This window comes from Periplaneta americana, chromosome 15 (assembly GCF_040183065.1).
Source record: "Periplaneta americana isolate PAMFEO1 chromosome 15, P.americana_PAMFEO1_priV1, whole genome shotgun sequence".
NCBI classification, from domain to species: domain Eukaryota; kingdom Metazoa; phylum Arthropoda; class Insecta; order Blattodea; family Blattidae; genus Periplaneta; species Periplaneta americana.
In genome coordinates this window covers 13,770,087-13,842,175 of record NC_091131.1, presented here as the reverse complement: position 1 = coordinate 13,842,175, position 72,089 = coordinate 13,770,087, and the positions used below count along the sequence as shown (strand labels likewise).

The 72,089-nt window shown below is 35.7% G+C and overlaps 1 non-coding gene across 1 annotated transcript; it reads right to left on the bottom strand.

Annotated features, from left to right (window-relative positions):
* Positions 1-49,759: 49,759 nt before the first annotated feature.
* TRNAG-CCC (transfer RNA glycine (anticodon CCC)) lies at positions 49,760-49,830 on the bottom strand. Its single transcript has one exon. It is a non-coding gene; the product is annotated as a tRNA-Gly (tRNA).
* Between the last annotated feature and the right edge of the window lie 22,259 nt (positions 49,831-72,089).

Genomic DNA, 72,089 nt, shown 5'->3' with positions numbered 1-72,089 from the left:
GTCCCACCAATACCCCCTCCACTTCCTATTCCAGATGACGTACATTAAGAAAATACTGTAATTGAGCCCGCCATTCTAGTCTCAGCCATGCACCACACAGGAACACCCCGACATCAGCTATAATTGTAAGTATTTTTCCACGCATCAGTTTGACGCGAGATAAATTTCAACTTAACAAAACCATCTTAATTCAACCTATTGATATAATGTAAATTGTTTGCAGACACGCACGGCTGAACTAGATATACGGACCCAACAAAAATATCTTGTATTATATACGTCTAAGAACTTACATACAGCTAAAGCATCAATGATCTTCACAGTAGTCAACATGAACAACAAAAAATAAGCCTAAAAAACTCCAAAAACTCCAACAACATACAATCCCATACTACAGATAATCAGTGAAAGTGCGTCAGAAAGACAGTGTTTTTTAACCAAGAAACAGTAATAACAACCCGATTTTACGACATAACAGGCTAACACAGCCAATCATAACATGATAAAAGTGCCATAGTGTTTACAGTGTCTTATAGTGTTTTATAGTGTATATTTTATTTGTTTACAGTTATGTGTCATAATATTGGTTTTAACATAGTTTTCTATTTACCTATGTGTGCTTTCAAAAGAAAGACTTTTAACAAAATCACAACAAGCAACCCCACACTGTATCAAGTACATTTTATAGTAATTGTAGCTAAATTAAGAAACAATGATAGGTCACAAGCACGTGAATAACCCACTACATAATAAGAGGCTAGGTATTTACAACACATACTGACATATATATCTGAAGATGATACACACTGCGTATAGAAAACGTTAATATAAATCCAAATATATAAGATAAGCAAAGGTGGAAATAAAAATTGACATTGTAAAACATTAAGCTTATCGGCATCCCCAAAATGAAACAATTAACAAAGTTAAAAATTCCGAACATGAAGTTTCAAATTCAAAACCCGAATTTCATTTCACATAAAAACACATATTTTCACAAGAAATTTTGTAAATACATATTTTCAGGAAATCTATTATAAACACATAAATTTTGGAGTTTTTTTTTTACTTAAATAATTTTTTTAAAAGAACTTTTAAAAATTTTAAAACTAAATCAATTATGTCACTCAGAAGTACGTTAACTTTTTAAGAATTCTTGGTTGCTTCGTGTTTCTAAGCGCTATGTGGTGTATCCGTGATCCATTTTTGTAATAGTATCGCCTCAAGTTCTGAGAACTGCTAGGCAGCATATCAGTGTTATTATTAGAGAATAGCCTGTCGCATTAAGCACACTTAAATGCCATCAACCTGGCCCGGGATCAAACCCGCAACCTTGGGCATAGAAGGCCAGCGCTATACTAACTCGCAACCAGGTCGACTTTTACTTGAGATTGTATACTTGATCTCAAACGAAAAAGAATTTCCTAGCCTAATAAGGGCCTAGTAATTAAATAAAAATTGGGGAACGGATTACTACACTGAAAGGTAGAGATGATGTTTCAGGAAGGATACTTGATTGTTTATACATATATAACATTGCCAAAACAGATAAAAGTTCAGTCTGGTATAAACAACTGTGACGATTCAAGGCTGCTTGACGTTGTAGAGTTGATCACTCCCGAAGTCCCGATGTTTTGAACGTTTGCTTGCAAGCAATCAACTGATCACCCTACTCCATTATCTCTGACTTAGTTGCCTCATGAGTGATGCCTCGTTGCTGTCACTTAAAGGTTGAAACCTGTCATAGTACAGTTGACTAAACAACAACAAGAATAACAACAGTTGGGTTGCAATATAGTAGGCTAAAGTAAAAAAATTCGGCGTGTTGGAACCAGATTTTCCGATTTTTCGAATTCTCAACCAATACTTTCAAAATCGTAGGAGTGTGCTGTTTGTGACTCACCTGTAGACGTAGGACTCCCCGGCATAGTCCACTCTGTCCCAACGGCTGTGCTTGTAGAGAATGCCAGAGGCGCTGATGACGCAGTGGCCACACTGCATGGCCCCCACTATGCCGTCGTAGCAGTCTGTGTCCTTCTTGGGGAAGCCCCACGTGTCTACCAAAGTTATGTTCATGCTGCGGGCAAGCATAAAACTAGGTGCAAGCAGCTGCGTTTTATTCTTATTCTTTGAGACGTAAAGTCTTATACAAGAATTTATTTTATTTTTATTTATTTATGTATTTATTTATTTACTTATCTATTTATTTCTTTATTTTTTATTGTTTTATTTCTTTATATATATGTATATATATTTAGTTACTTATTTACTTAATTATTTATTTCTTTACTTACTTATTTATTTAATTAATTAATTTATTTATTTATTTATTTATTTATTGAATTTATTAATTTTATTTATTTATGTATTTAATTATTTATTTATTAATTTAATTTAATTTAATTTATTTAATTTACTTACTTATTTTCTTATTTACTTATTTCCTTATTTACTTATTTATTTACTTATTTACTTACTTATTTACTTATTTACTTACTTATTTACTTATTTATTTATTTATTTTTATTTATTTATTTAACCCGGTAGACAAGGCCATCAGGCCTTCTCTTCCCCTCTACCAGAAGATTACAACTATAATATTAAGAACAAAATTTACAATTATAATTACATTTATAATTTAATTACAAGACTTCAGAAATGCAGGTAATGAAAAACAGAGCAGCACAGAAAATGAAATGTTAATAAACAGGAGCAGGCCTCCAACACAATAATGTGCAACACAATAAAACAGATTGCAATACAAGAGAAATGCAATTAAAAATGGAAGATAGTCAGGGTCATTCCATGCAAAAAAGTACTGGGTGTTTATTTCAAAGTGTGTCATGACGTCACTGTTGTGAGTCAAGGATTTGAAGCGAGTTTCAGCTTTTATGCCAGAGAATTTGCCTATTATTCAAGGCGTTCAACCTGAACTTGAGAACGTGTCTATACGGTGTGTGTGTGCTACCATAACCTTTTTCGAACTGTGTTTTGCGCGGCCAAGTCGTACGCAGGTATTTATCATCGGTTGCGTAAGACAACATTCCACAACACAAATCAAATGCTCCGTGTCCATGTTGACCGTCGAAGTTAATGTCAACAAATACGTAAGTAATCGTCTTAATCCTCTTCCCATATCCCGACAGTAAGAAAAAACTCACCTCAGTACGTGTTTCCAAAAAGTTCACATTCCTGCCACTACCGGCAATACCGTACGTATCGGTAAGTACTCTTCAGAATGAACGCCGTACTTGCCAGGCAACTTCTCTGGCACATACAGTAGGTAATACGCCTTTGAGGAAATGTAGGAAGATTGAATTCTCTAGGCTCATCGGCTAGCCACACGACGTCATACAGCGAACCATGACACACTTTGGACTGAACACGCAGTATGTTTTTGAACCATGATGTCTCAGAAGTTAAAAATATTGTAGTAGGTTATTTCGTATGTTCTAAATATGAATTTCAAGCAATATTGTATTTATATCTTTCATAGTTTGGCAGTAATCAGAATTTAAAATATTGGTTTAACAAAGAACACGGTTTCATTCATTCACGTTTTCTTATTATGTAAAGGAAGATGGAAAAGTGATTTCAATGCAATTCGAAAAAGGACAGCCTTGTTTATAAATTCCCTTAAAATGAAAAAAAAAATAATTTTTTAAATAGTTACCTACCGTAAAATAATTAAAAAAATATATATAGAACACAAAATGCCATTCATTTTTATAGACGAAAAAGCATGTGTTTAATTCTTTAGGGTATATTGATTCCACTGTGAAAATTTCAGAATGTTGACTTATATATCATGTCAGTTTTTAATAAAAATAACTCACCGGAACAAAGGAGCTCAGCAGATAGGCTCTCCCGTCGTACAGAATGTTGCGCGATCAAGGTCAGGGAAACGAACGTTTGAGATTACTCATCGTTACGAAGTCTCGCGAACGCTGAGACTGCCACACACAGCAAGCGATTTTCAACCGTCGTCGGAACAAAAATGAATGATTTTATTAATTTAATTATTCATAGGGTTTTTGAGACAAAGTCATAAAACTTGGGAGATGGATTAGGAATAAGATTTTCTTTAATATGAATGAATTCGCATGAATTTAATTTGTTGCATTCGAATATAAAAGTATTTATTTTTTTCAATGAGGCGTTTTTATGAACATGCCTTAATATTATTCGGATTAGTCTTTTAGGGTGTTATTCATGACATTTCGCAGCACGCGCTACGAGCGTACTAAGCTAGCCCCGGCTATCCACTGGTTACTTGTACAGAATTCAAATCATATCCTATCGCTAACACTGGTTTATGAATACGAAAAACGCTGATAATCCACCGAAAGCCCGCGCTAAAAATGTCTATGAATACGGCCCTTCGGTATTAAAATATGGTTATTCAGGTTTACAATGGCGTCTGTTTAGTTTCGATGACACTACATATAGGGTGTCTAGAATATTTTAAATGATGGATAACATTTAACTGCCACCTATTTTTCAGTCATCCGTATGACTAAAATATTAATGATATGGCGGTCACAGTTGGCAGTTTAATTTATTTTCATAATAACATTATTATATTAAAAGCACAAAAAATTCATGACATCCCTGGCATATTCTTAAAATTTTGTATGGAATGACCCAGAAACGCTTGTTAATTCGACTTGGCACGAGAATTCTTGGAAATATCATTATATATTGCAAACATTTGAACTATAAATGCACAAAACGTTTACAGCCATAGTCTGATATGACGAGATAGGAGAAATAGTTGAGAAGAAGAAGAAGAAGAAGTAGTAGAAGAAGAAGAAGAAGGGAGCATGCGTAATAATGTTATTGAAAGGGACACAACATTCGCACTATAAAAGAGAGTAAAACATTACATGGAAAATAATAGAATACGATTAACGTAGAAGTAGGACAGACCAAAATAATTGTATGACTTACGTGAAATTGAGCATCTCTGAGATGAGTGTCACAAGCTCGTAGTTGCACTTGTCTAAGGAGTTCTTATCCTTGGTGTATAAATTCCGGAAGTTCTCCAGAGGTTCGTCTCTTGCCTGTAACGAATCACACGCAACAATCCAAAATACGTACTTCAAATTCACAATTTATCACAACGTTGGATAGGACGCTGTGGACAAGAAGATGGCTCCTTAATTCGGTGGCCACCAAGGTCGCTGGACTTAATACCTTGCAATTTTTTTCTTGTGGAGTAGTGTGAAGAACATTATTTTTGTATCACAATTCCTCGCTAACCTTCAGGAACTTCGCGACCGTATCACCGCGGCTGTGGCGTCATCGATCGTGATATGCTGACACGCGTTTGGGATGAAAGAATTACTGACTAGATGTCTCCCGTATGAGCATTTGTGAGATATGTAAAAAAAAGACCTTGGAGAGTTTACCTACATTTCTGTGTAATAAAATGTTTATTAAATTCGCGATGAATTTTTACGGACTTATTAAAGACCCGGTATAAGTCCACAATCCACAATCTTAGTCTTATCCTTATAGCAAACAGACTGAGAAAGCTATTATCACTAAATCACCGTGCAGCTTGATTTTCCATGAAGTGAAACTACGAGTAAATAGCGTTTCTTGTCGACTTTTGTGTGCTGATTACGAAAATGTACTCAGTTTTTGTCCATCACGTCAGAATATTCCACAATTCGGTATTTTACGTTTAGATGACTCCTTAATGCGGTGGCCACTAAGGTCGCCGGACTTAATACCTTGTGATTTTTTCTTGTGGAGATGTGTGAAGGACATTGTTTTTATATCACCATTCGGGACGTAGGGGCTGAATTTTCAAACATCCATATTTCTTGACAGATTTTCTTACAATTTTTACTGTCAATTAACAGCATTAACAGTAATCATATTACCAAATTTGAATTTAATCGGACTAATAATTATTAAGTTATTATTTATTTTTAAATATTTTTATATACAAATAATGCCAATTAATCAAACATTCCATGGTTCCTGTTTTCTAGCTATAACATTAAATGTAATAATATTTATTTTGAGTATGAATTATAATCATAGAAATACTTTTACTATGAAATATTTAGTGTAACTGATTTTATTTTGTTGTAATATTTTTAGGGGGGATTGTATTGTATTGTATTTATTAACATTCCATGGTATTCATACATTGCTTTAAAGCTAGAATATGGAACAAGTCAAAAAACTTAATACTATTATAAAATCTTAATTTATAGCCACAGTCTAGATGAAATATATACAGAAGAGATTTACAATATAGTCTACTAGTACAACACAAAGTTTTAGTATCAATTTCATGAAGTCTTATTGAATGTGATGAATTCACCTACAGAATAGAAGGCGTGAGAAATTAGGTATTTATTTAATTTGGCCCTAAATAATCTTGTATGTTGAGTTTCATTTTTTATATCGATAGGGAGGCTATTAAAAATTTTTACTGCCATATAACGCACTCCTTTTTGTTAGCACGATAGACTTCCCGATGGAGTATGAAAGTCATTTTTTGACGTATATTTATGCTATGAAGTGTTGAATTAGTTACAAAGTCTTCACGATTATATAAGAGGAAGATTATTAATGAAAATATATACTGACAAGCCATGGGCATTATTTGTAGTTTTTTGAAAATAGTCCTACACGATTCCATAGATTTGGCACCTACCATTATTCAAATTACTCTTTTTGTAATAGGAATATACTGTTACTATCTGTGGAATTTCCCCAGAATATTATTCCAAAACTCATTACCAGGGAACGGATTTATATGGACTAAAAATATATGAAATATGTAAATATATATGTAGTTATTTTTACCAAAATATGGAATTAAATATGGATTTTTACCAAAATATGGAATTAAATATGGACTTAAAATTATAAAAAAATGACTATGTACGTTAAATATTGGTACATTTTAATCAAACTAAACAAAAAATATAATGGACGTACCTTATCTTCCAATGTAGTTTCAACAAAACACAATTTTTATTGTCTGTTACCATAACAATAGGTTACAAACATTTCTTTCAAGTGCTGAAAAGTGAATCTTCTTCTATTGTCTCTGAGGATAGATTTATACTGACTAAAAGAGCGTTCGACGTCACAAGAAGTAACTGGTACATAATTCAATTTCACAATGTCTGCTGGGGATAAGTCCAAGTTAATCTTCACTGTTGATTCACCACTCATCACAGCAACAACCTTTTGTAGTTCTTCATGTCCAGGGTTTTTTGAAAGTACAGTGTCCACCTTAGCTCTTACTGCATCTGCAACTTTACCTCTACCACGATTCAGTTGTTCCACAGTACTATTTATAATTTCAAAACTTTCAGATAGTGAAAGGTGCCTATTTTGGAGACTTTTGAGCGTTTTTATGATGCATGAAAATGTATGCTGAATGTGAGCTAAGTCATTCTTCACACTTATGTCACAGGTAACTGTTTTCGCAGTATCAATTGAGACTGCATCTTCAGAGTCCAATGCAAGGAGAACATTGTTAATAGAGTCTATATGTTCGGCATAATATTCAACTGCTTCTAGCCATGTACCCCATCTAGTTAAAATTGGCTTTGGTGGCAATGGAATTTCAGGGTACATTTCTTTCAACACGTTAACTCTACTGGGAGCTTTGAGAAATACTTTTTTCACTGATGAAATCAACAAATCTACTTTAGGGAAATTGTCTCTGACCACTTCTGCCACACGATGAAATGCATGCGCCACACAAGTAAAATGAGTCAATTTAGGATATACAACAGATAATGCTTGTCCAGCTTTGACCATATAAGGGGCAGCATCGCTAATAAAGAATAACACATTATCGTACATAATACCCTTTGGCCACAGGATACCCATAGCTTCGTTGAACAGTTTAACTATAGTTTTGTTATTGCACTTTTCTAGAACATCACAATGTAAAAGAATTCGTTCAGAATATTGTTCACTTAACAAACCGATAACTACATTACCAACAAGTCTACCTTCTTTGTCGGGAGTCTCATCAATGGAAACCCAAATTGAACTATCTTTAATTTCATCTCTTATCTTCTGTATTGTCTCATCGTAGATGGATGGAGCATACGTCTTCCTAAGTGTTGACTCATCCGGGATTGTATGTTGAGTATATTTTTCAAGGAATTCCCTGAAGACCTTATTCTTTAGTTTGTAGAGAGGAATATCAGCAGAGATGAGAGAACGGCACAGGTCGATGTTAAACTCAGATCTTACATTCGATGTTGTTGGTTGTGTTAAAAACAATTGTCTCTGCTTGGAATTTAGTTGTTTGTTGGCCTGATGTTTACTAGTTGTAATGTGTTGTTGCACCAGGAACTTTTGTGTAGATGATACTGCACACTGACACAAATTACAAAATAATATTTTATTGTCAGTTGATAAACCATCTTCTTTAAATTCTGAAATGTAACTTGTTAGTTTTGATTTTAAATTGACTGAATGACGTACTTTTGGCATATTTACCGTCTTTATAGTATGATTTACAAAACTGAACCTATGTGTACTCTGACTGGCATTTAACTGTTGAGCTGCACAACTGAAGTCTGTTAAAAATTTTAAATTAAATTAGTACAGTTTTGTAACTTACTTTCCCATTGTTGATAGGACTGCTAATTTTCAAATAACTCTGATGTTAAAGGGATTACTGAACATGTGTTTAAATCTCTATTGTTGAAATGTATTTTTAAAAGTTAATGGAATTTTGTTTTGTTTTATTGTTAAACCTAATATAATATGGACTGTTTTATATGAAATATGGAAAATATATGGAAATTAACGAAAATATGTACTAAACTCTAAAATATGGAAAAATATGGAAAATAAAAGTAGGATTTTTCAACCCTACACATTGTGAAACATAAAGATAATGCAAAATATAAATTATATTAGCTTTATAAGTAAATATGTATTTACATATAAATCCTTTCCCTGCTCATTACCGAGTGGAAGTATGCAAAGTATATTGTTTTTAAGGTATTGATATTTACTATCTTTTGCATAGATCTAATAGCAAGACAAGCTGAATTTAGTTTGGGGATAATTTCTTTAATATGATTTTTGCAATTTAACACGTTATCGATTTAGACCCTATCCCCGCCATGTTAATTTTCAGGTACAATTTTGTGAGAAACTATCGCACAGTTATGAAACTTTGCACATTTATAGTTTGGATCTTTCTGAATATTTGTGTTTTTTTAGTGTGTGTTGATACAAAAATTAACATTTTTAAAAATTTTTTTTTGACAATTTCTTTTGCTGTAATGTTAAAGTAATTTCCTATATATCTCTGTAAGTTGTTAGGTTAATGTGGATATGAATTAAATATGTCATGTTCTCATCGCTGCAGCATGCTTGGCCTGTGTCTGACATTGGTAGAATTTTTTCGTTCCTTAATAAGCGGCTACTCCCTGATTTTTGTACTTGAAGTAAATCACACGGATGTACAGGTGCCTGTTTCTATGTAGAACGACTGAAAAATTTACCGTTGATGTATGAAACCATGGGTTATAAAATGTCCTTGAAAATTGACTTCCTTTACTCCCATCCTGAATTCTTCCCCGAGAATTGTGGCGATTTCAATGATGAGCATATCAAGAAATTTCAACTATAGAAAAAAGATACCAAGGACTGTGGAGTATCAATATGCTTGCAGACTATTGTTGGACTTTAACTCGTTATATACCTGATGCCTAATATAAAAGAAAACGCAGAAAAAGAAAGCTATAATCTTCTGAACAGTGAATATTTAACCTTATTGTCATTGAATCAGGGATTGCAGAAACAGCAAATGTCACCGTGTGTGGCGAAATGAGTTTATTCGAGTTTCATGAACTGTTGATTGGGTAGGGCTATCGTTCTATGCAGAAACCATTGTATGTCAGTATAGCCGTCTCACATTTGGAGACCTGTGAAATCCTGGAAGCGCGCAGAAATAACAAAAGTCCAAGACATGTGCCGACACATTGGTTCTTATTCCAGACGGCAGACATCTACGACACAAGGACACAAAAATTGATCCCACTGAACGACAAATATCTAATTTCTGGTGAGGAATATGTTGAAAAATAACTCAACAATTGCTATATCTGTTCCAATAAAACTTTCCATGAAATGTAGTTCTTTTTCTGTAAACGGCCCCAGGGAAACTTATTTTTCACGGCCTTCGTAATTGCGCTTGAGTGGCCAAAATTTGTGTAAGCAATTTTGACATCATTAAAATGATGGAAGAAAAAAGATTATTATTTTGTCTGCCCCCATGAGAATGGCTGCTTGTAAGTACAAAGGAGAATACCATATTTACCTTCTTCATTGGCATATCCAGACAAAATCGTGCCTATTCAAAGAGAGAAGCTTGACGATTTACGCAAACTAATGCGTTACATACCACATGAATATCAAGAATTTTACAATAATATTCTGCAGTGGCCTATTGTGGAAAAATAAGTTAATTTAAATGCTGAACTTATGTGTTAAGTACACAGTAGGCCTATGCATGTATCATATCCCTAATTTGACAAATAAACTTTAGTTGAACTGGAATTATTATACTACAATTTTGAATTCCTTGCAGAAACAGCACTTGTCAAGCTAATATATATTGATTTATTTCATTAACAATTCATTAGATTCCAATCAATTTGGTATAAAACGACACATCTATTAGGCTTCTGTCTGAAGAAGCCAGTACTATAACCAATGATGTGGTCTACCGTTGTTTGTGTCTACTGAAAAATTTAATTTTCATGACGTGTTGTTTCTGCAATCCCCGATTCCATTATATAAAGCAGTAAATAATTGATTAAAGGGCAATCTTACTCGTGTTAATTGTGTAAGCATGTACGGCTTACAGCTGTTTCGGTGCTTCTTCACACCATCCAAAATACACCCAAAACTCCAATACACACTGGAACTCGAAAACAATAACTCCATAAATTTCCTAGACATCACCATAACAAAAGTTGACAACAAACACACATTCAAAATATACAGAAAACCAACCACCACCACCACACACATACACAACACATCTAATCACCCCATACAACACAAACATGCTGCATTCAGGACAATGGTACACAGATTACTCAACATACCCATGAGCCAACAACACTACAATGAAGAAGTGAACACAATCTAATACATAGCACAAGAAAACGGTTACAACCCCCAAACATAATAGACAACATTATAAGGAAGACAAAACAAAAACTCAACAAACACAAAAACACACAAAACACAACAAAAACACAAGAACACAAGAAATACATCACACTAACATACGAAAACAAAAACACACACAAGATCGCATCCTCATTAAGAAAACAGAAATACAACATAGCATAGAGAACAGAAAACACACTACAAAGACATCTCAACACACAAACAACACAAACAAATAAATACAACCACACAGGCGTGTACAAACTCACATGCAATAGTTGCGACAGTTTCTACATTGGACAGACAGGCAGATCATTCCAAACTCGATACAAAGAACACATTAAAGCAATAACCAGGGGACACATAACTAATGCTAACCACACATACAATAACATAAATACAGACATGGAAATCCTACACATACAACCCAAAAACCAAAAACTCAACACACTAGAACAATATGAAATATACAGACACACTAAAACTCAACCCAATCAAATTCTCAACACACCGATCAATTGCAGAACACAAACACTATTTGACACCACATTTCAACACTTTTGAACAATCGAACGCACCCGCACAACAGGCGGAGATGACGCCGAGATCTAGTAGGCTCTGAGGATGGTGTGAAGAAGCACCGAAACAGCTATAAGCCGCACATGCTTACACAATTAAAACGAGTAAGATCGCCATTTAATCAATTACTTATATTCAAGTGCTAAAAGTAGTGTACGAAAAATTCAAAATGGATAAAGCAGTATTTTGAATGGATATAAATTCGAAAATTTCTCAGAAGCTATAGCCAATAAGTATTTCTTATTGTCATATTCATATTCAGAAGGCTCAAATTGTATAGAAAGACGTATCACATGCCCAGTGCAGAAAATAAGTTTAAATTTGTTACGCAGTGTTATATGCTAAAACATCATTAAAGGGAGATGTAACTAAGTAAATAAGAGATTCTTTGTAACCTCTATCACTCACCACTAAGGCAGTATTCAATATAATTCCGTGGTAGTCTTGTCTTGAAACTCTGTCTGGCAGTAGCTGACCTGGAGACCACGCAACTAGAGGTGTGGTTATGATGGCTAAGTGAGGCGCCAGTCTGCACATCTCCTGCAGTAGAATTTGTTCTGAATGTGATCCTGGACGTGCGACCATCAGCTGATTGTCCACGGGCAGTGTGAGTGGTTCTAGGGCCAAGGTCAGCTGGTCTTCTTCCCCTTGTGGAGTTGGCTTGTAAGTCATCGCTAGCACCAGCCACTGATGCAGCAATTTCAAGTGGTTACTCTTTTCAGCCTGTGGATGGACAGACCGCATAATAAGCAGAGTTGGTCATTAACATGTTAAAATATTGCAAATTATTTTATTTGGAGGACCGTCCAAGTGCGGCGCAGACGAAAACCTGACCAGACAAAAATGTCTGGGATATTTTATTCCATGGTCCATGTGCGACCACACTAGACTTTAGCATTTAACTCTGCTCATGCAGTAAAATGTAAATACTATACTTACTTACTTACTGGCTTTAAGGAACCCGGAGGTTCATTGCCGCCCTCACATAAGCCCGCCATTGGTCCCTATCCTGAGCAAGATCAATCCAGTCTCTATCATCATATCCCCCTCCCTCAAATCCACTTTAATATTATCTTCCCATCTACGTCTCGGCCTACCCAAAGGTCTTTTTCCCTCAGGCCTCCCAACTAACATTCTATATGCATTCGCCCATACGTGCTACATGCTCTGCCCAACTCAAACGTCTGGATTTAATGTTCCTAATTATGTCAGGTGAAGAATACAATGCGTGCAGTTCTGTGTTGTGTAACTTTCTCCATTCTCCTGTAACTTCATCCCTCTTAGCCCCAAATATTTTCTTAAGCACCTTATTCTCAAACACCCTTAACCTATGTTCCCCTCTCAAAGTGAGAGTCCAACTTTCACAACCATAAAGAATAACCGGTAATATAACTGTTTGATATATTTTAACTTTCAGATTTTTTAACAGCAGACTGGATGATAAAAGCTTCTCAACCGAATAATAACAGACATTTCCAATATTTATTCTGTGTTTAATTTCCTCCCGAGTATCATTTATATTTGTTACTGTTGCTCCTAGGTATTGGAATTTTTCCACCTCTTTAAATTTCCAATTTTTATATTTCCATTTCGTACAATATTCTTGTCACGAGACATAATCATATATTTTGTCTTTTTAGGACTTACTTCCAAACCTATCTCTTTAGTTGCTTCCAGTAAAATTCCCGTGTTTTCCCTAATCGTTTGTGGATTTTCTCCTAACATATTCACGTCATCCGCATAGACAAACAGCTGATGTAACCCGTTCAATTCCAAACCCTCTCTGTTATCCTGGACTTTCCTAATGGCATACTCTAGAGCAAAATTAAAAAGTAATGGTGATAGTGCATCTCCTTGCTTTTAGCCAACAGTGAATTGGAAACCCATCTGACAGAAACTGACCTAGACGGACTCTGCTGTACGTTTCACTGAGACACTTAGGTTGCGGATCGAGGAGACGGCCTCCAGATATGGAGGGTAGCTGTGAATATATTGAATAAGTAGTCGCAGACAGCCGATGAGGGGTGGTCCTCCAGCTTGGGGGTTGGGCGAAGGGCTAACAACCCATCACCGTAAAAAACAGCTTGTTACGAAACCTTCAAATAAGCCCCAAATTAGACTAACGTGTTCAAATATCGAAAGGAGAAAATAATGATGATGATGATGATGATGATGATGATGATGATGATGACAGTTATCATCATACTTATTACGTTTCTCAATAGTTGAAATGTATTAAGAAAATAAATAAAACGTATACACTTACAGCTGATATGAAATTAATACTGCCTTTACACTCAAGGTCTATAACGACTCCAGTATGAAAGTATTCAGACTTCAGCAGGAGTGGGACGTTAACATCAGCGCCAGGGTCTTGGAATGACGACATGATATTGTTCCTTGACAGGTGTTTGTTCAGCCGTACCTTCTCTGGAACAAAAGGCGTAACGACATTAAATTCAATAACAACTATCAGTACACCGTATTTATATTCTCTACGTTTTGAACACCATTATTATGAGCCAGTTGATCCTTTTTTCTTGTAAGGGACATCCTTTTCAGAGTATTCGCTGTGTGCGAATTAAGTGACTCTGATTTCACTTAAGAAAAGACATAATACAGTGTGTTTCAAAAGTGATGGTCAATAATTTATAGATGACAATTACAACTGAAAGAAGCAAAAGAGCTACAATAAACATTGGTCCCCAAATTAACTATTAATGCGATATTCTCTTAGGTTGAGGAGAGACTGTGCCGTGGCCTCCTACGTCACCGGACTTAAATCCGATTAGATTTCTATTTTTGGAGTCATGTAAAATGCTTGGTTTATAATTATGAGATCAACACACTTCAGGAATTCCAGTTTCAGTAAATAAGGAATGATCTAGGACTACCCGAAAAGATTTGCAGCTCACTACAGAGAAAAACATAACGTTGCGTTCAGATACATGGAAAGGATTTCCGAAACCTGCTCTAGGTATAATTCAGCTAGGGATGTCTGCACGTCTGCTCTTTCGAAACACTCGATATAGCCTACGTATTTCAAAATTATGGTAACACTTTCATATGTTTATTAGACACGTATATATGTTTAGTCAACAGCCCAAAGAATCGTTGGAACCTCATCAGTCATGAGGCAATTAAGCCAGGGATTAATGGAATAGGGTGACCAGTTTCTTTCCCCCTCCATTATATACATTGTTGACTAGTAACACACTTCACTAAACAGATTTAAGATGTAGCCTATGCATTAGGCAAGTATTAATAAGAAATTAACATGGTGCATGATATTTGTTAGTCAAACTCTCAAAGTTTCAAGTTCTAAGTTTCGGAAAATGTATTTCATATTTCTGTTGCTAAGGGAGACATTGCTGAAAAATGGAAACTCCACAACATAAATTATTTTGCGGTCTACAACTTACGAAAACTAATTCAATAACAAAGATTGTTTGTAGACATTTCCGAACTGACCATCAATCACATCGCTGGATTGGATATGTTACCGCAGGTGATCTGGCCCTTGGCCTCCCAGATCCCCAGACTTGCATCATGTAATTTCTTTCTTTGGGGGTATGTGAAGGATGTAGCTTATGTGCCTCCGCTACTTGAAGAGTTTGAAGAAGTAAGACATCGGATCATTGCTGCGATTGCATCCATAAACGAAGATTACGTTGGAGATAATGTGGAAAGAATATGACTATCGTGTTGGTGTATGCCGTGTAAAAAGGGATTCTCATACTGTATGTTTATAATGTGCTAATAAAAGTTTAGAGAGTTTCTTAAATATATTTTATATGATTGTATAATTAATACTCAAGTTACTTACTTACTGGCTTTTAAGGAAGCCGGAGATTCATTGCCGCTCTCACATAAGCCCGCCATTGATCCCTATCCTGAGCAAGATTAATCCAGTCTCTATCATCATATCCCTCAAATTCATTTCAATATTATCTTCTCATCTACGTCTCGGCCTACCCAAAGGTCTTTTTCCCGCCGGCCTCCCAACTAACACTCTATATGCATTTCTGGACTCGCACATACGTGCTAAATGCCCTGCCCATCTCAAACGTCTGGATTTAATGTTCCTGCAGTAATTATGTCAGGTGAAGAATACAATGAGTGCAGTTCTGTGTTGTGTAACTTTTTCCATTCTCCTGTAACTTCATCCCTCTTAGCCCCAAATATTTTCCTAAGCACCTAATTTTCAAATACCCTTAACCTATGTTCCTCTCTCAAAGTGAGAGTCCAAGTTTCACAACCATAAAGAACAACCGATAATATAACTGTTTTGTAAATTCTGTCAGATTTTTTGACAGCAGACTGGATGATAAAAGCTTCTCAACCGAATAATAACAGGCATTTCCCATATTTATTCTATGTTTAATTTCCTCCCGAGTATCATTTAGATTAGTTACTGTTGCTCCCAGGTATTTGAATTTTTCCACCTCTTTACGAGATAGATTTCCAATTTTTATATTTCCATTTTGTACAATATTCTGGCCACGAGACATAATCATATACTTTGTCTTTTCCGAATTTACTTCCAAACCTATCCTTTACTTGCTTCCAGTAAAATTCCCGTGTTTTCCCTAATCGTTTGTGGATTTTCCCCTAACATATTCACGTCATCCGCATAGACAAGCAGCTGATGTAACTCCTTCAATTCCAAACCCTCTCTGTTATCCTGGACTTTCCTAAGTTATTTAATAATAATCATATGAAAATTTACCAAAATTTTTAAATACAGAATATTGTGTTTGTTACAGTAGTAAGACACTGAAAATTTTATTACTCTATTAAAGTTATTCTCTACAATAAATAATGTAAGCTACCTGTAGTCTAGCCTAGTGTAATAAAATCCATTTTAATCATACGGTATATCATAGTGTATTCTTAGTCACAGTACACTAAATTATGACTTAGAATTCCTTCCCTTGTGAAACTCGTTGTCACAAACCAAAAACACGCACAATTTATTGTTACAGAAAGGGATATGCATAGCAACATTCATCAGAATATAGTTACACATAGTATATATGTCATAATTACGTGTTGGTGCAATGCCCATAGAAACAGTTTTGTTTGTAAACAAATGTCCTGGATTACCTAGGTTACAGCTTTGGTTGGTGCTTAGCAACCTTTCAAGTTAATGTTTTAATACTAAATACTGTATATGAGCATTTCCATACTTACTAACGCTCCGCATCACGTAGTCTGCTGTTAATGAGTACCACCGACCTTTTACTAGAAGACTGGAGGGTTTGATGGGGCAATGGCGCAAATCTCTGACGTCAGTTGACCTGTTTCATATTTTTAATTCAGAACAATACACACCTAAAATGTAACGTTGGAAATTCTTCGTACTGTAGATGTTTCTATTAAAGATGCCAGTACTAGCAAAATGTACAATTAAATATTACCATCGCTGCTTACTGTATTTAATAATGATAACTTTAGCCGATATAGATTCGAAATCAATATCTAATATATACCAGGATGTCAATTTTATAAATTTAATATTTTAAATTCTATTATTTTTCTTTCTTTATAAATCTAACACGTATAAGAGAGCTTATTAAACATACAAAAAATATCGGGATTGTATCCGGCGTGGCTTAGTGGATAAAGCATCAGCACGTAGAGCTGAAAACCCGGGTTCAAATCCCGGCGCCGGAGAGAATTTTTCTCCGCTCCATCACTCTTTCATCATGTGATGACGCAGAATATCTGCATGGAAATATCATATGTACTTCGGTACATCAATATATATACAAAAAAGACTAAACATAAATTGTATTGCCAATAAATAATAATAATAATAATAATAATAATAATAATAATAATAATAATAATAATAATAATAATAATAAATTGGCATGTATTTCGGCAATTGTGTGTAACGATAATTCAGTTTCCTGTAACTAAAATATAGCATTTTTTTTATTGAATTCGTCTAGTATTCGTAAATTCTTTTAATTTTCATCTTTTTTAAATTTAAGATTGGCTTATACACCTGTTTTCATATTGCTAATTTTGACATAGACAATTAAAATATTATTTATTATTATTATTATTGAAAAACACCTCTTATAAAACAAAACTAAGAAATTTTATTGACGTATTTACAGAGGTGTGCTACAGTATATGTACTATATGATATGTTATAGGTGTTTAAATCATAGTAAGTTTCATAATAGTACATTATGCAACGAGCCTATAATGGTAGTAATTAAGACGCAAGTATGATTGTTTATGAAACGAGCTCAAGCGAGTTTCATAATTTTTACGAGCGTCTTAATTACCATTATAGGCAAATTTCATACGACTTTTTATGCTCGATCATATTTTTAATTTGAAAGTATTGAAAATTAGGTCTTTTTATGGTTATGTGCGAACTGACCTGAATTGTGAGATGTGCGCAGACGCGAACGTATTGATTTTTTCCGAGGCCGAATGTCATTGACCTTGGCACAGAATAAGAATGAACATTAGTCTGATATAACCTGGAAATTGATTTAGAATTGAAAAACGAGATGACAAATTGAATTTATTTGAATATTATTTACAATTAACGCTAATTATTATAGTAACAGAGCATAACCTTCTGCGACAGTATTGGATTTCTAGCCTCCGTGACTTTTCGCTAATTGTCTGTCGATTGCATATCCGAGAATAATCGATATAACGGTACAAAGCTGACTTTTGCTTGGCTGAAGACCTGTACTTTAATGAGTAGGTGTACTTTAATGACATGCATTAAAGGACTGCTACCAGGTGTATAATTACTACATTTCGGCATGGTCGAGCATAAACGCTTTTTATTAGATTAATTACAATAATATATGTACAATAAAACAATAGACTCGTTTGATAAGCAAACAATTCACCCAGAATCATAGTACCGGATTATCAGAGTAACTTTAATATTCTCAATAATATCCATCAAATGTGTTCACTAATTTTTGTATTTCCGTCAAGAAAATATACATAGGCTATATAAAAAGACGTAATACTTATAGAGAACTAAATAATACTTAGATAATTGGTTACTTACAGACACTTTCAAATTCGAAGTTATCTAGTGTTGGTGGGTTTCGCTAAAGCGAAATGAGTCTGAAGATTTGTCATGTGATACATATATTATATACATATATGTGTGTGTGTGTTCAATTATATCTGTTGTGCTCGGGAAAAGTAGCACAAGTAAAAAATGTTAATTTTACAGGAGAAGGAAAAAACTGTCTTCACACTGGCTTATGTCGACTTGATTTTCTTCTGTATGACTCATTCTAATGGGAGAAATACTTAGGTCTTTTTTCCAAAGCGAGCAGATGTTCCGTAAGTTGTCAATGAATTAATAAAACATTTTTGTGAAAACTGACTTATGTCACTTTTCCCAAGCATTGCAGATATTTCTGTGTAGGAATGTTAATCTACTTTCTCATAGATGTTATTTCTATACAAATCGCAAAGTCATGAAGCTGTATATAATGTCGGAAATACAATTAACACTTAATAGTACATTATGCAACGAGCCTATAATGATAGTAATTAAGACGCGAGCATGTTTGTTTATGAAACGAGCGCAAGCGAGTTTCATAAGTTTCATACGAGCGTCTTAATTGCCATTATAGGCAAGTTTCATACGACTTTTTATGCTCGACCATATTTCTAACTTTCAGAAGTATTCATTTTATTTGTATCTGACTGAAGATCGGAAGTGACTTTGTGCATAGCTCGTAAATTGTGAGATGTGCGCAGACGCGAAAGTATTGATTTTTTCCGAGGAACAATAATGTCATTGACCTTGATGTAATGTAGAGAATAACATGAACTAATTTTGATATAACCTGGAAATTGATTTAGAATTGAAAAACGAAATGACAAATTGAATTTATTTGAATTTTATTTACAATTAACGCTAATTATTATAGTAACAGAACATAACCTTCTGCGACAGTATTGGATTTCCAGCCTCCGTGACGTTTCCCTCGTTGTCTTTCGATTGAACTTTAATGAGTAGGTGTATTTTAATGACATGCATTAAAGGACTGCTACCAGGTGTGTAATTACTACATTTCGGCATGGTCGAGCATAAAATATATTACCAATAAAATACTTGTAAACAAATTAACATTTTATGGTATTATAGATAAGATCTTATTTTACCCATACTTTACATTTTACTTAACAAATAGAAAACAAAAATTGTAAATAAATATACTACCATTACGGCACATCAAATTGCAGGTTTCAACGTTTTACACGACCTGTAGAAGTTTATAGGCTATACATCAGAGTTCTTCATCCGACGGTCTGCGAACCGGTACCGGCCAACGAAAATATTTTGCCCATACACAGAAATTATTTTAATATTGCTTTTCGTAGATTCTGAATAAAGTGAAAAATGAAATAAAATGTATCTCTCTCTCAGATTCAAAAGCAAGTTACTGAATCATTTCTGGATATCTGTCAATGAAAAATACCCAGATCTCAGCAGACAAGTTTCAAAATTAGCCTATTGACAATTTTTTCAGCCGCATAGACCTACATAGTTCTTAGACAGTCTTTGTAATTAAGATAAAAAACAGGAACAGAATGGATGTCAATGCCGCACTACGTCTTGTAGTGTCAACGTTGTGAGAACAAATAAACATCAGCAGATTGGTGGCTAAGAAATGATACCTCGTATCTGTAAATTTGCAGGTGTATTAATAACTGTTTCAAAAATCAATTTTTCTCAAAATAGAAAAACCTTTTATAGAGTGTGGTTGGTAATCTCTGCACCAAACTAAAACTGGTAAAGGATCATGAGGAGAGATAGGAAAAATCTAAATAAGTTTTTCTTTAACATTCAACGTTTTTGAGGAAATAGTTATGTTTCTGTGAAGCATTTGGCAACATCACGGCTGCTGCAATAACTCTAAACGTCAGAAGTTTCAAAGACATGATATAAACACAGCTGAAATTTCATCCCTAAATAATAATAATAATAATAATAATAATAATAATAATAATAATAATAATAATAATAATAATAATTTATTTTAGCTGGCAGAGTTAAGGCCGTAAGGCCTTCTCTTCCACTCAACCAGCAAAAAGTATACATACATATGTATGAACTTACAAAGAATTCAACAATTTGATTTAGATAAGAGTTACATGTATTGTTTTTATTTTATTGGATTATTTTACGACAACATGTATACAAGAGTTATTTACGAATTAAACAACAAAATACTATAAACTATTAATTAAACAATGAAATACAAACTATGTAGCAGAATTATGCTAAAATACATAGAAGGTTAATATATTTCAAATAATGTTAGATAATAGAAAGAGATTATTATGAGACAATTTTGAAAATACAGCACTATCCGGATGATGTCTAAAGGAAGGAGTAACAATGTAGACAGTGATAGTTTAAGTCAGTATGATTGGAGTGAAATGCTAAGAAGGTTATCTTTTAAGCTGTTTTTAAAAGTGTTTATTTTCTTGCAGCCCCTAATACTTTGTGACAGGGAATTCCATTGTCGTGAGGTGGATACTGTAAAAGATGATGAATAACAAGATGTTCTATACTTAACGCGCCACAGATAAGTGATCTAGTATTTACGTCGTGGTTAGAGTATAGATAAGAGAAACGAGGCGAAAAGTAATTTGGTGTTGAAGTGTGCAGAATTCGAAAGAGTAAAAACAAAGAATGTAAAGTTCTACGTTCTTTAAGTCGGAGCCACGAAAGACTTGCGAAGGACGGTGATATGTGATCATATCGTCGGATGTTGCACACGTATCTGACGCACACATTCTGAACTCGCTGTAACTTGACTGGCAGTTCAGAACTTAGGTCACTTAAGGGGAGAGGATGGTATTTTTTTAAAACTTTTTTCCTATTTGGTGAAAAATATTAATTTTTTGTATGTAGAGAGCTGATAGCTGTGGCAACTCAACCAAATAAAAATATTTTGAAAAAAAAAATATTTGGGGGCCCAAATTTGAAAAAAAATATACCCAATGCAGGATTGTACTAAAACCGATAGGCCTATATCTAAACCGTTTTTAAAGATAGATTCAAACAGTTTTTTGCAATGTATTTGCAAAAGCATGTTCTAAAAACTGTCTGTAGCAGAATTTTGATATTAGTCCCTACGTTTGTAAAATAAACAATTAAATTTAATAACAACTTTCTTATTTCCTTTCTTCCAAACAAAGGGACGTATCAATTATCAATTAACAAAATTCTGTTACAGAGAAACGTTTCCTAATAGTCTAAAGAATGTGTGTTCTAAAGTTCATGCATACATCTTTAATAGTTCAGAAATTATATCCATTTTTGTCTGGCAATGTAGCAAAAAAAAAAAAAAAAAAAAAAAAAAAGTTACAGGAAACCGATAAAAGCGGGCGAGTGATTTAAAAATCCATAGCGCAGGAAGTTTAAAAATGACGTCTCAACATCCGATAAGGGCACAAATACCCACAAAATGTTGTGCAATGCATTCCACATATATAAAAGGGTATTTTAAAGAAAAAAAAATTGAAAATTTAATTTACTGGAAACAACAATAAAAGTGGGCAAGTGATTTAAAAATCCATAACGCAGGAAGTTTAAAAATGACGTCTCAACATCCGATAAGGGCACAAATACCCACAAAATGTTATGCTATGCATTCCACACATATCAAAGGGCACTTTAAAGAAAAAAAAATTGAAAATTTAATTTACCGGAAACAACAATAAAAGTGGGCGAGTGATTTAAAAATCCATAACGCAGGAAGTTTAAAAATGGCGACTCAATATCCGATAAGGGCACAAATACCAACAAAATGTTATGCCATGCATTCTACACATATCACAGCGTATTTTAAAGTTTTTTTTTGAAAATATTCTCATTTTTCACCAAAAAATACCATCCTCTCCCCTTAACAGAACGTCACAATAATCGAAGTGCGGCATTACTTGAGTTTGTACTAGGGTAAGTTTTAGTTGCTGGGGGAAGAAGTTTCTCAAGCGACTCAAACAGTGAATGGAGGAACAGATTTTTTGTACCGTTTCTTTAACTTGAAAATTCCAAGTTAGATTATTATCGAAAAAGTAGCCAAGATTTTTTTACGACAGATGAATAAGGGATTATTACAGTGATCTGCGATTTTCATCATTATTCACAGGAAAACTGAGGCTATTAGAATAACCGATATTATGAATACACCATTTCTCATCAGCGTGGCCTTTGATTAATTGAAACTTCGGCCTGCAAAAACTTCGATAGATAGTCGCTATATGAGCAAGGATTAACTTTCTGGTTTGTTTTGCCGAAAATGTACGATACCGGATACCCAATTTTACTTCACTTTGAAGGACATACTACGGACTTATTGGCTGCCACAGTCTTCACTACATTACTACTACTACTACTACTACTACTACTACTACTACTACTACTACTACTACTACTACTACTACTACTAGGCTTTTAAGGAACCCGGAGGTTCATTGCCGCCTTCACATAAGCCCGCCATTGGTCCCTATCCTGAGCAAGATTAATCCATTCTCTATCATCATATCCCACCTCCCTCAAATCCATTTTAATATTATCTTCCCATCTACGTCTCGGCCTCCCTAAAGGTCTTTTTCCCTCCGGCCTCCCAACTAACACTCTATATCCATTTCTGGATTCGCCCATACGTGCTACATGCCCTGCCCATCTCAAACGTCTGGATTTAATGTTCCTAATTATGTCAGGTGAAGAATACAATGCGTGCAGCTCTGCGTTGTGTAACTTTCTCCATTCTCCTGTAACTTCATCCCTCTTAGCCACAAATATTTTCCTAAGCACCTTATTCTCAAAACACCCTTAACCTATGTTCCTCTCTCAAAGTGAGAGTCCAAGTTTCACGACCATACAGAACAACCGGTAATATAACTGTTTTATAAATTTTAACTTTCAGATTTTTTGACAGCAGACTAGATGATAAAAGCTTCTCAACCGAATAATAACAGGCATTTCCCATATTTATTTTGTGTTTAATTTCCTCCCGAGTATCATATATATTTTTTACTGTTGCTGCCAGATATTTGAATTTTTCCACCTCTTCAAAAGATAAATTTTGCAATATTTATATTTTCATTTCGTACAATATTCCCGTCACGAGACATAATCATATACTTTGTCTATTCGGGATTTACTTCCAAACCTATTGCTTTACTTGCTTCCAGTAAAATTCCCGTGTTTTCCCTAATCGTTTGTGGATTTTCTCCTGACATATTCACGTCATCCGCATAGACAAGCAGCTGATGTAACCCGTTCAATTCCAAACCCTCTCTGTTATCCTGGACTTTCCTAATGGCATACTCTAGAGCAAAGTTAAAAAGTAAAGGTGATAGTGCATCTCCTTGCTTTAGCCCGCAGTGAATTGGAAACGCATCTGACAGAAACTGACCTTCACTACATTACCGAGGAAAACTTACTCTGTTTAAATGGAGTTGTGTTACGTACCCGATGCAGACCAACAAGACGCAACAACGGCCGAAGACACGTGGTTTTGCTGTAAGAATGACGTGATGAGGGAGAGCGTAGTTTGGTCTAAAGGAGCACCAGCAGCAAAAACAAATACCACAACGAGCATTAAACAGATCCTTGTGAACAGAAGCAGCATTTCCAACTGGTGATTTGCATACAAATATTTATTCCTTTTACTTGTAGAAATAACAATTACGTAAATGTGTAAATAAACTTATATGTAAACTATTTTTATTGATCTGATAATTATTGTGATGTACATTAGACACACGTAAAAAGGGCTGAAGCATTTGGAAGTGAACCGCAGAAGTTTTTATACCCCGTTACTTCATGGGGTGAGGTCAATTTTGTCAACATTAATAGAAGATGATTACACGGAGTGCCAAAAGACAAGTTCTTTGATCTCACTTTGAGGAACTGGATTGACTGACAAAGTCTTAAGAATATGTCCAAGACGTTCAGTCCCAGCCGAACACGAAAGACCAGTTTATAAATTATCACAGAGGTCAAAAAAATCATTAACTAGCTTTGGACCCACCGTAAGTATCTATCGGCTTTACAATTTGTGAGTCGAGAATTAAAAACTTCTAGGTTCCGAAAACAAAATTTAGATATAGTGATAGTGGGCCGAGTTCGATCCCCGGTTAGATCTGGGTGGAATTTGTGGACAAAACAGGTGTTGTAGAGGATTTTTTTCGGGGTACTCCCGTTTCTCCTACCATTCCACCAACACTCCCCACTTCCACCTCATTTAATCTATCATTCGTACTTACTCACTAATTTACTTACTGGCTTTTAAGGAACCCGGAGGTTCATTGCCGCCCTCACATAAGCCCGCCATTGGTCCCTATCCTGAGCAAGATTAATCCAGTCTCTATCATCATATCCAACCTCCCTCAAATCCATTTTAATATTATCTTCCCATCTACGTCTCGGCCTCCCCAAAGGTCTTTTTCCTTCCGGCCTCCCAACTAACATTCTATATGCATTTCTGGATTCGCCCATATGTGCTACATGCCCTGCCCATCTCAAACGTCTGGATTTAATGTTCCTAATTATGTCAGGTGACTTTTGTCATCCAGTCTGCTGTCAAAAAATCTGAAAGTTAGAATTTATAAAACAGTTATATGACCGGTTGTTCTGTATGTTTGTGAAACTTGGACTCTCATTTTGCGAGAGGAACAGAGATTAAGGGAATTTGAGAATAAGTATCTTAGGAAAATATTTGGGGCTAAGAGGGATGAGGTTACAGGAGAATGGAGAAAGTTACATAACGCAGAGCTGCACGCATTGTATTCTTCACCTGACATAATTAGGAACATTAAATCCAGACGTTTGAGATGGGCAGGGCATGTAGCACGTATGGGTGAATCCAGAAAGCATATAGAGTGTTAGTTGGGAGGCCGGAGGGAAAAAACCTTTGGGGAGGCCGAGACGTAGATGGGAAGATAATATTAAAATGGATTTGAGGGAGGTGGGATATGATGGTAGAGACTGGATTAATCTTGCTCAGGATAGGGACCGATGGCGGGCTTATGTGAGGGCGGCAATGAACCTCCGGATTCCTTAAAAGCCAGTAAGTATTATGCCAGGTGAAGAATAAAATGCGTGCAGTTCTGCGTTGTGTAACTTTCTCCATTCTCATGTTACTTCATCCCTCTTAGCCCCAAATATTTTCCTAAACACCTTATTCTCAAACACCCTTAATCTCTGTTCCTCTCTCAGAGTGAGAGTGCAAGTTTCACAGCCATAGAGAACAACCGGTAATATAACTGTTTTATAAATTCTAACTTTCAGACTTTTTGACAGCAGACTGGATGATAAAAGCTTCTCAACCGAATAATAACACGCATTTCCCATATTTATTCTGCTTTAATTTCCTCCCGACATCTTTCATCCTTAATAGTAAAAATATGCTGAGGTGATGTGTGGGATATAAAAGACCAGCTACGTTATCAGCGCCTACAAGAAAGTATTCTAAGTATCCAAGGATATTGTCCGCTTTTGACCGCGACGTGCACGACTTCACCCACAAAGATCGCAGCGGAGGCAGCCATGCCGAAGAGCAGAACTAACATAACTGGGTAGAAGTCCAGGCTTCGCACGCTCACGAAGCTCTGACCACTGGAGTCGCACTTTGGCCTCTGGTAGAACCAGCGATTGTACTCTCGTCCCACCAGGCCTATCTCCCTCAGCCAGCGAGACCTGCGGTCGAGACATACAAACTGCATTAGGATCAGTACAGTGTCGTTCATTTGTTTCACTCAGTGTTGCCAGCTCCTAGTCAAAAATTTCCTCAACGAAAAAGGCAAATTTTCCCCAAATTTCCTCAACATGCCTGCGAACTTTGGATTTGTGTAGGAAATGCCGAGTAAAGAAAAAAAAATAGATGATTTGATAAGACGTAAAAGTGTTGTTTTGTTCATTATAATACCTGTATAACTTCCACATTACCCCAATATTGCTTTATAAAATATTTAAGCTTCAAATTGTGTCTAACGAGCGCAAAGTAATGTATAATTTTAAAATTAATCTGAATGAAACGGACATTGACGTTTATTTAGCATTTTTATGGTTAAGTGTTTTTGGAATTATACTGGGAATGTAGAAGCACAATACAAATTGAAGACAGCAACTGCATTCTAAACTTTCATGTTATTTTATTCGGTAAAATATAATCGAAATACAGATTCTATCATAATATACTGATTTATTTCAAACCCATTATGTGAGCGAAGTTTCTTTCTTCTACAGCAAAAAAAGAGTGATTAGCCGTTAGTAACAGTAGGTTACAAAAGGGTAACACATTTTTAAGTAATGAGGTGAAGATTATAATTACAAAAAAACAAGAGCAAAGATTGATTGGTATTGGTGAAGTAGCAATAATTTGAAATTTAAATTTTGTTTCGCGTATATGTTCTGATTTGTCGATAACTATCATTCTGATTCAAATTAATCTTATCAGTCGGATAGACAGGCAGATGAGGTGTGGAGAGTCGGAAGAATAATACAGATCTCATAAATAACATAATATCTTATTGGAAATGGACTTGAGAGATGTGTATTTATAACATGTATGTATCAAAGAAAGAAAATATAAAGTGTTCGATTTTTTATTGTATATTTCTTCCGTGGATTCGATTGAAAGCCAAGAATTCCTGAAAAGTCTAGTATTTTTTTTTTTTCAAATCCTCAAAATTTCCTTCTTCTTTACAGAAGTTCCCTAATTTGAGGAAATCTGGCAACACTGGTTTCACTACTCTGTCGACTGGAATACGAACTGTGCATGGGTCTCTTTCATTGTTGTCTCTGACGTAACGCCGTGGGTAGAAGCAGTACAGATAGTATATGCTCGCGCATGCGCACACTTAGAGATGGGAACGATATATCGGTTTTTACAAAATACCAATATTTTCGTTTCGATATAGCGATATATCGATATCGAAATTTTGATTCAATATATCGTATAATGTATCAGTTTTCTCATAAATTTATCTTTTTTTTATGGAATTATTACCATTATGAACAACAATAAAATTCACACTAGACAACTCCGATAATTCCCGAGAGATGGCGCTACTGAAGGTGGACAGTTACATAATTGTGTAATCTCACTCAATGCCTTGTTCTAATTGGCTGGAATTCGAATTCAAGCTGTTTCATATGCAGCACCAAATTCAAAAGGCAGCGTGCGCGAACGTGAAACAGACGGGAGGTTTATCTACTAGGCCTACTGTTTTAATATTGTTATTAATTTTCTCCAAGACAGGAGAGCATCTCTCACCCTGAAAGGGAACCGTCTGACCTCAAAACGGGTATCAAAACTTTTATTTCTATATTCCGAAATGGAAAGAGAAACAAGGATTTAATACTGATGAGACGTTTGTTCACGTCTATGATTTCTATGCACAACCTAATGCTGACATTCTGTTTTCTTATTATATCTTTTAGTGCATAAAAATTCTATCCCTATAATCATCACCATTGTTCTTTAGAATGTTGAAGTGTAACAATAACTTGCAATAGGGACTTACTATAGAAGGATTTCATCAAATTAACTGTGAAGTTTGTTAAAACTTGTAATATTCTAAGTACGGTTTACTTACTTTTAAAAATAATTACATGTTCTGTATACTTGCATTTAAAAATGATTACATTGTTAAGTAGAAAAGAGCAATATATCTACAGAGTGATTTATATAGAACTGACACATTTCTTTCATTAATTGTTTCAAAACGAATTGTGCTAGCGAAAACTTATTATACCTAAAATATAGAGGACTTTTGGGAGATTATTTACCTCTATAGCAAATGTTGTCCGGCGTTGTCAAATCCGGAGATCTCGGTGGCCACAGGTTCCTGGAAATTATTCGGTCGTCACATAACCGGATAAATGGAACCATGCTTCATCTGTGAACCATGTGATGGACAATATGGCAGGATTTTGCACAATGAACGTCTGAAACCAACGACAATAATTCAATCTTTTATCCTTATCTGGTTCCTGTAGCTGATGAACAACCGTAACCCTATATGGCTTTAGGCTCTCTGACACCCTGCGACAAACGTCTTAATGATTTTTTGGGTGACTGCTCCAGTCGTGCTCTTACGTCAACAACAACCGTGGGAAGCCTAGATGAACGATGCTTGCCCTTTTCACTCACCAGAGATCCAGTTGTTTCCAATTTGTTTACCAGTCCCAGTATTGTGTTTCTTTTGGGAGGATTGCGAACACCAAATTCTCTCTGGTATGCCCTTTGAGTAGCTGTAATTGAATTCGTAATCCAGTATTGCTTCACAAGGAAGAGTCGTTGATTTAATGTGTACTGCATTTTCACGTTGACACAAAATGTCGAAAACAGCTGCCAACAATAGGAATAAAACATAAACATCTGCGCATCTAGTGACAAGGAATCGAAACTCCAGAACATTCTGCTGCTGGTTTCAGACGTTCATTGTGCAAAATCCTGCCATATTGTCGATCACATGGTTCACAGATGAAGCATGGTTCCATTTATCAGGTTATGTGACGACCGAATAATTTCCAGGAACCTGTGGCCACCGAGATCTCCGTATTTAATAACGCCGGACAACATTTGCTATAGAGGTAAATAATCTCCCAAAATTCCTCTACATTTTAGGTATAATAAGTTGTCGCTAGCACAATTCGTTTTGAAACAATTAATGAAAGAAATGTGTCAGTTCTATATAAATCACTCTGTATATCCTGGATGGAATCCTATATAACATTATAATAATTGAATCGTGTTCCAATATCAAATACTCAACCATGTAGAGTTCACTTAACTCTTTCCCACTATATCATTTGAGCTCCCTTGCCTCCACCATAATTTTGATTTAGGTTAGAACCTACAGTACATCATAATATGGTATTGAAAATGTATTGTTTATTGTTGCAATTTTACTTTTATGCCTTTGATTGTTATGATGTTAATTTCAATGGTAAAAATGAATATTAAAATTTAAGTAATATTATTGTAATACAATACAGTAAATGTACGCCTGAAAATGCAATTTGCTTACGGAATAGCGATATATCGATAACCGTTCGATATATCGATATATTTTCGTTTATCGAAATTAGGTTTGCGATACCGTTTATTGCAATATCAATATATCGGTATTTAAATTATTTCCTCCATCACTATGCACACTCTGTTTTACAGACGAATTTAACGGCCGCTATGCTTTCAGCAGGGTTGCCATATGTACGACTATAGTCGTACGCATACGACTATTTTGACTAATTGTACGAGGTACGACCGAACTCTGTCGTACGCAATTTTGTACGACTATTTCACTGAAGGGAAACAATTACTTTGGAGCTCATAATTATTTAAATCAAATTGATGGTTAATTACTTCCTATTAGATAAGTTTTCTTCATTCAGTATGTCCTTAACTAATCCGAAAGAAACATACTTTTAAGAGGAGAAAATGACTTGAAACTCGATCTGATACTATGCTTGCCATGCAAGTCATAATTTTGTCATCTTGAGCTCTAGGTTTCACGTATACGGCGCGTTTATATCAAAGTAATACCACAGTCTACTATATACAGTCGCGAAGCTTGAGGTGTTTTTTTGCAAATCTCGCGATAAAGCGCTCCAAGCGGTTAGCAACTAGAAACAATAGACTGTCCACGGTCGACTTTGGATTTAGAGTGGACTGAGTCGCATTTCCATCGAGTGCTAGGTCGTTGCGTATTTCGCATTGATGCTCGTGAAGGAAAATCCTAACATCTATTTCTTATTTTACTTCTAGATGCAAAAAGTGGTTAATAAACAGCAGGAGGGAAGATCGAATGACAAAGAATGACGCATATCTTTATAATAATATAAAGTTTTGCTCTCTTCATTTCGAAAACACACAATTTATGAATGAAAACAAAAATAAATTAATCTGGAATGCAGTTCCAACTTTATTTGATGTTATTACCTGCAGCTGAGAAACAAAAGCTTTGCACTAATTCTACGTCTGTATCAGCGGATTCCTTGAATAATTGTACATTTTCAGACAACTTAGGCCTACTTTTTTTTTTTTTCAAAGGATATGTTTTTAATTATAGCTGTTAATTTTGTTGTTATTTTTATTTGTTACTTTACAATAAAATTTATTGATCACGTTTTATTTCCAATTCTGGTGTGATTATTATTGCTTAACCTCATCCCACTTTGTTAACTACTACAAGTACCGGTACACGTAAGTTACTTCCATTAATTCATATTTCCATTATTATTGTTATTATATTATTGTTGTAAAGGGAAATGCAAATTAATATTTATTGATTTCATAGTTCATTATCGCTATAACCTTGAATGAGTGAAGCGATTATAGTAAATTTCAGTTCGTTTTGCACAAACAAAAATAATATTAACCTATTTCTTGCAGGCATCTTCGAGTTTATGGTGGAATTTAATATACTTCATTAAAATAATAAATGAACTTTATCCATTTAAAATTTCAATAATGGAAGGAAGGTGCTAATTTTTCCAAAAGAACACGACAACGAAAGTGTAACATATTTTGTCACCTGCTGGGAGAGATCTGTGATGATGAGGCGATAGTAGCGATCCTAGTAGTGGGCAACTACCCATGTTTGCATTTTTACTACATATTGAGCTTAACGACTGTATATAGTAGACTGTGGTAATACAGCTTTAATTTTATTGACTTCCTTGTTTGTTCGACAAATAAAGTCTTTTATCGTTGAAATAGTACCGCAGTAGCATTAATAAGCCTAAACGCGCCGACATTAGGCCCGTAACAAACTTGCAGAGTTTTCGCTAGTGAGAAATGTGTTGCGAGAAAATTCAAAGATTGATAACATGGATTCAAATGGACGTCCACACACTGGAAGAGATTCTCGTTCGAGGCAAAAACCTCGCGCGAGTTTTTCGCTGGTATCGGTAGCTCAGCGAATTTTCTTGACACATTTATCAAAGATGTTTGACATTTATACTCTTTATGACGATTGAATGTAGAAAAAGATATCACAGGTGGTGATGAATTGTATTGTTTTTATTTGAAAATGAGGAAAGACGGCTGATAATTGCAGTCAGAAACTTATCGAACTTGTACGATGTCACCCGTAGGCCTATTTATATGACACACGGGATGAAAACTATAAAAACACGAAACTTAAAGAAGAAATCTGAAAATAAATAGGGCTATATTTTATTTGATGATATTTAATTATATTAATTAAACATTTGAAATAATGTATCTATATGTCTTAACAGTTTACATAATTTTAATCAGAACATAGCAAAGAATCCTCTATCATATCATGAATGGCAAAAAACTGTGGTCCATTCAACCTGAAATAACGCCTAAACGTATCATCATTCAAATCGAAACCCGTGTCCAAAACTCGCCCTTATTTTCGTAAGATAAATGTGATTTTCAGATATTTCTGGCTTTAATTTTAGGCCTACTTTTTCTTTTCATTAACACACTATGTTCATGTAACTCCATTTCCTCATCATCTGAATACTCAGATTCAACATAGCGTTCGTACGTAATTTGTAAAGTACGACAATATACTTACAGGTTATATATTTAAGTACGACAATATACGTAAATACATAAGCTATAATATATTTTTTTTATTTTAGCAGGCTATTTTACGACGCTTTATCAACATAACCTATAATATTTCCCCCAACGAACGATTACTACTGGGTGTTCAGTTCAAAGTGTGTCATGGCTCGCTGTATGTCGTCATATGGCTAGCCGATGAGCCTTGAGAATTCAATCTTCCTGCACTCCCGCAGACGCGTATTACCTAAATGCGAGAGAAGTTGCCTAGCAAGTACGGCGTTCATTCTGAAGTACGTACCGATACGTGCGGTAACGCCGGTAGTGGCAGGAATGTGAATTGTTTGGAAACACGTACTGAGGTGAGTTTTTTTTCTTACTGTCGGGATATGGCGAGAGGGTTAAGACGATTACTTACGTATTTGTTGACATTAACTTGGGCGGTCAATATGGACACGGAGCATTTGATTTGTATTGTGGAATGTTGCGGTATGCAACGGATGATAATAAATACCCTGCGTACGACTTGCCGGCGCAAAACACAGTTCGAAAGAGGTTATGGTAGAACACAGACCGTACAGACCGCCATCTGTTGCTACGACGTTCAAGTTATACCGTACACGTTCTCAAGTTCAGATTGAATGCCTTGATTAATAGGCAACTTCTCTGACATAAAACCTGAAACTCGCTTCAAATCGTTGACTCACAACAGTGACGTCATGACACACTTTGAAATGAACACCCAGTATAATCAGAAAATTGCTTTCTGCATGAAGGCAGTGCATAGATGATCATAGCGAGGTGTGATCTGTGATAGCGAGAACTCGCCAAGTGTGTGGAGGAAGGCTCTTCGCCTCTTTCTCGCAACACATTTCTCGCTAGCGAAAACTCTTCAAGTGTGTTATGGCCTTATAGAGGTGTCAGGTTTGGGTCGACTGTAGATGACTTAATTTGATATAATTTTCAGCCGCCGCATTGATAGATATTAAAATATCTGCCGCCGCGCCGGCCAAAGATCAAATTTCTGCTGACTTTAAATATAACAAAGTTGTTTCTAACCAAGCGTCATCGTGCACGCTTTACGGCGGTAGCAGTGATGATGATGAAGAATTGGGTGGTGATTTATTTCAATCCTGAATGTCATTGTAGATGTGAACATTAATTAATTGTAAGTTCTTAAAATTTGAAACTGAAATTGACTGGTAGACATATATAATATACAGGTTATTTTATGATTCTTTATTAACTGCGATGGTTATCTGACGTCGAAAAATCGAAAAATCGAAAGGGGATATTTGGGAGGAAAAATTTAAAGGTATGCATAACGCGTCCTTGCAAGGGGTTGGGGACTGTACGAAACTAAATATGTGAGCTCCAAGCCTGTTGGCCACTAGTCTCACTCAAGGGTTACGCTGCCCCACTGAAGGAGCTCTAGAAAATTTTAAAGGGGAAAACCGAAAATGGACGTAACCTCTTAGGTACCACATACGCGAGGGGGACTGAAATGTGATCAAGGGATCACAGGACGGGGCGAGGAGGAGATGGCTGGTGTTTGCCGTTAGGATGGCAGGTGTTATCTTGCACATTGAAAGGCGCTTAGCCATTTCGCAGTGCAAGTGGAATCGTGAAGACTCTGTCATCTATTGTTCGATGACAAGGCAAGTGAAGGCCGTCAGAAGAAGCGCCGTGAAATCTAAATCTGCAATTTGAGAGGTCTCTGTCCTTTCAAATTGCGACTAACTGAGTGACGTCGTACATTTAATAGACAATTTATAGGTTCTGAACTAGGGCATACGTCGTTTACAAGAAAAGGGGAATATATATGGGTATATGGGTATCTGACGCCAATTACATGAAGGTGATAATGCCACGGAAATGACTCCAGCGCCGAAAGTTACCCAGCATCTGCTCTTAATGGGTTGAGGGAAATCCTCGAAAACAACCTGAACCAGGTAACTTGTCTCAACCAGGATTTGAATCCCGGCTCGCTCGTTTCACAGTCAGACATACTAACCATTATTACACAGCGGTGGACTAGAATTATATAGGCCTATATCTATTAGGAAGCTGAGAAATGTACGACAATTTTATGCTGAATTACGACAATTTTCATAATTGGTACGACGGTTGCGATTCTTTTATCTGGGAACCCTGGCTTTCAGATTCCAGGCGATTAAGTACTGGTGTTTATGTATAAAGAAACTTCTGAAGGAATTTATATTCCTCTAAACGAAGTTCAAGAACACGTGGAAATGGCTACAGGCGTGTCCCGTAGTAGTGCAAAAAAAACTGTGATACAAACGAAGAATATAGTGTGAGGCACCAGTACATTTTTTTTTTAAATGTCGGAAATAACAATTTGAAACTAGACGCATTTGATTGAAGGCCAATTCAAAATGAAAATTAAACATAACCGTAACATAAACACAGAAGTTTGCGGCCAGGTTATCAAATGGGATCATTCACAATGATTCACATAAACATTGCCGTTAGACGTTAACATAAAAGTTTCCAAACTCTAAACTTTCATGCTTATGCTTACGTCGAATCATCATGCATTAAATTTGCTAGATAATAGTCAAACAATAAGAAGACTTAAAAGGACCAATGCTGTTGACCTTCCATTCATTTTTACTACAGCTATTTAAAACATTGTTATTTTTCTTTTGGAGTGTTGTCATGGGATAACATCTCCACTCACGTTATATTCCTTTATAATATTTACTTACTGTCTATTGTAGACAGATTGTAAATGTGGCATAATTGTAAAAAAAAAAAAATGCTTACGTGATTTGCAAACAGTACACAATCGTGTATACGACAGAACATGAGGAAATGGCGTCGTTGTTACGTTTCCATGGTTACCAAGTATCTTAGCGGTTATGTTTATGTTCCCATTGCGAATGTTGTTGATTTTACCGTAACGTTTATATTTTTAAGTTAACGCTTAAGTTATATTTAATTTTCATTGTGAATGAGCCTTTAAGTCTAGTGCGAAGGATAGTGTATGATTTTTACATCTACGAGAAATACGTTTCAACGGAATTAAACTGAAAGACGCAATTGGCTTTATCGGAGGCAATACTAGTGTTAGGAAAATGCTAAAAACTGGAAATTTCTCGAAAGAAAACAAGTAGATTGTTACCGGCATTGTTTAAAAAATGCGATATTAGGCAATAGAGGATAAACTACCGGAGGTGAATTTCTAATTATCGAGCTGAGACAAAAGTATTATGTATCTCGGTGAATTATACATTGTGTCATACCAGCTGCACAGCAAGTCTTGAAGTGCCGACTCAGCGTTGGGATCAAAGGGACAGCTACTAATAATCATACACATTGTAGCCAAGCAAAGGTTTATCTTAAATGTCCTACTAATTTGGAAAGCTCTGCAGTCATCTAGGGGTTAATATTCTCAAATGAATAAAATTAGCGTCCTCTTTTTGAAAATGTTAAACGTAAGTTGAAAATGATTAAAAAGCGATTTATTTTCTGATGATGTTATAGACCCCATTATCACAAGCCTCGGTAATATTGGTGATGGTGATGGTGATGGTAATTCCAGCTGTAACAATTAAATTAGCCACCGGCGTGATTCAGTCGGTTAAGGCGCTTCCTGCCGGTCTGAAGTTCTGCTCGGGCGCGGGTTCTATACCCGCTTGGGCTGATTACCTGGTTGGGTTTTTTCAGAGGTTTTCCCCAACCGTAAGGTGAATGCCAGATAATCTATGGCGAATCCTCGGCCTCATCTCGCCAAATATCATCTCGCTATCACCAATCTCATCGACGCTAAATAACCTCGTAGTAGACACAGGGTCGTTAAACAACTAACTAACCAACTAAAAAAAAAAAACAATGAAATGGATTGGATAGCAGAGCTTGAGGACTCCGAATAGCGGCATACGTAAGAGGCCAATGTTTTCAGTTAGATGTTTAGTCGTTTTCACTCAATTCTCGCCCGCTTCCAATAACGTCAACCAGGCTTTCGGATATTCTGCGTAAGCTGTACGTAAAGTTTTAATCCGGCGAAGAGCAGTGAGTTTGCGGATGCTAACAACGGCTGCAGCTGTGATTTTTTTTATTGGGTTATTTTACGACGCTGTATCAACATCGGTTGCTGTCGTCTGCGATACAACGAACTTTTCTGTTGATTTTCGAGTTCGTCATTTTTTCCGGTTATTATATGCTTATTTAAGTTGTGTTAACTCTCGCTAGTGGTTTTATATTTTATTTTATCCGTCTTAGTATTTATTTTATTATTGTAAATATTTTTGTTTTATCACTATTATTATTATTATTATTATTATTATTATTATTATTATTATTATTATTATTACATACAGCAGAGTCCGTATAGGTCAGTTTCTATCTGATGCTTTTCCAATTCACTGCGGGCTAAAGCAGGGAGATGCACTATCACCTTTACTTTTTAACTTCGCTCTAGAATATGCCATTAGGAAAGTTCAGGATAACAGAGAGGGTTTGGAATTGAACGGGTTACATCAGCTTCTTGTCTATGCGGATGACGTGAATATGTCGGGAGAAAATCCACAAACGATTAGGGAAAAGACGGGAATTTTACTGGAAGCAAGTAAAGCGATCGGTTTGGAAGTAAATCCCGAAAAGACAAAGTATATGATTATGTCTCGTGACCAGAATATTATACGAAATGGAAATATAAAAATTGGAAATTTATCTTTTGAAGAGGTGGAGAAGTTCAAATATCTTGGAGCAACAGTAACAAATATAAATGACACTCGGGAGGAAATTAAACGCAGAATAAATATGGGAAATGCCTGTTATTATTCGGTTGAGAAGCTTTTGTCATCTAGTCTTCTGTTAAAAAACCTGAAAGTTAGAATTTATAAAACAGTTATATTACCGGTTGTTCTGTATGGTTGTGAAACTTGGACTCTGACTTTGAGAGAGGAACATAGGTTAAGGGTGTTTGAGAATAAGGTTATTAGGAAAATATTTGGGGCTAAGCGGGATGAAGTTACAGGAGAATGGAGAAAGTTACACAACACAGAACTGCACGCATTGTATCCTTCACCTGACATAATTAGGAACATAAAATCCAGACGTTTGAGATGGGCAGGGCATGTAGCACGTATGGCCGAATCCAGAAATGCATATAGAGTGTTAGTTGGGAGACCGGAGGGAAAAAGACCTTTGGGGAGGCCGAGATGTAGATGGGAGGATAATATTAAAATGGATTTGAGGGAGGTGGGATATGATGATAGAGACTGGATTAATCTTGCACAGGATAGGGACCGATGGCGGGCTTATGTGAGGGCGGCAATGAACCTTCGGGTTCCTTAAAAGCCATTTGTAAGTATTATTATTATTATTATTATTATTATTATTATTATTAATGCATTATTTTTATTACAATCTTTGTATAATTTCTGTCACGATTATTGTATTATTATTATTATTATTATTATTATTATTGTCACTATTATTTATATCATCAGCATTATTATTTGATCCCTGTAAAATTTATGTCGACTACTAGACTGTACCCGAGCACGAGCATATGCTCATTTCGTGTATCTATTCATATGTATTCATTTCAAATGTAAATTGTAAATAAATTTGAATTTGAAATTTGAATTTGAATCTAGGTTATTTCGCGTCTGAATGATGTGAAGGTGATAATACCGGTGAAATGAATCCGGGGTCCAGCACCTAAAGTTACCCAGCATTTGCTCAAAGTACCAAAGTTAAAATTTGAAACTGCAATTGATTGGTAGACATATATAATATATATATATATATATATATAGGTTATTTTATGATTATTTATCAATTGCGATGGTTATCTGGCGTCAAAGACGTGAAGGTGATAATGCCATCGAAATGACTCCAGCGCCGAAAGTTACCCAGCATCTGCTCTTAATGGGTTGAGGGAAAACCCCGGAAAAAACCTCAACCAGGTAACTTGCCCCGACCTGGATTCGAACCCGGGCCACCTGGTTTCGCGGCCAGACGCGCTGACCGTTACTCCACAGGTGTGGACTGCAGCCGTGAAACCTACGTCTTGTCACCGGGAAGATTCGCTGGAACTCAGTGTTCATTCATACTTACTTCTATCGTAAAAAGTGACATTCAGCTATGCCAAGGTAATGGTGGGATTAATTGTGAACTGAAGTTTATACTTAAAATGAAAACTTTCACTTACCTCCGAGTGATGTGCTCCCTGTACGGAGAGCCTTTCCTCACAGGGAACGCCAGCTTGTCAGTGGAGTACATCTTTATCTCCTTCAGCCTACACTTGTGGTACTCCTCGAAGGTGTCGCTCATAACCTTGTAGGCGTCGGCGTCGCCGTGGAAAGCGTTCAGTCCGGTGCGGATCTTCTCCACGCCCTCTTCCTGCGTGGTGAACGCCTCTTTGTACGGCCGTGAGTACAGCTGTGCGTACAGCCTCTTCAGCACGGGGTCAGTCGTGTCCTGTTGATCAGATTTTGATGCCTCAGACATTGAATTTCACTACTTTCTGTGCGGAGTTCTTGAATCCAATCGAAATAGTATGGTAAACAGATTATTAAAACAAAAAACATTGTTGATCTCGGTGGTCTTGCGATTACCACGCTTGCCAGTGGATCTTAGATTTGCAGATTTATACCCGTTCTTGGACAATGCATTTAAGGAACGTGTCGCAGATTTATGGCACGACCACAGTCTACTATATACAGTCGCGAAGCTTGAGGTGATTTTTTGCAAATCTCGTGATAAAGCGCTCCAAGCGGTTAGCAACTAGAAACAATAGACTGTCCATGGTCGACTTTGGACTGTGTCGTATTTCCATCGAGTGCTAGCTCGTTGCGTATTTCACATTGATGCTTGTGAAATGTTCGTTATTGGTTGTAATGAAAATGTTAATGGCTAAAATACAATAATTGGAATAATAATATTTCACTAGAGACGTAGAAAAATTAAGTTTGTTTTAATGAAATTTATTGATCACGTTTTATTTTCAATTCTGGTGGGATTATTATTGCTTAGGCCTACTTTGTTTTTCAAATGATATGTTTTTAATTATAGCTGTTAATTTTGTTGTTATTTTTATTTGTTGCTTTACTAGAGACGTAGAAAAAGTCTGTTACAATAAAATTTATTGATCACGTTTTATTTCCAATTCTGGCGTGATTATTATTGCTTAACCTCATCCCACTTTGTTAACTACGTAAGCCTACACTACAAGTACCGGTACACGTACATAAGTTACTCCAGTAATTCATATTTCCATTATTATTGTTGTAAAGGGAAATGCAAATTAATATTTATTGGTTTCATAGTTAATTATCGCTATAATCTTGAATGAGTGAAGCTATTATAGTAAATTTCAGTTCGTTTTGCACAAACAAAAATTATATTAACTTATTTCTTGCAGGTATCTTCGAGTTTATGGTGGAATTTAATATATTTCATTAAAATAATAAATTAACTTTATGCATTTAATATTTCAATAATGGAAGGAAGGTGTTAATTTTTCCAAAAGAACACGACAACGAAAGTGTAACATATTTTGTCGGCAGCTAGGAGAGAGATCTGCGATGATGAGGCGATAGTAGCGATCCTAGTGGTGGGCAACTACCCATGTTTGCATTTTTACTACACATTGAGCTTCGCGACTGTATATAGTAGACTGTGGGCGGATTATCTATGAAACGAGAGCGCGGTATGGAGTTTACGGGTCTCGGAACGTACGCTCCTGGTTGGCCGGAAAAGGATTTGAATTTTGTTTCGCAATATTTAAGGTATATGTACACCTTTATATACAAAACAATTTGTTTTGCGTAACTTTGCTCTGTAAAATTGTTATACAATTGAGAATGGTACCAGAAAGAGAATGAAGTGAAATTATGTCTAAATTGTTTTTAAAAATTATTTTGTTTATAATTTTGACATGCAACTTGAAACATGATAGCTCATGCAGTTTTTAAGATAGAGCCACATTTTTTTCACTGTTTTATAGCTAAAACTATTCTTTTGTGCCTGACATAGAGCTATTTCTTATTTCCAATTACATTAATTAAATATAACCATATATGTAACTTATACTAATATTTTATGTTGCATAAATCATGTAAAAAAATCCATAGATAATTATTAACTACATTAATGTTATTTTACTCATTGTCAGGCACTAGGGGACATTTCAAGCTTCAAAATGACATCGATATCTTCTTGGTATCACAGTATTTGGCTGAGATATCATGTTTAAAAGAATAAAATATTCTAAAATTACTATTTACAGGAAATGAACCACAAACTCTCAGAGCCTAGAAGACTGCATCATCATATTTCACCCCTTAAGCAGCTTCACGTCGGTCCAGTTTCAGCTTCTTTCTGCCTCTCAAATACCTCCTCCTTGTTTTAACTTCAGGTGTTGAATGTTTTTTTGGCATTTTTGTCCTTATTTTCCATTGATGCAACAAATCCTGCGATGGTGCTTGTCCCAGGGTTTATTCCCATCCTCCTCAGAATTTTAATTTCTCTTTTTGGACTCTTATTAAAATGACGTACAACATCACTGACACATAAATTTACAGTTTTATGACTAACAGTAAAAGATTATAAATTACTTTATTATGTAAAAACGTGTTTTAAATCTAATGATCATGCCCTGATATCTATGCATCTATTTTGGGACTAGAAAGAAGTTTATTTTACAAGCAATGCTGGACGAGGGGATTGACTGCTACGAGGATCACTCCGAAAGTAATCCACAATATTTATTTAAAAATTACATTTTTATCCTACAGCTTTGCTATTTTCATAGAATGTAGATACATCCTTCAGGAACAATACGTCACTTTTTCACATAATCCCCGCACCTTTCAACTGCCTTACGCCACCTTGGAATGAGGGCATGTAAAAGTCTGAACCAACACGTCTGAGCTACTCTCTGGCGCCACTCACGGGATCGACTTAAATTAAATTTGAATACAAGGGGGAAGGATGTATCTATGACCTCCATAAATTGCAAAGGTTTAGAATAAAAAATAAATTTTAAAAAGTGTTGTGGATTACTTTTGGAGTGATCTTCGTAGAAGTGACCGTGGCTGATGACGCAGAATTTTGGAAAATGGAACTTATCTGAAATCGAAAATTCTTATGTCAAATTAAAGGGGAGAAAATACTCTATTAAAATAGTTATATTTTGAAAATTCTAATTTTTCATCATTTTTTGGGGTTTGTGGGTGTACATATACCTAATTAAATAACTCAGATTCTTCTAATAGTTTTCTAGTCATTTGTTATTAATCGTTATACTCTAGTGCAATTTTAATAATTGACTGTCTGCAAATAGCATAGAATAGCCTACATAGTGGTATCATGTATCTCCAATCACATATATTTGATTATTGTATAAGTTAGTAATAAAAATATAGTTCCGTAAAAATGTCATTATAGCTACATTTTTATACAAATTATGTTAATTCAAATCAATGCAATGTAATTAACCATTATGCTAGATTAAAATAAACCTAATATACCAACACATTAAAGTGTACTAGAATTTTTCTCTTCACCACGTGCGTTGTGATACATTAGTATGATTGTTGACTCAGCTTTTTTGTTCGTCATCACAACACTGCGTTGCTAGGAGATTGTTTATAGTTTGTCATTTGTTATTTTTACTGTTGTACATGTAACTACGCCTTGTATTTTGCGAATATGAAGAACATTTGTGTTATTTCTGTGCTAAATAATACTGATTGTCAAGTGAAGAAAAACGAACACTTCCGACATATTCTTCTGTTTGAGTTTAATAGAGAAACAAAGGCAACGGAGGCGGCTCAAAACATTTGTGTGTGTACGGGGAGAATGTCATCATGGAAAGCACTGAAAGTACATGGTTCTTTCGCTTCAACACACAACACCCCGTACAAAAGTTAGTGTACAGTAGGCCTAGTGGCAAAAAAAAAAAAAAACTTGTTCACTCAGAGCACGATAGACTGATAACTAAGACTTTTGTGGTTCGAATCCTGTCTGAGAAGGAAACTTTTTTTTGATCCTTATTCAATTTATTTATTCCCAGTATTTTTCGATTGCAGCGATATTTTACTACTTAATTAACTTATTATTCCCAGAACATGAATTTTACCAGCAATCGAACACACAATAGAAACAGGAACTCAACAAGAGTAAAAACGGCCTACTGATATACCCACACATTCTAAACACGCGACATGACCACAGATGTTAAGGCGCGAATAAAATAAACTTCACAAAAAAAGAAAGATGCACAGTAAGGTTAACATAAAAATTATCTTCGTACACAATTAAGTCTATTAATTTTGAGTGATTTATTAAAGGATGCATTCGAGACTAATTTAGAAAAATGTTAAACGAATTATCCTTGCACCAAAAACGGATGTTCTCTGAACCAAATGACCATATTTTAATTATTTGCATGTAATAACAATTAAGAAAATGTTAAAGGAATTATCATTGTACTAAATGAGTGGTCTCTGGACCAAATTGATCGCATGTTCATTATTTGAATACAATTTAAATTAAGTGACATATTGAACGATTTATCCTTCTATCAAACACGAATGTTCCCTGGACCAGATGTCCTATTTTAATTATGTAATTACTTTATATTTATTTCTAACAAGCGCAGCGGAGCGCACGGGTACGGCTAATAATAATAATAATAATAATAATAATAATAATAATAATAATAATAATAATAATAATAATAATAGTGAAATGAAACAATACACTCTCTTCTATTTGCAGATGACCAGGTATTAATTGCTCAGCGTCGTGAAGATTCTAAGTTCATGTTGAGGAAGTTGATGGAAGCCTTTGATTTAGGAGGTCTTAGTATTAATATGAATAAAACGGAATACCTCGTTGTGGGCAATAGTGAAAGAGATATTATCCTACCGCAAGGAAGCAAGGAACAATTAAATCTGTGAGAAATTTTAAGTATTTGGGATCTATTATCCAAGAGTCTGGGAGCTGTGAAGCAGATGTAGATCACAGAGTGCAGCAGGCAAGAAGGGCAATAAAGATGCTGAATGGGGTACTGTGGAGTAGATTCATTTCCAAACAAATGAAGAAAAGAATTTTACAATCTATAGTTGAATCTATACTAACATGCGGGCAGAGGGATGGGCACTTGTTGAACGTCAGAAGTGTAAGATACAAGCGACGGAGATGGAGAGAACAAGAAGAACTGCTAGAGTATCCAGATTGGAAAGGAGAAGGAATGAGGATGTGAGGCAAATGATGGAGATGGAAGAGTCGGTAATTGAAAGAATCGAGAGGCGAACCCTTCAATGGTATGGCCACGTAAAAAGGATGGAAGAAGAAAGACGGCCAAAGATTATTTTGGAATGGTCACCTCGGGGAAGGAGGAAGCGTGCGAGACCAAGAAAAACATGGAAAGCCGGTGTCATGCAAATGATGAAGGACCGACATATGCAGGAGGAGGATTGGCGGGATCGAGAAGGATGGCGGAAGGGAATTCAGGGCAACCGCTGAAGATTGGAGAAGCCCACCAAAAAAAGAAGATGATAATAATAATAATAATAATAATAATAATAATAATAATAATAATAATAATAATGGCCTGTCAGACTAAGCTGCGTCTTACGTTGACGTAGTTTGTGTTGTAGCTGATGTTGCGCATGCTCAGCTTGAAATCGCTTTCGATGAGCTCCGTCAGCGTGTTGATGGCGTTGCTGGACATCTGCAGCAGCGACACGATGATGGCCGAGTATGACGTCAGTACGAACAAAGACAGTAGCAGCATCGACAGGAAGATTATCCGCGACGACACGTTCTCAGGCGGGTGCAACATTCCTGAAACACAACAGGCTCCACAGATACAGCGTATTCCGAATCTCACCGGTCCGGTGGCATCAATGACGTCACGTTGCAGCGAAATAAGGAACAAAACTGCTGGAAGGATCGATGCTGTCATGGCGACCGTACAAGTTGTTGTCTGTGCTATGCTAGTAAAATTTTGCGAAATTTCCGTATTGCCATCTCGTTCAAAGAAATGAGAGCATAAACAATTTATTTCTTGAACCGGTAGTAATAACTGGTCCGTTGACATGTTCGCTCATAAGCCATTAACATATTGTTTTTACGTTGTGCTCATTACAAACAATACAGCAGAACTAAAGCAGAACACACCACCATGACACAACAGTGCACGATGTCATTCGTCTGCTAATTCCCGCCCTATACAAGAACCAATCATATTCACTGATGGCGGCTGATGGAGACTGCCACCACCTCTGCAAGCTGATGGCACCGGTGCGACACCTGTGGAGCATCAATGACGTCATCGGTGGAATTCGGAACGCCGTGATGCCATCGAATTGCTCACCGGTGAGATTCGAAATACGCTCGTAGTGTCGCAGTGTACTATAGTGACGGGGTGTGATTTGAAAACCTGTGTTAGGTTTGTCAATGGTTTCAAAATCACTGCGTGGAGAAGATTAACTTGAAGGACAACATATCTGGGATATAATTAACTATTGTCCCACTCTAAAGGTTAATGAAGTTGGTTAAGATAGCAAGCATGGCTTGAATAGTTTCTAAACTCATTCTGGATTTTCTGAATCTCCACAACATTTTCAAAGGAGAAACAATTTTTTCACTGAACTTAGATTTACTTCCAGGAAGATATGTGACTGGTTCTCAGTCAATAAATTGGTATTAAATTGTAACAAAACTAACATAATTCAATTTAAATCCTGTGCAAATTCAACCTCGCAAATTTCTAGCGCAATAATTAACAACAGATCCCTATTAGAAACAACGACAACCTAATTTCTTGGCTTAAAAATCGATAATGTGTTAAATTGGAAAAATCATATTAAAGAAATTACCCCCAAACTAAATTCAGCTTGTTCTGCTATTAGATCTATGCAAAAGATAGTAAATATCAATACCTTAAAAACAATATACTTTGTATACTTCCACTCGGTAATGAGTTTAGGAATAATATTCTTGGGAAATTCCACAGATAGTAACAGTATATTCCTATTACAAAAAAGAGTAATTAGAATAATAGTAGGTGCCAAATCTAGGGAATCGTGTAGGACTATTTTTAAAAAACTACAAATAATGCCCATGGCTTGTCAGTATATCTTTTCATTAATAGTCTTCCTCGTATGTAATCGTGAAAACTTTGTAACTAATTCAACAGTTCATAGCATAAATACACGTCAAAAAATGACTTTCATACTCCATCGGCAAGTCTATCGTGCTATCAAAAAGGAGTGTGTTATATGGCAGTAAAAATGTTTAATAGCCTCCCTATCGATATAAAAAATGAAACAAAACATAAAATTATTTAGGGCCAAATTAAAGAAGTGCCTAATTTCTCACGCCTTCTATTCTGTAGGTGAATTCATGGCATTCAATAACACTTCATGAAATTGATACTAAAACTTTGTGTTGTACTAGTAGACTATATATATTTCATCTAGACTGTGAAAATTAAGACTTTATAATAGTATTAATTTTTTTGACTTGTTCTATATTCTAGCTTTAAGCATGTATGAATACCATGGAATGTTAATAAATACAATACAATGCAATACAGAGATACTTCGACCAACTTCTGGAATTACACATAGAAAATAATTTTCTCGGAGAAAATTAAAAAAAAAAAATTCATTCCATTTTGAGAAAAGGGCAGCATTTTTCATTCCACTTTGCTATTTTCTCTGAAGTTACATATTTCTTCAGGCAAGAAATTTCATAAAATAAATTATTTCAACCATGTCAGGTACATACATCTACATTGGAAGGAAAAAAATAATGGAATGTGTCTTCAAATTTTTCTCTTTCTGGAGGACTAAGATATACGTTTCACAGATATCTTACCTTGTGAATGAATACCAAAAAGCACCGTGATATTCAACAGCATTTTTATAAAATTATAATAATTAACACTGAAAATTCGGGGATATCTATGTATAAATTATGATAAATAGAAGAAATCGAGTAGAAATATCCGTTCAGATAGAATTTCTGCATATTTAAAGACAAAACTGAAATTCTTTTAAACATTTATTATCATAATACAAATAATGAAACCAAGTGTGGGAAGTATTTGATTGTGTGTAGTTCTTGCCGAGGCAATAAGTTTTGTTTACATCCTGTGTCACCAGGATAAATGACCTAGTGTGTGGAGGTGGAGAACAATAATCACGAAGACGATGATTGTGTTGATGAAGACTACGTCGTTACCTTGTTCACAGACTATGCTGATGGAGTTGAAGATGGTTTCCCTCCACTCCGAGGGCGCGTGGTCCTTCTTCTGCAGTCTGGTGGACAGCTCCAGGCCGATGGTCAGCATCAGCACGGTGCCCGTGAACGTGGCCCACACCGTCTCGCTGAACGGCAGCGTGTAGATTATCGACACTTCGGACAGCGACGGTTTCAGGAACATGAAGGCCCCCCTGAAAATGCGTTTAAGAAATTATTATATCTAGAAAAAGTGTCCAACAAGCACGGCCCTTTGGAGCGCTGTAGGCCTTCTTACACGTAAGGACTTGTCACTTAGAGCCATGTAAGAGAAGAAACGATGACGAAGTCAACCGTAAGACGGAAGAAGCCTTGTAGTATAGCTTGAGATGGAAGATGAGGAGAATGGTGAAGATAGGCCTACTATTGTTTCATTTTATTTTAATTTTATTTACTGTATTCCATAGATCTTGAAGCTTTAAGATATGGAAAAAGTCCAGACTTATACAATTTCTCGGCGAGATTATTATTATTATTATTATTATTATTATTATTATTATTATTATTATTATTATTATTACTAGCCGTACCCGTGCGCTCCGCTGCACCCGTTAGAAATAAATATAAAGTAATTACATAATTAAAATAGGACGTTTGATCCAGGAAACATTCGTGCTTGATAGAAGGTTATATCGTTTATTATGGTACTTCATTTAAATTGTATAAAAAAATTAAAATGCGATCATTTTGATTCAGAGACACTCATTTGGTCATAAAAATTATTTTAGGAAATACAGGAAACGAATGTACAGAATAGCCTATCAAGTTTTCTGTGCATAAGAAGCTATTTTAATCTTACCTGTCCTCGATTCACTCAGAAGTTACTGTAATAACATTATAGCATTATGTCCATCTAGAGAAACTACACTTTACAATGGTGAAATAATAATTAATTATACAAATCGGTTAATTTAGATTCCGATATTACTCCATACAAACATAGAAACATTCTCTGTAGGATACCGTATGTTTCGATTGTTGTTGTCCATTTGTCATTTGTTTTTTATTCCATTACACCGCCTTAGATGGCATTGTTATTGTAACTTTGAAACTCATTTATCTCATTAAATATCAGTCCCATAAAATTTTTTCATGGAATAAAAATTATCGGAAATTAAATTTAAAGAAACTTTTGTTATATAATATTTTTCACGAAAATTAATAATAAGGGAGATATTTCGATTTATTTAATTCAAGCCCCCTTATAACCCCCCTTTTAAATAAAATATTTTGATTGCCATACAGCCTAAATTCTAAGTTACAACGAACTTAATTTATATTCCAATTTTCATATAAATCGGTTCAGCCATTGTAACAAACATCCAGACAGACAGACAGACATACAAACAAAAATTTCAAAAAAGCGATTTTCAGGGCGGTTAATTATATATGTTAGGACCAATTATTTTTGGAAAATCGAAAATTACCAGAAAAATTTCGGCTACAGATTTATTATTAGTATAGATTATTATTATTATTATTATTATTATTATTATTATTTTATTTTAGTAGATTACTTTACGACGCTTTATCAGCATCCTAGGTTATTCAGCGTCTGAATGAAATGAAGGTGATAATGTCGGTGAAATGAGTCCGGGGTCCAGCACTGAAAGTTACCGAGCATTTGCTCATATTGGGTTGAGGGAAAACCCCTGAAAACCCTCAACCAGGTAACTTGCCCCGACAGGGAATCGAACCCGGGCCACCTGGTTTCGCGGCCAGAATATTGTTCGAAATGGAAATATAAAAATTGGGAATCTTAATCCTTTCAAGAGGTGGAAAAATTCAAATATCTTGGAGCAACAGTAACAAATGAAGAGTCCACTGTAAGAATGATGGATGTCATTTGGAATACATTTTGCAGGAGAAGAAATTGAAAGTTTAAAATGCTTAGCGCTCAAAGCTTAACTGTGATTTTCCGATCATTACTGGACAATGACTATCAGTGTTAATGCCATATAACTCTCTATGTACATTGTACATGTCTTAAGCTATGCATTGACAGTCTTGGTTCATTTTCGACAAGAATCGTTCTTGGAGTGGACTCTTCAAATATAAATGAGACTCGGGAGGAAATTAAACACAGAATAAATATGGGAAATGCCTGTTATTATTCGGTTGAGAAGCTTTTGTCATCTAGTCTGCTCTCAAAAAAGCTGAAAGTTAGAATTTATAAAACAGTTATATTACCGGTTGTTCTTTATGGTTGTGAAACTTGGACTCTCACTTTGAGAGAGGAACAGAGATTCAGGGCGTTTGAGAATAAGGTTCTTAGGAAAATATTTGGGGCTAAGCGGGAGAATGGAGAAAGTTACACAACACAGAACTGCACGCATTGTATTCTTCACCTAACATAATTAGGAACATTAAATCCAGACGTTTGAGATGGACAGGGCATGTAGCACGTATGGGCGAATCCAGAAATGCATATTAGAGAGTGTTAGTCGGGAGGCTGGGGGGAAAGACCTTTGGGGAGGCCGAGATGTAGATGGGAGGATAATATTAAAATAGATTTGAGGGAGGTGGGATATGATGCTAGGGACAGGATTAATCTTGCTTAAGATCGGGACAGATGGTGGGCTTATGTGAGGTCGGCAATGAACCTCTGGGTTCTCTCAAAGCCTTTTGTAAGTATTATTATTATTATTATTATTATTATTATTATTATTATTATTATTATTATTTATATACACCGAACTTTGATTTTAAAACTTCCCAGTTTAAGTAATTACCCCGGAATTTCTAATGACACAATACCGTTATGATACATAAATCTGAAGGAGTATTCAATTGTTTATATATCTCATTCAATTGTTTTCACATATTTTGTCTTTCATCGTCGCCTGGTAAACCTTAAATAAGATATGTTCGTATTTTCTGTTTTAGAAACCGTGCCTATATGACACCTTTAGCCTCTCACTAACGAAGGAAGTCTCAATTCCCAAAAAAGTTTATTTGCAATGAACTAAATATCTATTTCCTCATCCATCCGAACACGTTTGTAATGGTTTTAGTTTAGAATATTTGCTATTTATTCCTTTTAGATGTATTCATATCAGCAGCATTTTGACACATAAATGTCAAGCTGAAAAGAGATCTATCTTAAATAATGAGAAAAAAATTGCACCGCCCGGGAATCGAACCCGGGTCACAAGAATGGGAATCTCGCATGATACCACTACACCAGCGGTGCTACGGTGGGTGGGTCCTAGTTCGTGGAATGTAAACAGAGGGTAGCGGGAATGTTCCCGAATCAATAAAGATGGGTTGGAAGTGAAACTGAATATCTTAAAGTATTTTACGAACTTCGAGTATATGTATTGTTTTTGTACAAAGAATGCATGTTAATATGCTGACAAGTTTATTGAAATATTTCTAACACGCAAGTCAAAATGATAATTAAGAACATAGCCATTAGGAAAGTCCAGGATAACAGAGAGGGTTTGGAACTGAACGGGTTACGTCAGCTGCTTGGCTATGCGGATGACGTGAATATGTTAGGAGAAAATCCACAAACGATTAGGGAAAACACGGGAATTTTACTTGAAGCAAGTAAAGAGATAGGGTTGGAAGTAAATCCCGAAAAGACAAAGTATACGATTATGTCTCGTGACCAGAATATTGTACGAAATGGAAATATAAAAATTGGAAATTTATCTTTCGAAGAGGTGGAGAAATTCAAATATCTTGGAGCAACAGTAACAAATATAAATGATATTCGGGAGGAAATTAAACACAGAATAAATATGGGAAATGCGTGTTATTATTCGGTTGAGAAGCTTTTATCATCCAGTCTGCTGTCGGAAAATCTGAAAGTTAGAATTTATAAAACAGTTATATTACCGGTTGTTCTGTATGGTTGTGAAACTTAGACTCTCACTTTGAGAGAGGAACAGAGATTAAGGGTGTTTGAGAATAAGGTGCTTAGGAAAATATTTGAGGCTAAGAGGGATGAAGTTACAGGAGAATGGAGAAAGTTACACAACACAGAACTGCACGCATTGTATTCTTCACCTGACATAATTAAGGACATTAAATCCAGACGTTTGAGATGGGCAGGGCATGTAGCACGTATGGGCGAATCCAGAAATGCATATAGAGTGTTAGTTGGGAGGCCGGAGGGAAAAAGGCCTTAAGGGAGGCCGAGATGTAGATGGGAAGATAATATTAAAATGGATTTGAGGGAGGTGGGATATGGTGATAGAGACTGGATTAATCTTGCTCAGGAGAGGGACCAATGGCGGGCTTATGTGAGGGCGGCAATGAACCTCCGGTTTCCTTAAAAGCCAGTAAGTAAGTAAGTTCTATAAAATGATAAATTGGGATGCGATGTCCGAAAGATTTCCGACACAATCTGTTTCGAATTGTGGTTTTGGTTCGATTTTATTATAGTAAGAAGCAATAGTTTAGTAGTCGTTTCTTCTCCTTCTCCTTCTCCTTCTCCTTCGCCTCCCTACACGTGGTTTCAAAATACGAAATCATAACAAGGATGCATTTGGTTATTATGTAGTTATCTATGTCTATAGACGCTGCAATCTTCCTTTTCTTTCTGTAAGAGAAAATGGCAGCGCTAACCTGAAAGTGACGATCTCCCCGGCGTAGTCCACCATGTCCATGCGCGTCTCCTTGATCAGAAGGCCGGCCGCCCCGATCTCCACCTCGCCACGCTGCATGAGGCCCACGATGCCCGTGTAGTTATTGGTGCCGTTCACGGGGAACCCCCACGTGTCGGTCATAGTCAAGTTCATCCTATGGCAAACAGTTCATCTCGTCACATATAGCCTAAGTATAGAACGTTACATTAATCTTGCATAATACAAGATTTCGTTAACTTGATGCACAACATTTTAAGGATATATTTCTTTTCCATTCTACATCAATTTAACAACATGGTTTTAGGAAGAATAGATCCTGTATCGATTGTGTGTTCTCCATAAGCCAGATGATTGAGAAAAATAGGGAATACAACATCCCAACTTACATTGCCTTTATTGATTACACTAAAGCTTTTGACACTGTTAATCGTCAAAAATTATGGGAAGTATTGAGATCTAAAGGAATACCAGATCATCTAATAAGGGTAATACAAGGGTTATATAGTAACACTAAAATTAGAATTAAACTAAAGAATGGAATAAGCGAAGAAAGCAAAGAAATAACACGAGGTGTTCGACAAGGGTGTTCTTTATCACCTGTTTTATTTAATTTATACATTGACGACTTCACCAGAAGGTGGCTATTACATATGGAAACATGGTGTATGACAACTCAACAAATGAAGAGAATAGAAGCAGCTGAAATGAGACTGCTAAGGCCAATAGCAGGATATAGCTTATTGGACCACAAGCGAAACGAAGACATACGACGGGAACTAAATATGCCAAATATTATAGAAACTATCACAGAATATAGGAATAAATGGCATGAACATATATCTAGGATGGAACCAACCCGCATTCCATACCGACTACATCATTATAAACCGCAAGGGAGAAGACGAATCGGACGCCCTAGAAAACGCTGGAAAGACCAATTTTAATATTGCTATGGAGACGAAACGGGCCAATGGGACCAAATCGTATTATTGATGATGATGATGATGATTATGATGATCAATTTAACCTAATATAACTTTGTAAGATTTCTAACAGTTTAATACGATATAGATACACAAGATAAAAGTTGGACATTTTGACAACTATTTCTCTAATAGTACAAGTTAGAATAAGGCACAAATATCACAAGATACATAAGAAAACTAAAGGGGGGCATTTGGAACCACACTGTCTGTAACCACACAAAGACTATTTAATTAACAGGGCCCTGCAAAAATCTGTCTCTACCTCGAAATAGTGCGACATAAGAAAAATACAGATAATAACAGAAGAGCAGATTTTCGTAAGTTTACAGTAACTTGTTATAACATTAAACACACCTCTGATTGAGGCTGTGGCTGATATGAGCCGTTCAGAGCAAAAGTGGTGTAAGTCAAAATTGGAAGCACCGAGAGTCTCTATCAGGATTCTTCTCCAAAGCTGAGTAATAGCAGGCGCACGTTTTCATCTGTATCGTATTTTTTCAGGGACATGCTGCTAAATGGTTTTTACCAGTTCTAACATTCGATTATGATAAGATAATCTTTCTTATATTGTGTTCGACTATTCCGTGATCCATAAGTATCTTTCTTTCTTCTTTTCTTTATGAAAGCTACTCTTGGTTCTACCAAACGATCAGTCTCTTCGATAATAAAATTGATAATGTTTCTTAATACTTTCAAAACGATGGGTAAGGTTTTCATAAACAAATAAATATTTCATAAAATCTTACCTGAAGTTAAGCATTTCCGAAACGTAGGCCATTAACGCGTAGTTGTTTTTACTCAGTGTATTCAGATGCTTGTAGCGCATATCGAAAAAATGCTCCCAAGGATCTTCCACCACCTGAAAACAACACAATTTTATATTAATTCTGATGCTCTTTTGAAATAAAATGACTGTTTTACTGAAATGAAAATTTTCTACATATGGCGAGGACCAATAGCAGATTGCTACAACTAGTGCTATCGCTCTCCAGAGAGAGAGAGAGAGAGAGGAAGAGAGGGAGAGAGAGAGAGGAAGGGAGGAAAGAGGAGAGAGAGAGAGGGGGAGAGAAAAGGGATAGAAAAGGGGAAGAAGAGAGAGATAGGGGAAAGAGACAGACAGAGAGAGAGGAAGAGAGAGACGAAGAGGGAGAGAGAGGGAGAGAGAGAGAGGGAGAGAGAGAGGGAAGAGGAGAGAGAGGGGGAAAGAAAAGGGAAAGAAAGGGGGAAGAAGAGAGAGATAGGGGAAAGAAACAGGCAGAGAGGGGGAAAGAAAAGGGAAAGAAAGGGGGAAGAAGAGAGAGATAGGGGAAAGAAACAGGCAGAGAGGGGGAGAGAGAGGAAGAGAGAGGGAAGAGGAGAGAGAGAGGGGGAGAGAAAAGGGAAAGAAAGGGGGAAGAAGAGAGAGATAGTGGAAAGAAACAGGCAGAGAGGGGGAGAGAGAGGGAAGAGGAGAGAGAGAGGGGGAGAGAAAGGGGGAAGAAGAGAGAGATAGGGGAAAGAAACAGGCAGAGAGGGGGAGAGAGAGGGAAGAGGAGAGAGAGAGGGGGAGAGAAAAGGGAAAGAAAGGGGGAAGAAGAGAGAGATAGGGGAAAGAAACAGGCAGAGAGGGGGAGAGAGAGAGGGAAGAGGAGAGAGGGGGAGAGAGAGAGGGAGAGAGAAAAGGGAAAGAAAGGGGAAAGAAGAGAGAGATAGGGGAAATAAACAGGCGGAGAGGGGGAGAGAGAGGGAGAGAGAGGGAAGAGGAGAGAGGGGGAGAGAGAGAGAGGGAGAGAGGGAGAGAGAAAAGGGAAAGAAAGGGGAAAGAAGAGAGAGATAGGGGAAATAAACAGGCGGAGAGAGAGTAAGAGAGAGAGGAAGGGAGAGAGAGAGAGAGGAAGGGAGAGAGAGAGAGAGGAAGGGAGGGAAGAGGAGAGAGAGAGACAGGCGGAGAGAAAAGGGAAAGAAAGGGGGAAGAAGCGAGAGATAGGGGAAAGAAACAGAGGGAGAGAGAGGGAGAGAGGGAGAGAGAGGGAGAGAGAGAGGGAAGAGGAGAGAGAGGGGGAGAGAAAAGGGAAAGAAAGGGGGAAGAAGAAAGAGGTAGGGGAAAGAGACAGATAGAGAGGAAGAGAGAGGGAGAGAGAGGGAGAGAGGGTGAGAGAAGGAGAGAGAGAGGGGGGAGAGAAAAGGGATAGAAAGGGGGAAGAAGAGAGAGATAGGGGAAAGAGGCAGAGAGAGGGAGAGAGATCAGTTCCCCTTTGTATAGTCCCTCGAACACTGCGTTACAACCCGCGACTTTAAAATAATTGTACAGTACCCACATAAAGAATGTTCTGGGTTAAAACTATGCTTTCCTTTTTTGAAGGTACCTGAGAAATTAATCATCTTTTTGTCTCTCAAGCTAATGGACTTCAATGGTTATTAGAGGAGAAAAATTCGCTCCGGCGCCGGGGATCGAACCCGGGTCCAACAAGGAAAACTCAGTGCGCAGAAACCAGCGGGCGTGACTGTCTCGCGCAGATGACGTATGCTCCCGTTCCCAGCATGCTCTCACGCCTACTGCAGGGGAGTAAGAGGGGCATAGCATGCCCGCCGCGACGAGTCCGAGCTGAGTTTTGCTTGTAGGATACCTATAGTTAGAGCGCTTGGTACGTAGAACCAAGGACCCGGGTTCGATCCCCGGCGCCGGAGCGAATTTTTCTCCTCTAATAACCATTGTTACCATAACATAAATTAATCTTTACGTAGATTCTTCGCCCAACATTGCATATTACTGTGGAATCCCGGCCACCAAGTCACTCAATTGAGTGCGATCCCTGTATAATGACAGTTGACTTAATATGTCGATGGCCCAGAATCAGACTGTTCCAAGACCATTTTACTATTTTTTTTCCAGGAGAGATATTTTAAGCTCCTGACATTCACTTCATAATATACAATTTGGAATAGCTTCATAGCAACCTTATGAAGAGAAATGTCTGATACTTCAAAATCTACCCGTTGGACATTATTATTATTATTATTATTATTATTATTATTATTATTATTATTATTATTATTATTATTAGCAGGCACATAGGGGAGCTGACGTGATCGCCTGACTCATATCTAGCGTCACTAGATGGGTTTCGGATCAGTAGACTAAGTAAACATGGCACGGCCAAATGCTCTATAAATCTAGATGAACTCTAGATATAAACAATCCTCGGGCATCATTGCTTTTGAGTTTAGGTTATGTGAACTGTTACTATGTAGGAGGCCCCCAAAGTCCCATAACCCCCAAAAAGAAGAACAATATGATGCAAAACTCTCTGTAGTAGCTAGTATAAAACTATACTCAATGAACTGTAAGTAAAATCATTCATGTTGAAACTTACGTACACTACTTTTAACACTTGAATGTAAATAACTGATTAAATGGCGATCTTACTCGTGTTAATTACGCAAGCATGTGCGGCTTACAGCTGTTTCGGTGCTACTTAACACCATCCTCAGAGCCTACTCACTGAGGATGGGGTTAAGTAGCACCGAAACAGCTGTAAGCCGCACATGCTTACGTAATTAACACGAGTAAGATAGCCATTTAATCAATCATTAATATCATTCATTTCAGGTGATTATCCTTTGAGATATTTCAAACAAAAAAATTATACAGTTTTGTTAGTTTTTGCTTCCTTTTCGAGAGAAAAAAGTTTATTAAACATTTCATAGCTTTTTTTGGCGGGGAAAGCCATTGATTTAATTTCCAATATGCTCAGTCAATTTAAGAGAGTAGTATATTATGACAATAAATGATTGAAAGAATTCTAATTTTGTCCTTTCAATGTGCATAGGTCCATATTTGATCCGAACAAATGTAACATTGAAAAAGTCATTTTCAGAACAAAAAGTTACATTTGTTCAGATCAAATTTCTGCACATTTAAAGGAGAAAACTAAAATCCTTTCAAACATTTATTATCATAACACACTGTTCTCTTAAATTGTCTGATCGTATTGGGAATTAAATCAATGGCTTCCTCGAAACACGCAGTGAAATGTTTCACATAAAAGAGCCGTGGCGAAAATGTGATCGTGCGCCGAGCCACTGTGTAACCTGCAACGTGCATAGCACCTATGGAGGGAGGCGGACACCCGAAGGGGAAATGAAGCAAATGTCCTACTTATTAACGGGTTTTCATTTTCCTTATGTCAAGCACTTAAATATAATTTTATACAGTATAAGGCTACAAACTAATGTTTAGTACGTGTAACGAAGAAAGAAGTGAACAAGAAAACATAGGACACAATATCACAACCTAAAATTAACTGTCTTCAAAATGTCTCTGCGATAGAGTTTCAAAATCAGGAATTATGTCACTTAACGCCGGTCGTAGTTGATCACGAAGGTATTTGTCTGTCAGTCGTGATCTAAATTTTGTTTTTACTATTTTCATTGTTGAAAACAATTTTTCACAAACGTAAGTTGTAGCGAACATGGCTTTAACAGAGCAAGCGAAAGAACGAAGCTTCGGATATTTATTTTTTGGCAAAGATTTGAAAAGTTCAACATTTGTCAAGTCCTTACATCTAGCTTTCATTTAACATCACATTGTAAATCTGTGAGTTTAAATTGAAGATCTAACGGGATTATTCGTACATCTGCTGAAAAAGGATGTACGTACAGAGATGATACTAATAATGATGATAATGATAATAATAATAATAATAATAATAATAATAATAATAATAATAATTCATCTTTTAAAGTATGTGTATCTATGTAACGGAACTGTCCCCGAACACGAGCTTTGCTCTTTCGGGGTATTTTAATGTAACGTTTTTATGTATATGTTATTATTAAATAAATAAATAAATGAATAAATAAATAAAATAAAACCTTTTAATGTTTCATGAGTGACATGTAGTATAATGCTGTTTTATGTTATACAACTGTTTTCCTCGTAATACTTGTGAACAAATCATACATTTAATATTCTCATCATACTGGCAACAAAAAAATGCGTCCTCCCATCCTCCTTGAAACTTTCGTTTTTGTAGAGGTACATGGTTTCGAGAGAGACATTGGACGATACGCCACTCGCAGGTCAGAGACAAATAAGCAAATGGAACGGAGTTTGATTCCAGCACAGTCTAGTATATACAGTCACGAAGCTCAATACGTAGTAAATATGCAAACATTAGATAGTTGCTCACCGCTAGGATCACTAATATCGCCTCATTATAGACAATGCGAAATAGAAACTGGCACAGTCTATTGTTTCTAGCACCCTCAAAACTCAAGCTTCGTGACTGTATATAGTAGACTGTGATTCCAGTGAGTGAGAGGGTGGGGGTTGGGGAAGGTAGGAAGTAAGAGAAATACACAGCTATCATTGCGAGCCACAATGTGCTCGTGAGCCACATTTTCGACACGGCTGTCATAAAACAACAAAATTTTTTATCTCGAAAAGAAAGCAAAAACGAACAAAATTGTATAAAACTTTTTGTTTGAAATAGCTTAAAGAATAACCAACTGAAATTTAATGACATTACTTAGGGTTCACCGTGTATATTGAGAACTGAAAATTGATTTAAGATATTCTTCTGCAATACAAACCCTAAACTGTCTAAAGGCTCAGTGTGTGCACCGTAATTGTCATAACAAAAAATAATACGTCACCCAGTTCTGTGGGACTATTTTTGTAACATTGCTGGCATAACATAAGTGAAGTAAGTCCCACAAAATCAATGGCACCGCAAGGTTGTTATACAGGCACAAAAAATACAGGTATATACTTATTAGACTATTATTTACATAGAAATTATGGGACTTGTTGCCACCCTATGGGTTGCGTGTTTAGGAGGAGAGAGATAGCTGCTACAGTCTACTTCTACGTACAGGGTTCACGCTATGTTGAGCACAAGTATAGGCGGGTACGGAAAGAAAATAGCCGATTGTGGATTCAATAGCTACAGGGACATCATTTTTTTTATACTTCAATTTTTATTGTACCTGAGTTTTTGAATGTACTTCACTCCCACCCCTTCTACTAATGAAGTTCAACCGTCCTCCATACAGATCCAAGACCGCATATACAGTCATAGTAACCTTACAGTTATAGTAAACAGTACGTTCCAAAAATATGTTCGCGTTTTTCAGTAACGAAAGAGCTTTCAATATTGAATCATTTTCGCACAAATACTGCCGTCCATTTGCCTACGTCGCATCCCGGTTTCCCCCACCTGCTTCTATTCGATTCTCTGTAAAGGCTAGTGGCTGGGCTGTCTTAGATCTTTTCTCAGAACATTTCTGTTAGGAATTGGACGTCTACGTAATATTTTACCCATACAATAAATAAAATAACTTAAATAAAAGGGCCTCGTTAAGTAATTATCTGTCACGTGATTTCCTCCCTTTCTACGACCCTGCGGCATAACCACTTGGACGGACAGTAGATAGCATGTCTGAGTAATTTTATCTTTTCGGATAGGGCAGAAGTGAAGATTGAATTTACAGTACGTAAGGTACTCTTTTATAGAGCAGGTACAGAATTATTTCAACATGAGTTACTGGTACGAAGGATGAAACTGGTAATTGGAATTAGGTACAATAGTCTATAGTGCGATAATATGCACAAAAGAACTGAAGCCTGTATCGAAATGAACGGCCACCATTTTCAAAAATGTGTTTAAATATCCGTATTATGATTATTTTCAAATTTAACTTCATTCTCTATATTGTACGCTAATGTACTGTAACAGTACAATATACACTGCATAATTAATACGTCCTAATGGATAGTTCAATTCGTGAGTAGAAACACTAAGTGTTAATACAGCACTGTATTCTCATTAAACAAAAACCTAATGAAAATTATCAAACTCAAAATTGCGATACTTCCTAGTTTACGTAAATGGATGAACTACTTTTCTTCCCTCCTATACCTAGTAAAGTGATTTGTATTTTACGCCAGTATCATCGAACTCCAGTCTCGGAAGGGGGAGCAAGCGGTGTTTCCTGTTCTAGACCTTTAATCAAAAGATATAGCCAGGTTAATATTAAAAATGTTAGTAAAAATAAAATGATGTCCCTGTACAAGTTACATTGAATGCAATAATTTTCACTGTACAGGCTATTCCATATGAAATCGATCAGTAAAAAATCTCGCATTTTTTTAATACTCTAATTTTTTCCCTATTTATACACGGTGCTGAGGACAGTGCATTTTCAAAAATATACTATCGAAAGTCAAACGGTTTTCGTATTATTGAGCAACAAATTTAGCGTATTTTATAAAAACAAGCCTCTTTCAGCGCTCAGAACTCTGGAACCATTTACTGCAGAACATTGAACGAGAGCTGATATTTGGTAGGTTATGTTAAGAAGTAATCCTTATTCTTATTGTATACAGAGAGACAGATACTCTGATTTTACTTACTTTTAGGCTTTTTGCCCATTTGTAAAAATGTAAAAAAAATATTGAGAAAAAACCTTGCATTATTAAGAGGGATTTGGCATTGTTTGCTTAGTGGCTCGGCAATAAGTTTCGAGGGTATTAAATAAATTATTTTCACACGCCTAGACATGAACGGAGCAGTACCGCACGCACTGGCAGAGAGCTGAGGATAAGCGAGCGTTGGGCGTCATTTTACTCCTGTGTTTATGAAAACTTGTGATAAAGCTAGTCCAGCTATGCGCTACTAGACAAAACATGACGTGTTTGTGTCCTGGCCTTGCTTGTCTCGGCTAGCTCCCGCCTCACAGTCAGCTGGTTACTTCACGCGCGTACTATTTATTTTCCTTATTTGATATTTTCAATACTTTCTTATCAACGGTGCATCAGTAAAAAAATGTGTTTATTTGTACTTTCAATGCGGAATCTAACCATATATTTTTAAAATATTGTTTCGTGGGCAAAGGCGTCTTAACGAAGAAAAATTTCAATTTCTCCATTTCCATAAGAAGTGAGAAAAAATGTTTACATGTCAATATAAAATTTAATTTCTCAGCATCAAAATAAACCATGATTTTTATCATTGGGTGAAAGGGTTTCGGAGCCACAACAGTTTAAATTTGCTAATTTTATGAAAATACGATAAATTTAAATATTTTAAATTTAAACACTATGAAGTTATGATGCCTCAAACTTTGCATAAAGCATTGTATCACAGTTGTCAACGAACAAAAAAAAGTTTCATTTTATTTAAAAATTGCAAGGTCAATTTTCTCTGTATTTCGGTCGATTTGAGATGGAATAGCCCGTACAACTTTCAAGAAGGTGGTAATAAAACAATGTCTCTTTACGTTGTACAATAAAAAGCACGCACGCACGCACGCACGCACGCACGCACGCACACACACACACACACACACACACACACACACACACACACACACACACACACACACACACACACACCCACCCCCACCACAAAAAGAAAACGTAAAATAAAACAAAAAGTCAAACACAAAAATTGACCGTTTATTACTTGACAGCAACTTCTTAGCAATAAATAAATGTTCTCAAACCGACAATTTCGAAAATTTATTTATATATTTTATCGGATTTACAACATAATTACGGCAAATTTTCGTACAACTGTTGGGATATCAATGATTTCACTAGCAATAATAACCTTACATTTTCAGTGTGTTTTGCAGTGAGTCGGAATAAAAATCATTCTCTCCCCCATTCAATTTTACGTAAGACAGTATAATCTACAAAACAATGTCTCCTTCTTTTATATTGAAATACTCACGTTCTTATACATGTACACAAATAAAACTCTCTTCCTAGTGTCTGTTTTCTGCATGCTTAATCAGATGACAGTCGTCGGTCTTCAAAATTTCAGTTTATACGGTTCTTGTAACAGCGCGTCCTTCACTTGTTTGCAGACTCGAAGACTGAAGCATTGCTCGGGGTGGGGAGGGAGGGAAGGCTCCATCTATACTCTGGACATTCAACTATTTCCAATCACAAGGCAACGAAAAGGCAATTATGTCCGAGGAATAGCTGCAGCATATGTTGTCAATCTGCTTTTTATATTCGTTGGAGATAGTAGGAAAGTTATCAAGGCTTCAGTACTCGTATGCCCGAATATTTTACATCATATTTTTTATGTTGTGCCTTGCAGTTTGTTATTCTAAGCTACGTTTTTGTAGAATACTTTCCTTCCACAGTTGGTGGCAATTCCTGTGGATAAAAAGAAGTATCTGGCCTACTCTGTTAATAGTACTTACTTGCTTACTTACTGGCTTTTAAGGAACCTGGAGGTTCATTGCCGCCCTCACATAAGCCCGCCATTGGTCCCTATCCTGAGCAAGATTAATCCAGTCCATACCATCACATCCCACCTCCCTCACATCTTTTTAATATTATCCTCCCATCTACGTCTCGGCCTCCCCAAAGGTATTTTTCCCTCCGGCCTCCCAACTAACACTCTATATGCATTTCTGGATTCGCCCATACGTGCTACATGCCCTGCCCATCTCAAACGTCTGGATATAGGGCGGAATTCATAGTCGTCACTTATAAATGAGTGAACCCTTAAGTGGTTACTTATACTCATTTCTAATTCATAGTTGTCCCTCATTCACATAATGAGTGATTACTTAAGTGAGCTAATCTGTACCCTTAAGTGACCACTCATTTTCAAAATGGATACTGAGAATGATTTTGAGGATTTTGTGGAGTTTGTTGAACGAAATGAGGAAAACATACGTGTCCCAAAAAGGTATATTGGAGACATGGAGAATCCTCTGGAAATGTATAGTGAACTGGAATTTAAGAAGCGATATCATTTTCAGATCAATTCGAAGTTGTTGCTCTAGCCAAATTGATCGTTATTTATTTATTTATTTACTTACTTACTTACCGGTACTTATTTACTTATTAATTAATTAATTTATTTATTTATTTATTTACTTACTTACCTACCGGTACTTACTTGTTTACTTATTCATTTATTTATTTACCGGTACTTATTTATTTATTTACTTACTTACCGGTACTTATTTATTTATTTACTTAGTTACTTACCAGTACTTATTTATTTATTTATTTATTTATTTATTTATGTCTATAACAGGGCAAAGCCCCAATTACAATAGACAGTACAGATATTTGTTAAAAAACATAGAATTGCATATAACATGAAAAGGAGAGATAAAGCAGATACAAGTGTAATTACAAATTAAAAATTAAAAAAAACAAGTAGATACTATCTAAATAAAAGACACAGATATAGATATAAATGAAAAATACCAAATAAAAGTAAATTAAAGTATAAGTAAAGGTTAAGTATATATATCATAGCCAAAAATGTAAAATGTAGCTATAATTGGCAAATTACAGAGTAAATATAACACTATGTTAATAAATTCAATACGGTATACAGTATTATATAGTAGGCCTAATATGCTTAATTTATTTATTTAAGAAATTCACTACTACAGAACATGTGTTCCAATTAGTAGGATATTTGATTATAACTATAACCAACATGCAACTAGAATTTAACATATCATGAAACTATTGCTGTATAAAACTTATTCAGTACAATAATATTAATAACTCGTTGTTATAGCAACTCCACGTGTAGAGCTGCTTTCGATTAGTTCAGTGAGAGTCAGCTTTTGTTATGACGTCATGTCCGGCAGCTGTAAGTGAGCACTCATTACGTGAAAATAAGTGTTGTCTATGAATTCGGAATTGACTTAAGGGTTCCCTTATTATAAGCAAACACTTATTACTTAAGGGTTCACTCATTTTTTAAGTGACGACTATGAATTCCACCCTTAATGTTCCTAATTATGTCAGGTGAAGAATACAATGCGTGCAGTTCTGTGTTGTGTAACTTTCTCCATTCTCCTGTAACTTCATCCCTCTTAGCCCCAAATATTTTCCTAAGAAACTTATTCTCAAACACTCTTATTCTCTGTTCCTCTCTCAAAGTGAGAGTCCAAGCTTCACTACCATACAGAACAACCGGTAATATAACTGTTTTATAAATTCTAACTTTCAGATTTTTTGACAGCAGACTGGATAACAAAAGCTTCTCAAGCGAATAATAACAGGCATTTCCTATATTTATTCTGCGTTTAATTTCCTCCCGAGTGTCATTTATATTTGTTACTGTTGCTCCAAGATATTTGAATTTTTCCACCTCTTCGAAGGATAAATCTCCAATTTTTATAGTTCCATTTCGTACAATATTCTGGTCACGAGACATAATCATATACTTTGTCTTTTCGGGATTTACTTCCAAATCTATCTCTTTACTTGCTTCCAGTAAAATTCTCGTGTTTTCCCTAATCGTTTGTGGATTTTCTCCTAACATATTCACGTCATCCGCATAGACAAGAAGCTGATGTAACCCGTTCAATTCCAAACCCTCTGTGTTATCCTGAACTTTCCTAATAGCATATTCTAGAGAGAAGTTAAAAAGTAAAGGTGATAGTGCATCTCCTTGCTTTAGCCCGCAGTGAATTGGAAAATCATCAGATAGAAACTGGCCTATACGGACTCTGCTGGTAAGTTTCACTGAGACACATTTTAATTAATCGAACTAGTTTCTTGGGAATACCAAATTCAATAAGAATATCATATAAAACTCCTCTCTTAACCAAGTCATACGCCTTTTTGAAATCTATGAATAACTGATCTGCTGTTAATAGTAATAAAATTGTCTCACTAATGACTGATGATGCTAACTGTACAATAACGAAAAACCAATGCACTGCTAAAGTAATATGTAATGAACAATAGAAATTACACTTTCAATACCTTCATACACTATAATAGCCATTTACATCGTAACTTTCTGCCTTTCATTTCGTTTTCTTTTAACCTCTTCCTATTCTAGCATTTACACACTAATGTATTTACCGAAGAGGACAATGCTATGGGCCACAAACAATAGATATCGACACATTTATGGGCCTTCCCTTGCCTGGGGTCAGCAGAGCGTAGGAACCTCCACAGAGACACACACAGGACATAACATTAGCAAAGGGCATTTATCAATGTCCGAGGAGGAATTCGAACCCACGAACATTCGGAACGCGCCGCTTAAAGAGAGCGTGGCTTAAGGCTGGTCCACAATAAACCGGGAATGAAAACCAGAGGGAGAAATGGAAACGAAGTATATAAACGCGAACGTAAAGATTTTTGAGTCACACTAAACCGAGAACGGAAATGGCTTTGCATATCGATATGTATGTCAATAACGATATGTAAAGTCGACATTACGCATTCTGATGTTATTTGTGTATACTTAACTAATGGGATTTTCTCATGAATACAAGCCAGCCAACATGAACACAGGTTAACCAACTTCGAAATTTAAGACACAAAATATTTAAGAATCCAATTCACGTTGTAGTCTGGTCACTAGACATGAACAACGATAGAGAAAGCGAGACTAACAGCGCCCGCAAAGCCGAAAACCCGCACGACTATGTTGTATTACGTCGCGTCCTTGACGTAAAGACTGTTTGTGCGTGTTCCGAGACTCGATATTGATCATCTCCCGAAGTCCCGAAGTCAGCAGTTGTTTATACCTGACTGAACTTTTATCTACTTTGGCAACTGTTATATATGTATAAACAATCAAATGGCCTATTTGAAACATCTCTATCTTTAAGTGTACAATAATCCGTTCTCCAGTCTCTGTTTAACTACTAGACCGTTATTAAAAGGATAGGAATTTTCTTTTCATACGTTTAAGATCAAGTGTGCAATCTCAAGTAAAAAGATATTATCATGTTTTACGTTTCTTAGAAATGCAAATTTATTTGAGAACTGTTTTTTTTTTATTTATATAACCATAGGTAATATCATATACTAGAACCAGAACATTTTGATAACTAAGATATTGTTCTGTTTTGTCGTTTTGTCTCATTTCAACATTTATGTTATTTATTTCAATGATGCATGTTATTCAAAGTTACGAAATCTTTCCACGCCGACCAAATGCTATTTCGAGAATGATGAGCGAGACTCGACGCGCACGAGAGTTACGAGACGAGACTCGAAAGACAAATGCAACGAACACAGCGAGCGAGAGCGACAGTTAGTTTTGTTCATCTCTACTGGTCACATATATGTACAGTACATGTAACATACATTGAAAGTGATTCTACTGAATTTCTGGGTTAGTTACAAGCAATGAATGAACAATAATTATGTCACGGCCTCCTTACTACAAAATACATATACGACGACCAAATAGCTTTTTGGTAACAGAATGAATCTAGTAGACTGTGACCGAAAACGAGAAAGACAAAGTTAAAACTTGTCCAAATCTCACGTTCCCGTTCCCGGGCTCCGGCAAGCTTCTCGCTAATTGTGAATGCCCACATTTACATACTTTTTTAAAACAATTTTTCCGTTCTTGTTCTCGTCGTTTCCATTCCCCGTTTATTGTGCACCAGCCTTAAAACTTCGCCAAATGTCACGTTCCCGTGCTCCGATATTTTTTAAGTAGGTTAAGTAGGTTATTTTACGAGATTTTACGAGAATGAGATGAAGGTGATAATACCGCTGAAATGAGTCCGGGATCCAGCACTGAAAGTTACCCAACATTTGCTCAGATTGGGTTGAGGGAAAACCCCGGAAAAACGTCAACTAGGTAACTTGTCCCGACCGAGAATCGAACCCGTGCCACCTGGTTTCGCGGCCAGACGCGCTAACCGTTACTCCACAATTGTGGACGGCTCCGGTAAGCTCCTCGTTAATTGCGAATGCTCATATTTAAATCTTAACCCTTAAATTGGTAAAGCTTCATTTCTCACACTGGTTTATTAAATCTTGTCGGACCGTAAAGAAAACAACTATCGCAATGTCCATATTTTATATGTTGTACAATATTGTAATATTGTGAAATTTTAATTTTCCTACCAATTTTTTTATTGCTCTATTAAAATTATATCATAATAGCCTATTCATCTGCTGTGTACTATAGGATACTTCGTCAATTTAAGGGTTAACTATTTTTCCGTTCTCGTTGTTTCCGTTCCCGGTTTATTGTGGACCAGCCTAGGCAGCGTAGCTACAGACAATACAGACTTTAAAAAAAAATCTTTGGGTTTTGTGAAATATTTTCCTGTCAGCTGAAACTTCTCATTTGTATTTTAGATAAAGTTAGGCTTTATACCACTTACGATGACAACTGTTTTTAAGATCATTCCCCCGTAGTCATCTCTTCGGGGCCCCGGAGGCCAGTTCTGACCCTCCTTCCATTCGCGTGGAGGCGTAACTATCAAGGACTGATCGACAGCGAGCCTGTAGACGTCACGCAGGAAGATCTGCCCCTCGTTTGGGAGTGTGAGGGCCAAAGACACGTGACTGTCCACTGGGATGTCCAGCGGCTCCATTGACGTAACCAGCGAATCTATCCCATTTGATCCGTCTTTCCGAAACGATAGAAGTAGCCAGTGATGAAGGCTTCTGAATTGGCTCGTCTTGGAGGCCTGGATTAATAGAGAAGTTGTAGTACAATATTTAATATATCACGCAAAAAGTAACGGACTTTAACAGATGGACGTGCTCAAGAACAGCTGTGCAGTGGGATCGCTCACTCTGAAAGACAACGTCCTGCATTTTATTTCCAAAGATTCAAAGATATTTACAGCGGCAGTCCATAAGTAGTTCACAATGTACTCTTAACTGCGATTTCTCTGTGTGATAAATGTTGAAAATATTGATTAATAAACAAACACGGAACATAGGTTCTATGTGGTATTATAATTATTATAATTAATAATAATAATAATAATAATAATAATAATAATATTTTATTTTTATTATTATTACTATTATTATTATTGTTATTATTATTATTATTATTATTATTATTATTATTACTACTATTATTACTACTATTATTAAAGGTATGAGAGCACACAAACTTTTCTATATTAGAAATTCGACATTTCCTTCACCAGTCTCCAGATGCATTAAAATGCCAACATGCATGGCTGCGAATTCGATCCCTTCAAAGTATAGCTATACTTTCTTGGCAACGATTTATCATTTATGTATTCTTTTAGGCATCATAGTCAATTATCATTGTGTCATAGTATTCTTAGTTATCCATTCATCGTCATTATCGTAATTAATTGTAATTGTATTTATGTGTAATAGGGTTTTGTATTATGTTTTTGTTATATTCTTTGTGCGGAACTGTAATTGGCCACTGGCTGTTGTACAGCACATTAAATAAATAAATAAATAAATAAATAAATAAATAAATAAATCAATGAATGAATAAAATAAATAAATGAATGAATGAATAAATAAATAAATAAATAAATAAATAATTAAATAAATGAATAGATAAATGAATAAATAAATAAATGAGTGAATGAATAAATAAATAAAAATGAATAAATGAATAAATAAATAAATAAATAAAAAAATAAAAATAATTGAACAAATAAATAAATAAATGAATAAATAAATAAATGAATAAATAAATAAATGAAGAAATGAATGAATAAATGAATAAATAAATGAATAAATGAATAAATGAATGAATAAATAAATAAATAAATGAATAAATAAATAATAGTAATTATTATTATTACGAATATTATCATTATTATCATTATGTTATTAGACTATTATTATCATTATCTCAATCATTATTATTACTATCATTATCATGATTATTATTGTCATTGTTATACTTACAAATGACTTTTACAGAACCCGGAGGTTCATTGCCGCCTTCATTATTATTACTATCATTATCATGATTATTATTGTTATTATTATACTTACTTACAAATGGCTTTTAGAGAACCCAAGGTTCATTGCCGCCCTCACATAAGCCCGCCATTGGTTCCCTATCCTGAGCAAGATTAATCCATTCTGTACCATCATATCCCACCTCCCTCAAATCCATTTTAATATTATCCTCCCATCTACATCTCGGCCTCCCTAAAGGTCTTTTTCCCTCCGACCTCCCAACTAACACTCTATATGAATTTCTGGATTCTCCCATACGTGCCACATGCCCTGCCCATCTCAAACGTCTGGATTTAATGTTCCTAATTATGTCAGGTGAAGAAAACTATGCGTGCAGTTCTGCGTTGTGTAACATTCTCCATTCTCCTGTAACTTCATCCCTCTTAGTCCCAAATATTTTTCTAAGCATCTTATTCTCAAACGTCCTTAGCATCTGTTCCTCAAGTTTCACAACCGTACAGAACAACCGGTATGTAACTGTTTTATAAATTTTAACTTTCAAATTTTTTGACTGCAGACTGGATGACAAAAGCTTCTCAACCAAATGTATCATTTATATCTATTACCGTTGCTCCAAAATATTCGAATTTTTCACCTCTTCAAAGGATAAACTATTATTATTATTATTATTATTATTATTATTATTATTATTATTATTAATATTATTATTGTTATTATTGTTATTGTTATTATTGTTATTATTAACCATACTTATCTTCAGCAGCACATTTGTTGCTATAGGCCTAGATATAGTCAAGAAAGAACATGAAACATAATATCATCTCCATATAATAAAATCTTTGGTCGTCGGTAAATGGCACATAATTCAGAAAAGTCTGTTTTTCTGTTTTACCCAGTCACATAAGTCTACTATTTTTTTCTAATTTTTGAAATAATAAAATTTATTGTATTTTAAATTGAAATGGGTCTTATTTTAACGAATATGCATGAATTTCATTATTATACTTTTATTCACTTAAGAATAAATTAAAAAGAAAATCTCTCCTGAAAAATTTTTTTTTTTTACTTATGTGCATTTTCCCGCCGACCAAAGAAATATTCAAAATATTCATAATAAACACACATATTAAAGAATGATAAGAGGCAACAAAGCGGTTTTCGGCGTAATAGATCGACTATTGATCAGATTTTTTGTATTCGACAGATAATAGAGAAAAAATGGGAGTATAAGGGTACAGTACATCAGTTATTCATAGATTTCAAAAAGGCATATGACTCGGTTAAGAGGGAAGTATTATATGATATTCTTATTGAATTTGGTATTCCCAAGAAACTAGTTCGATTAATTAAAATGTGTCTCAGTGAAACATACAGCAGAGTCCGTATAGGTCAGTTTCTATCTGATGCTTTTCCAATTCACTGCGGGCTAAAGCAGGGAGATGCACTATCACCTTTACTTTTTAACTTCGTTCTAGAATATGCCATTAGGAAAGTTCAGGATAACAGGCAGGGTTTGGTATTGAACGGGTTACATCAGCTTCTTGTCTATGCAGATGACGTGAATATGTTAGGAGAAAATACACAAACGATTAGAGAAAAAACGGAAATTTTACTTGAAGCAAGTAAAGCGATCGGTTTGGAAGTAAATCCCGAAAAGACAAAGTATATGATTATGTCTCGTGACCAGAATATTGTACGAAATGGAAATATAAAAATTGGAAATTTATCCTTCGAAGAGGTGGAAAAATTCAAATATCTTGGAGCAACAGTAACAAATATAAATGACACTCGGGAGAAAATTGAACGCAGAATAAATATGGGAAATGCGTGTTATTATTCAGTTGAGAAGCTTTTATTATCCAGTCTGCTGTCCAAAAATCTGAAAGTTAGAATTTATAAAACAGTTATATTACCGGTTGTTCTATATGGTTGTGAAACTTGGACTCTCACTTTGAGAGAGGAACATAGGTTAAGGGTGTTTGAGAATAAGGTGCTTAGGAAAATATTTGGGGCTAAAAGGGATGAAGTTACAGGAGAATGGAGAAAGTTACACAACGCAGAACTGCACGCATTGTATTCTTCACCTGACATAATTAGGAACTTAAAATCCAGACGGTTGAGATGGGCAGGGCATGTAGCACGTATGGGCGAATCCAGAAATGCATATAGAGTGTTAGTTGGGAGACCGGAGGGAAAAAGACCTTTAGGGAGGCCGAGACGTAGATGGGAGGATAATATTAAAATGGATTTGAGGGAGGTGGGGTGTGATGATAGAGACTGGATTGATCTTGCACAGGATAGGGACCGATGGCGGGCTTATGTGAGGGCGGCAATGAACCTCCGGGTTCCTTAAAAGCCATTTGTAGGTAAGTAAGTAAGAGACAACAAAGTCACAACAAATTATTCTGATCAATCTGAGAATATTCATTGATAGAGTAGAAAGGATAAGAATGTCATTTATGTACTCTCGTTCTAAATTTAACAAATGTTATATTATGGACCTTCTGTTGTAATGTATTGAACATAGAAATGGTAACAGAATTACACTAGCTTTTGGATTTGGCCAATTTCAGTGCAATGAATTTAACTCACCTCTGTCATGAACTGCACACTGCCCTCGCACGAGACGTCCATGATCACAGCCAGTCTGTAATATTCTGTGCTTAATGCCAGAGATACATTGGCACGTTGGCCAGCGGTGTGTAGCGACACTGAATTCCCAGCTGTTGACAAAGCTTTGCCGAATAAAAATGCATCTGTAGAAGTAAAACATAATAAAAGTTATTTCGAAAACAAGAGAAAATAATCGTTTCAATAGTATGGTTCAATGAGAGAAACAGAAATCGTGTATGATTTTACATTAGCTAGTATTTTTACATACTGAAAAAATTCTAAGCTTTTACCGTAAGTAAGTATAGTATCGCATTTAAATAAAACTAATATTGACATTCATTATTGAAGATTTTCAGAAAATTCAGGCACTGTCCTGTTCTGCGAGGAGCGTTATCTTTCAGGTGTTGAAATGTTGCATTAATTCGAAAAAGATGCTGCCAAAGTTTCAAAAAATAATTTTCAATTTGTTATTTGGTCTACCTATCAACTATAAAAATATTTCCACTCATTTCTCTAACGTTATTTACAATTCAAAAATATAAGTAAATTTTACTCTACGTGAGAAGGATAAAATTATATGTCTCTCACAGAGGCTAATTAACAGCATTTCAGCTTGAAAAAGTAAGTAAAATTACAGGGTGACTAAATAAAAAGTTAGAGGAAACTATATCTGCTGAAACTTATTTTATGTCATTAACGTCTTCGATCAGAACTCAGGAGTTTAAAAGAAGCAATTACAGAAGTTTCCACATGCAAATTATATATACTGTCGGCCCAAGTGGTTGTATTGTATTGTATTTATTTACATTCCATGGTGTTCTTAGATCGCTTCACAGCTAGAAAATGGAGCATGTCAAAAAAATCTTAACAGAATTATAAAGTGTTAATTTATAGTCACAGTCTAGTTGAAATATATACAGAAGAGTTTTATAAAATAATCTACATTACAACACAAAGGTTTAGTATCAGTACTTAATATAAGACAGAAATATTCATGAAGTGTAGTTGAATGACATAAATCCACCTACAGAATAGAAGAAGTGAGAAATTAGATAGGCCCACTTCATTAATTCATATCCATAGGGAGGCTATTAAAATTTTTTACTGCAATATAACGCGTTCCTTTTTGGTAGCACGATAGACTTGCCGAGTATTAAAGCCATTTTTGACGCGTATTTATGCTATGAACTGTTGAATTAGTTTCAAAGTTTCACGATTACATACGAGGTTTATTAATGAAAAATATACTGAGAAGTCATGGGCATCATTTTTAGTTTTTTGAAAATGATCCTACACGATTTCCTAGATTTGGCACCTACTATTATTTTAATTACTAAAAAAAATTAGAATGAATAGAATAAATGATATAGAATTGAAAGAAAATAATAGATAGATAGATAGATAGATAGATAGATAGATAGATAGATAGATAGATAGATAGATAGATAGATAGATAGATAGATAGATAGATAGATAGATAGATAGATAGATAGATAGATAGATAGATAGATAGATAGATAGATAGATAGATAGATAGTGGGGTTTAAAAAGGGCGCGTCAGCATCTATGGCTATTTGCGCCCTTATCT